Here is a 56,777-nt window from a genome sequence, read left to right as displayed (position 1 = left end):
CTTCATCATGAGATTTTGTGAGTGAATAACAGCATCTCTAAGAAAAGCACAACCCCGAAACTTCACAACCCTGAAACTTCACCATTAATGAGGATCACATCCCTTGTTTTTCACACGAAAACACAAACTCAAAACTTGCCTTCTAAAAACTCTCATTTTCTCAGAGCCTTTTACCTTTTTTTTTACAACCGAGAGTCACCATACCAAAGAGCACTCGCGCCCGCCTCAAGGCCGAACCCAAGAGACATCAAGATTTTTTTGTATTAAACTCATCAGAAGATTCGAACTTGAGATCGAACCTGAGATCTCTAAGCCAGTATGATCATGAAACCCCAAACTTTTGTCACCTAGGCTGCGCCTTAGGAGCTCCTCATTTTCTCAGCTTCTAAAGAGACTCAAAATGATTTAAAGATAGAGAACTCTAACATTCATAATTTATGTTTATTTTTTCAAGAGGTAGGGAAAAAACATATGAATACAATAATAAAGATGGCAAATGTTGGAGGGTAGTTGACAACAAAAGTGGAGAGTAAGTACAAATTGGATCCACTGTCTCAAAGTTCCAAAATCAGCTAAAAGCTCTCAGGATATACCAAGTAGTACTAAATAACCTCCTTGCTGCTTTGGCAGTAGTAATAAAACAGCTGTTACCTCTCGATTTCTCGATTGGTTCAGTGCTTGACGAACTTCTGGAGCACTTCGAAGTAGTCGGGGAACGTTTTCCGGGTGCAACCGGGATCCTTAATTGTGACTGGAACATCTGCACAGGCTGCGAGGGAGAATGCCATGGCCATTCTGTGATCGTCATATGTGTCTATGGCTGTCACATTTAGTTTCTCCGGTGGAGTGATTATGCAGTAATCTGGACCTTCTTCAACTGTTGCTCCAAGCTGCAAAATAACGTAAAACGTTATGCAAAAAAAAAAAAAACGATCTACAAGAGTAGTCGAAAGACGAGGTAAAAGACATTCGAGGGAATTGAGGGAAACTACAAACTAACCTTTCTGAGCTCTGTGCAAATGGCGATCATCCGTTCCGTCTCCTTTACTCTCCAACTTGCAACTGAAATACATACATGTAAAGAAACTCAATGGAAGGTGTTCAAGATCATGATCAAACGTGGTCCATTACTCCCCAAGACTTTGTCACACTTTAGTAAAGTTAAACTTGTGATGAGTTTGTATATATATCATTGAGTAATCAATATGATCCTATGAGTTTCCTGACACTAAATATCATGGGGTTAAGTGATTGTCCGGTTAGAATGTCGAAGTGTGCGTAAGCCTTCTCTGAACACTCACTAATAGTAAAAGCGAAAGGTTGGATTCTAGTTCTTATCAATTACGACCACTCAATACTCCAAAACACAAGGAAACATACCATCTCTAATGGCAGTTGGACCATCAGCATACAATGCAACAACGGCAAGCGTCATGGCGACATCTGGCATTTTGTTCATGTTGACATCAATGGCTTTCAGATGTTTGCTCCTCGGAGAGTCTCGTGGCGGTCCAGTTACAGTGACACTGTTCTCTGTCCAGGTCACTTTAGCTCCCATCTTCTCAAGTACTTCAGCAAACTTTACATCACCCTGATGCACAGAACACAATGGAAATTTTATGTCATCATAGAAAATAGGATATTTGGAAACTTATAGAGTGCATTCGCCAAAAACGACGACAACATGAAGGTTTACAAGCCATACAAAATTATCCTACCGAAATCTTGAAGGTAGAGAGACATTTGGTTAGGATTCAGGAACACAAAATATGGAAGTGAAAAGTTTACCTGTAAACTGCTGGTGCCACAACCTTCAACAGTAACAGTTCCACCAGTGACAGCTGCACCGGCAAGGAAGTAACTTGCACTTGAAGCATCGCCTTCGACAAAAGCTTTTCCAGGAGACCTGATAATATCTCCCCGATTAGCCCGACTGTCTCGGGATTTTGGAAGATAATACACCGATATTTGATAGAAACTTACTTGTACTTTTGACCTCCTCGCACCAAGAACCGATCCCAGCTATCGTTGTGTTCCACAGAGACCCCAAAACGTTCCATCAGTTTCAAAGTCATCTCGACATAAGGAACGGAAATCAGTTTATCAATTATCGCGACTTCAACGTCTCCTAAAGCCAGAGGGGCTGCCATCAGCAGGGCAGTTAAGTATTGACTGCTAATGGAACCAGAGAGTTTTACCTGAAAAACAGGATGCATAAAGTTGAATTTAGAAATTACTTTTACTCGATCATGACAGATATCGCCAACTCATGGTCAAGTTAAACATGTACCATCACTGTCGTAAATCATAAGATGCAGGATGTCAAGTATTATAGGTAGGCAATCCTTTTGAGATCTGAAAGCAAGCTATTAATGCTTTTACTGGCCAAACAAGCTTACGAAAAAATAGCAAAGCGTTTGACACGAACACAAGTAGACGGACAGGTAACCTACCGAAAATCATTCGTTTCACCTCGGACCCATCACCCCCACCAGTGAAAATGAAAAATTAAAGCTTGGAGGGAGGTATAGATATATCAGCTAAAGAGAAGAAAAAACAAACAAAAATGTGGACAGCCTACTCACCATACTCTCATTTCGGCACGGTGAAACTGCTTAATAACTGCAAATAGAATGAATACTGAGGCATACAAATTGTATTGATCAAACGTGATTTCTATTCATTAACAATTATGCCTAAGCACCCGTAAAAAGTGAGCAGCTTTAATCCTAATAGATCTTTTCATTAATGATTTCTGCATCACTTAAGGTCCAAAAAATTAGCTCTCGAACGGAAGAGAAATTTATATCTATACTAATAAGCCAGAAAAGGGACGATTCTTGTCTCCTAGAATTTCCGTGGTAATTCTTATGAGAAGAGTGGTTAATACCCATTAGAATTTCTTTTTATAAATCAAAGCACATAGTAAGAAATGCAGCATTCAATTACACGATCCACCAAAATGCATTATAGAAGGCGCGGTTATTATAATACTCACTTTTCCCCCTGGAAGGCCCCCTTTTCCAACTACACGAACTGGAGGGCAGTTAGTGCCCAGGAAACAATCTACATCTGCACCAAGCTGCTTGAGACCATCAACCAAGTCGCCAATTGGTCTCTCTCTCATTCGAGGTACTCCATCGAGAACATATCTGAAAGATTTCTAAGTCATTAGTATGTAGCTATGCAATGGAAAAGGATGGATGACATACAAGTTATGAAGACATTCATGTCAAGCTAAAATTCACTTCAAACAAGAAGCCTATAAACATTCAGAAGTTTGCGTGTTCGATTCGTGTTGGGTTCGAGCCCCTGGTCAACTAAAACCAGGCACATGGAAGAAGACTGAATTTTGTCTACTTGAGGAGCAAGGAGAACCATGAATGCAAGTTTTTCAGACAGCAGTATTCTTAAGGATAATGAAAAGGTTACCTTAAGTTTCCACCCGCAGCGGTAACTGCAGCGGCCAATGGACGCATTGCAGTTCCAGCATTCCCAAGGAAAAGTTGAACTTCTTCATCCGTTGATTCTTTGGCCACTGGAAAGAGACCACCAGAGCCTCCAACAATGGCTCGTTTGTTTGCACCATCCTCTTCAACACGTAGCCCAAGTGTTTTCAATGCACCAAGCATATAGTGGATATCATCACTACTCAACAAATTGTCTACCACTGTTGTTCCCTGAATAATCAATAACAGATAACAATCATAAGTTATTGAATGCTAAATCACAAGGGGGAAAAAAGGAAATAGAAAGTTCACCTAATAAACTACTGCAAAAACTCATCTAGAAAAGGAAAAATAAGAAGGGAAAATAAAAACCCACCTATAATCTAATAGAAACTATGAATGAAGGAAAGATATGTAAAACAGAAGGCTACCTTTCCTAGATTGTTCGGTAATGGCTGGTTTTACTTAGAACTCAAGGACACAGTTGTATAACCTATAGAACACATCTTGTTTAAGTAAAGCCACTTGTTCAAGTAAAGTCGTAATGGCTGGTTTTACTTGAGAAGAGATAGATAATGTTCCCCTTCGCAATAAAAAACCTAAATACCTCATTCTCCATGAAATGCATTTGATTGATGGAACAACCATTTATTGGCCAAATGCATCCTTATTATTAAAGGCACTAAGAACATGGATATATGTTTACATATAGAAAAAACGGTGAATTGCCAATGCAATGAGAATTCCATTCGTTCACTAGTTGGGATGAGAATTTAACAACTTGCAGGTTGAAGTCATAACTAAAACTTAAAAGCACAAGTAATCACAGCTAATGAAGGAATGAGTTCAAACCGTAGTGTCCACCTTCTTATAATTTAATATCCGTTCAATTATCCTAAAAATACTGTGTGACAACCATTTTTTATTCTTCAAATTTGCCCAGCAATTACACGAAATTGATTGCCAAGCGTGATAATAAATTCAAGGCAACCGAAAAAACACCCACGATCTTCCATACCTCGGAGAGGGCAGCGAGAAGCAGAATCCGATTAGATAGGGATTTGGACCCGGGCAAGTTGATGGTGCCGGAGATCTCATTAATGGGTTGCAACACAATCTCCGGTACCGTCGACGGCTTCTCCGTGGTGGCGGCGGAAGCCGATACCCTAAGAGGAACGACAGCGCTGACTCCACCACCGGCAGAGTTTCCCCTCATTTTATCGACAGATTTCAAATTCAAACCCCGAAAACTCGAAGCTCCCACGAACGGCGATCTCACAGAGAACAAATTCACCGAGTTGGGCTTTTGAGATTTGGGGATTTCATGAAGAAATTGAGGGGTCTGGACGCCGCCACCGCAGATTTTGCTCACTTGGGCCATTGCCGAATCTCCCTCTGCCCTGAATTAGTCTCTCTAACATATAAATCCAACCAAATTGTTGTTGGCAATTCTATAATAAAACTGGTCCAAGTTGTTCAAATGCAGTGGCTGGCGGGGTAGGTTTAAAAAAAGTTGGGAGGAGGTTGGTGGAAAATGGGAATGGGTTTGCTTTCACTTTGATTATGGACTCCACCAACCAAGTTTAGCCACCACAAATTACCCAAAAATTGGCAAATTTCGCAAGAACAGTGGAGGCGGCTGAGTATATTTTGTATAAAGAAACGAGTTGGGTGAGTCAATTCTTGTTTTTATTTGTGGGATTTGGAGTGGAAGGTGAGTCAACTCGGTGGTTGTTGGGAAATGGGGGTTTGGTAAAGGAAATGGGGCTAAACAGTTCTCTCTCTCTCACCAACTCCATGGTTCCACCATGAGAGGGAGAGGGAGATGTTTGGCATTTTGGGTAATTTCTCTCAATTTTAGGGCTTTTTTTCTTTTTGGAATAGACTTTGTCAAGTAAAATTTAGTTTTCCCTCTCAAAAACCAGAGATCCTCTTTTGGCCACAGTTTTGGGTAATTTAGGGTGACATTTAAAAAAATACAAATTAAGATGGGAGTTATTTTAGTTTATTGTCATTTGTTAATTTGAACTCGACTCGGAGATATATGCTAATTACCGTGTAGCTATGCTCGCTTTATCTATTTCAGCCAATTTAAATATAGGTTAATAGCATATATTCCTATTTAATATTTATGTTTGGTTTTTTTATTTATGTTCTCTGTTTATTATGTTTTATTAATAGATTTTAAATAGAAAAATTTAAGGATGAAAGTATGGATTTGATAGGAACAAGAAGTTTTAAAATATTGAGCATCAAAAAAAATAGTTTTAAAATATTATAGATGAAACAGTAAAATAACATCAATATTGTAGAGAAATTTAAATATTTTTAAACTCAATATATTTTTTGAGATTTAACAATAACATTATATTAAAAAGGTTTCTATTATGGGTAGAATTTGTATTAAAATATTATAAACTGAAAAAAAATTATCATTTTTAAAAGTATACGAATATTTAAAAAATCAGTACAAAAATGAATAAAATTCAAATTATATAAACAAAATGAGAATTTTAAAAATATATAGAACAAATTACAAAATAAACATTTTAACCTATAATATATCAATTTAGTATTATAAATTTATTTGGTTGAGAGCTTCTGAGAGCAACTGAGGAGGGGCATAATTGTCAAACAGGATATGTTCGTAATTACAATGTTGGATTGGCCGAGAACTTCTGAATGTAAGCAACTGAGAAGGGGCATAATTGTAAAACACACGTTGAAATAGAAGGACATGTTCGTAATTTCAAAGTTGGACTGCAGGGGTAAATAGGTAAAAAAATTTGGACCATTTCTCGATTTGTGCGTGTCATCCTTGCGCAGGGGCCATGCTAATCTTCTCTGTATCGTTCCAATTTTATCGGATGTCCCCGAAGGGACAAGCTTTACGTCGTGGGCTTTCCAATATGAAGCACAAAATGCAAGAAAACCTCACCGATGTGGGACAAATGGTTGCTGAACGACAGCTGATTGCGGATCCGACAAGTATTCTGATAAGACTGCGCTGGCCGACATATCGTAAATAAGGCTCATGGGAAAGTGTGCTGCTCTCCCGACTCTGTCCCTTTCATTTAAATTATTTGTTTATTATTTTTGAAAAGGCTTTGTTTATTATTAATTAATTGTTATGAACCTTTTAAATATATATGTTTAAGCCTTTAAGGTAAGCAATAAGCATTGCCCTTTTTTTTTCTTATTCTTTTTTTTTCCCCGCTTAAAAAGGCATCAATTATGTGTTAAAAAAATTCACTTTCAAATTTCTTAGTCCGAAATATAAGAAGAAAAAATGATGAATTGAAATTTCCTATTATAATTTTCTTCAACTATTTTTTTGGCTAATTATATATGTTGGTCCTTAATATTTATTGCAATTTGGGATCATCTTTGTTTATTTCAAACGCTCAAAAAAAGAGTTTCTCTCAAATGTTCCTCCTTCCCTTTATTCTCTTTCAGTCTCCCGCTCTTTCGATCTCTCAAATTTTTTCAATTATTTTATTTAGATATTGGTTAGATGAAAGACCGTGGAAAGCACATAGATCAAGTTTGTTAGTACAACAAAAATGAACTATGAAGATTTGAACCTCCTACTTTAAGAGGAATAATTTACCATTGAGTTATACTCATGTTGGTACATAAATCGAGTTATTTATTAATAATTTCATATGGGTAAATTTGAACATGGGTCAAGTTAATCATTAAGTATTCTATATAAGCAAATTTTCAAGTCATTGAATGGATATGTTCACTTCAAATAATAAACTCCACACAAAAGGGAATCACACGCTTTTAGAAAGAACATAGAATAATAGGTATTTTATTATTAACACCATACTCTTTGACATTTTATCATGAAATGATTTATTGAAATAAATAAATAGATGAAAGGTAAACTTTGAAGTTCAAAAAAAAGACCAACTAATTAAGGCAGATATCCTCGACCAAAAAGTTGATTATTCAAATCTCCACCCTTACATATGGTTGAACTCGAAAAAAATAAAGTTTCTAACTTCCCCACCACTACCAGAGAGGGAGAGAGAGAGAGAGGGAACAACTCTCAAAAGTATTACTTAATTTCTATAATTTAGAAAGAATATGCTGAGAACATGCTAAATGAATATGCTTAGATTCATCAATAACTTCAAACACAAAAGTAATTTTGATCTACCAAAACTGACAGCATTGAACATGGCCACACCACAAGTTGGATATCCAAATGAGAGAGCAATCAGAACCACATGTTTAAAACAGCCACTGGCTTTTGAAGGAACTTTTGGTTGGTTTGCCACAAATAACAACAAAATTCTTTCAGTAGCTTTCTTCCCCCAAATGGGCCAACCCCACCTGCCCCTTCCTTCCCCTGCCTCTTGAAATTTGAAAGGACCCATATCCAATTATCCTATTCGATCCTCTATACAACTCACACAAGCCACTTGTTTTCCTGTGTGGCCACAAAATCACCTCTCTTTTTCTATCTAAACAGAACAAATGATTCCTATAGTTCCATATTGTGTGAATTAGTGGAGCAGAGGAAGCAGATTTTGCTAGATGAACCAACACTGATCAGTTTCATGTAATCATGTTCATATTTTTTGAAGAAAAAGTAAGTGTACAAACAAGCAGAGTGCTTAGAGAACGAATATTAACAAAGGGATGAAGTACCTGTTAAGGTTGAGCATAGAAGAAGATACAGGAGCTATTGCAAACTTCATTCTTACTCAAAAACACTAATGCCTCTCTCTGTTCCTCATTTGACATCATTTACTGTAAACAGAATCATAAGCAACAGAGAATGATTCAGCTTCACTTTTTTTTTCTTTTTTCTTAACAAGAAGGATTCAAGCTTTGCTTCTTTTATTACAATAAAGAAATTCGTGTCGAGGACTGCCGATTTCCATATATGGAAGATACCAAGATAAAATGATCCTAGCTAAGTTCTCGGGCAGCTGCTACAACAGCTTCTACTGTGATACCGAACTCCTTGTATATTTTCCCCGCTGGTGCACTCGCGCCAAATCGATCTATACCAATTGCCTTCCCTTTGCTTCCAACAATCTTCCCCCACCCGAAGGTTGAAGCGGCCTCAATGCTCACTCTAGCTGATACAGCCTCTGGCAGGACACTTTCCTTGTAGGCATCTGGCTGTTCATCAAAAAGCTCCCAAGAGACAAAGGAAACAACTCTAACAGCTTTTCCTTCCTTTCTGAGTTCATCTCCAGCTTTAGCAGCAATCTCCAATTCAGAACCAGTTCCGATCAAGATAACATCTGGCTTGTTGCCGGAAGAGTTGTCGGAAATAATGTATCCACCCTTCTCAACGCCTTCAATTGAAGTTCCGGGGAGTTGAGGCAACTTTTGCCGTGAAAGGGCAAGAATAGAAGGCCTCTTTCTGTTTACAACTGCAACTTTGTAAGCACCAGCAGTCTCATTACCATCAGCAGGCCTAAACATCAATATGTTGGGCATGGCCCTAAAGCTTGCTAGGTGCTCTATTGGCTGATGAGTGGGACCATCTTCTCCAAGTCCAATCGAATCGTGGGTCATGACATAGATGACACCAGCTTCACTCAGGGCAGAAATTCTCATGGCAGCTCTCATGTAGTCAGTGAAAACAAAGAATGTGGCACAGTATGGGATCAGCCCGGTGCTGTGAAGGGTAATCCCATTACATATGGCACCCATAGCATGCTCCCTAACACCGAACCTAAGATTGCGTTCTTCTGGAGTGTTCTTTTGGAAGTCACCATACATTTTCAGAAGGGTCATGTTGGATGATGCCAGGTCAGCACTTCCACCAAGGAAACCAGGAAGAACTTTTGCAAGAGCATTAAGACATTGCTGAGACAAGTTCCTAGTTGCATCACCTGGACTTTCAGGTGTATATTTCTGCAAAGTTGCATTCAGGAAGGCCTTAAAGATAATTCATAGTCTATATACACAATTTAAATGAAAATTTAGCATCAGGACAAGTTTTTCTTGAGATTCAGATATAAAAACAGCCTTTGTCTACCACAACTTGAAGAGTTTCCAAGTGAAGTGAAATCACACAATTTAGTTAGAATGCCTATCAAGTTGTATTCATGCTGTTCATTTCCAGCTGGACAAAATTAAAAGTAGTCAAATATGCTAACTCAGTAGGATTGAAACCACTCACCGGAAGTGCATCTTCCCAACCTGCAGGTAGTTCACCACTGATGATAGCCTTCAACTCGGCGGCTTCCTCCTTGTACTTCTTCTCATATTCAGAAAACTTAGCATTCCATTCAGCTTCAAAACTAGCACCCTGAGGAATGTGACGACTCCAGTGCCTGAAAAATAATTTACAAAGTTGATCAGTAAAACTTGTGTTGCACCCTTTTTTATTTCTATTTTCATCTCAGAGTTGATCAGTAAAACTTTACGAAGTAGACGAAGAAGAAATGGGAAGAAGAGATCTAATCATCCTTACTTCTGAACGTCCTCTGGCACATGGAAAGGTTCATATGGCCATCCAAGGTTGCTCCTAGTAGCCTCAACTTCTTTTGCACCAAGTGCACTACCATGCACACTGTATGAATTGGCTTTGTTTGGAGATCCAAAACCAATGGTTGTTGTTACCTGAGAAGATGGGAAAACTCAATCAAAGACGCTGAAGTTAAAATAAAGAAAGACCTAATGGTAGATCATGTTTCACAATTAACTAAAAGTGAAATAACAGAATATGTGATAACTTCTAACAACCGAAATTGGCCCTTTAAGTGAGTTCTTTGAAGCTAACTTTTGGCGTTATAAAGGACCTTACTTGAACATGATACATTCTCTATTATGTCCTTGAGTTCTATGAGTTATAATAATAATTAAGGGGGAAAAAAATCCTTACACAAATTGAAATTTAAGACTGCTTTTTCAAGAAAGGTAAACTATTGTAGCGCTATATCTAAGTCAGAAAATATACTGTAATTTCAAAGACGTGACATATCCCAAACCTTGATCATTGTAGGCTTGTCCTTAACAGCTTTAGCTTCCTGAATTGCAGCACGGATTTCATCATAGCCAGTGTTTCCATTCTTCACCCAGATAACATGCCATCCAAGACCCTCGAAACGAGTGTCCACACTCTCGGTGAATGCAATCTCTGTATCTCCATCAATTGAAATGTGGTTGTCATCATAGAAAGCAATCAGCTTCCCCAGTCCCCAGTGACCAGCCAAAGAACAAGCCTCATTGGCAATTCCCTCCATTTGGCAGCCATCTCCCAGTATAACATATCTGTAGAACATATACATATACCTCTGAGTAAAAAACAAAATGGGTGCTACTCCTTTACGAAATGGCGATTCTCTTACGTGTAGTGGTCAACAATCTCACTGTCCGGTTTGTTAAATCGAGCAGCCAAGTGTTTCTCTGCAAGGGCCAGACCAACAGCATTTGCAATTCCCTGTCCAAGAGGACCTGCAAGCCATTATATAGTAAGCCCATGCCTATCATATCAAATTCTCTCTCGAAACATGGATCAATTAAGTTTCAAGCCAAGAATCTTACCAGTTGTGACCTCAACACCAGGCGTCTCGAAGTTCTCCGGGTGTCCGGGGGTTCGGCTTTCCCATTGACGGAAGCTCTTCAAGTCTTCCTCCTAATACCCAATTCCCCAATTCATTAGATAGTATAACCACTCGTCTAGTTCAGCCAGAAACCAAGCTAAATTTCAAAAGGATGAATTATTGTCCACTCCCACAAAACCGTTCTAGAGCATCACCAAATTCAAAGTAACAAAAGGGTAATACCAGAGAGTCGAAATATCAAGAGAAATCAGAAAACCATAGCTAGAAACTTAAAATTTCGGTCAATTCAAAACAAAGATATGCTTAAGAACTGGTAGATCAAAACCAACCTTGACACTGTCGTAGCCGGCAAGATGAAGCAGAGCATACTGCAACATACAACCATGTCCAGCGGACAGAATGAAGCGGTCCCGATTGAACCAGTAAGGGTTCTTGGGATTGTACCTCATGACCTCATCGTACAAAATATGGCCCATCGGCGCACACCCCATGGGCAGACCGGGGTGCCCGGAATTTGCTTTCTCCACGGCATCAATTGCCAAGAATCGGATCGTGTTGATGGACTTCTCGACTAGGGCAGTTTCAGCGGCGGTGCCCAATGTCTCAACGACGGCAGCTCGAACAATCTGGCGGCGGGTGGGGGTGTGTGTGGGTCTCGCCCGGTGAGCGGAGCCGGAGAGGCGCGGTGGCTTGGTGGATTTGAGGGCGGAGAATGTGGGGATGGAGAGGGGAACTCGGTCGGAGGAGGAGGCGGAGCCATGGCGAGAGATTTCGCGGGAAAAGAGGGCTTGGGAGAGGGTGAGAGAGGAAGTGGAAGCCATGGCTGCGGAATTGGTGGCGGTTGAAGAAGAATTGGAGTGTGAGAGTATCGGTTATATTTCGTGTGGAAATGGAGCTTCGAGCTTCTGGACTACACAAAAACAGAGGTAAGAGACGAGAGATGGCCGTCGGATCAGAACGACGGAGAATCTCGGCCGTTGAGTGTGGGTAGGATATCCGCTGCCTTTCAAAATTCCCTCCACTATTTAACAGGTTTTCGAAAATAAAATAAAAAAATAAAAGGGATAATCACTTGGATTTAATGCAAATTAAAATAACGGTTTACATTTTTTCTTTGCTTTACTGTTCTTAGTTAGAACTGATTTGGACATGGTGGATCAAACCTTTTGCCTTATCGTTAAGTCATATTTATATTGGAAAAAGAGTAAGATGTTCTGTCACATTTTTATTAATACAACAGATGTAAAAGTAAGTACGAGAGATCTCTTATTTTTTGTCAATAAATTTCAAAATTTAGTGTATATTTTAAGATTAATTATGCCGTTAGACTTTTTTATTGTTCAAATAACAAAACAATTAAAACATCTTATTTTTTGGAGTTCAATCTTGATGTACTAAAGAAAATACTACCAAAACTTTTATAGCATATTTAGTTGCCTGAATTATGAGATTTCAAATGAATTCCATCATCTATTATTGCATAAAAGATAACGTAACAAATTTGCATGATTTTGTAGAATTGAAATTCCATAATCTACACGAGTGTAACACAGGAGGACTCGAACCTGGATCTTGGGTGTTGGCCTCTTGCCACTACGCCAACACCTGAGAGTGCAAGAACTACACATATTTATAACTAAAGAGTTGCATTTGTTTATTTTTAATCCACTTCCTACCTTCAAAATTTTCATTTCAATTCCTATACTTTAACTAAATTTAAGAAAATTTTCATATTCAAGTATCTATGTGATGTCATATTAGCCTACTAACTACATCACTTGTCTACAAACTCAAATAATTATACGAACTAAATTTTAAATGTTTTTAAAGTGCAACGACAAAACAGCATTGTTTAAAGTATTTTCCATATGAAATAAAAACCATTTTTAAAAATATGAGGATCAAAATGACCCCATTGACAAAACACACCACGAACAATATATTTAGATGCTGACATTTTTTGCAGACTACCATTAAAGTTTTGACAGATAGAAAAGAGATCAATTTTTTTTTTTTCAAATTTTGGGCAGTGGTCAAGTGCAAGATAAGTCCGTAGTACTTGTATTTTTCATACACAAGGACTTAAAATATTGTTGAAGTCTCTGTGATCAATATTCAATAATCAAATAACCTTTTTTCCCTAAAAGGAAAGTATGATTCCTTCAAACCATTTACCATATAATGAAAAAAAGATCATGAAAAAAGATTCCAGCAAGAACATAAATATACACAGCGAATTAATAAAAACTGACAATTTTCAATCTCCCATCATGTCAGAATAGTTCCATGCAGTAGGTGAGGAAGCAGATCCAAGATCCATTCAGATAATTTCATGCCAAAATTAGATGAAACATGAGAATAAGACGAATAAATGTAGCTTTAAAGGCCCTACATCATTTTGGTTCTCTTATTACTCGAGGTAGAATTTCTAATACCTCTACAGGTCACAGAATAAGGTGCTGATGCAGATCGAAGAGAGGGTGACTTTTCGAGATATGCGTACCTTTCGTCACCGTTCCAATATAAAATAACCCGATTTGTGCACGAGTGTGACCAGCTCTCACCTAATCAGCCCAATGAAATGAGAATGTTAATAAGTGATGTCAGAAATGATTTTTAACAGTGGAAGGTAAGAGGTGACTTAGAAAGAACATACCCAATGCAAGAGTTAATTGGAATGAACCTTCGATGAACTTAGTGGTCACCTGATTGAATAGAACCACCTGCCACCCGTGGTCGCGGTTGGTGGGACGAAACATGAGAAGAGAAGTAAGAAACAACTGGTAAGGAACGAGTAGCATGAAACAATGAAGTATGGAAGAAATAAGGAAATGTTGAGTGACATGTTGAAAAGTTTGGATGCAAATCCAGGATATTGACATGATATGAAAGGGGAATGGGATGAGCATGCTTAAATATATTTGCTTCAAATATATCAATTTTTTCACCCATTTCAACGATTTACATATATCTTGCAAACTCTTATAACAAAAATGTATCAAGAATTCAAAACCAAATATTTCTAAATGTCCTGAATGTCATGTTAGAAAGGAAATTCAAGTTTATTAATCAAGTAAAGTGATTTGTATTATTTCCATGATCCAAAATCGAACATATAGAACTTATTCAATACACTAGTTTAAAGTATTTGTGCTTTGTGAGAAATTTGAGACAAATTCAAGTTCAGGGAATTTTCTTAGGATATCCACTAAATGGAGTTCAGTGGCACTAATAAATTTCAAGGAAGATGACGATTTTAGCAATTAACAATATATCTCTAGTTCGATCAATTTAAGTTGATACTCCATGATATGTATAAGTTAGTTTGAAACTTTATAATGAGAAAAAGTGATTCTTACAGCCAAACTAAACTTCTTGGCAAGCTTCATCAACTTAAGAGCCATTCCACTGAGCAATCGTGTTCTAAGGGCCAAGTCATCAAAATTTTGGCGGAAATGAAATGTCACACTATCAACTATGACAACCTTAACCTGCAAAGAAATATAAGTAATTAGAAGAACACTTGAACTAAAGGCCAACAAACAAAATGTAGGAAAAAAGGTTGTAACTCGTAAAAAATTTTACATATCTTTTTTTTTATACGAAACTGCACTTTTCATTAAGATAAATGACATATCTAAATCAAGAAAAGGAAAATTGTACTCCAAAGAAAACAAGAAAGCTTTCAAGTTGCATCGTTAAGCAATGTAACAATACAAGACAAACTTGAAAGACCGGAACAATGCACATACAAATTATTTTTATAGACGCTGAATAATTTGGGTTAAAAAGAAAGTTCTACTTACATCTTTGTGCTCAGTAATGAACTTGTCCAGATAATTTATTAGAGCAATCTGCTCTGTATAGCTACAGACACGAAAGTAAAATATGTTTTCCAAGATATCCTTTGGTTGGATTTGAATTTGATGAGGTATTGCATTCTTCTTTAGTAAGACACTGTAATCTGACATATCTTCTATACATGCTTCAGCAATTTGAGCAGCACGCTCCACCATAAAGCTCCCCTCTGTATCTAAACATCAAGGAAAGCCATGTTCCTAACTAGATTGCAACTATAGATTGCCAGCAAAAATTTCAAAAATAATAGGGAGCAAAATCTGGAATAGGAACTTACCTATATAAACTGCTTTTCCACCTAGGCCACCAAATGCACCTGGAATTTGAGCATTTACAGCAAGTTGAATCCTGTTGCTCAATGCAAAACAAACATTATAACACTTTATTTCTGTACAAAGAACCAATTCCCATACTGGAAGAGATACAAATAATAAAAACCCATACCCAAGCTGTGTTTTACCTACGCCTGGAACTCCACCTGACAGAAAAACAAAAAAAAAATTAAATGTTCAAATTTCTACAAGAATAGCAATCCTTGTTCAATAGGGGAGGAGATTAAAAGAGAGTCAATAAATTGACCAAAGTAATTTACGAATAACTTCAAACAAAAAGGACGTGATTAAGATGTCTCAAAGAACATGAGTCGACGTTCCGTTATAAAAGGAAAAAAACTTTGCACTTTTATTTAAGAAATAAAGGAGGGGAACAACGTATTGATTAATACATAATACTGCAACTGACCAGAGAAAGGATAATAATCACTAACCAATTTCCGTAACTTCACGGCTACTAATTCCTCCGCCAAGAAGGTTATCTAGATCTGCACACGATGTAGTAATACGTGGAACTAACTGCTCCTTGTGGAGCATATCCCAAGCAGTCTCTGCACCTGTTCTAGATAAGAAACCCAAAAAACATATTTGGAATTACATCAATAGCTCAAACTTATTCCAGGATATATCAATAAGAATTAGAAGATAATTAAATAATTAAATGTGAAAGATATTTTAAACAGACCAGACGCAGGATTTAGATCAATCTACTGGTACTAAATAAATCTATAAAACAGCTATGCTATAGAAAATGAGCAGATCAAGGTACATCATAAGATATTTACACTTCTGATAAAGTATTTTCCAGCTATATTAAGGTTATTGGACAACTAGAGAGATTGATTGAATAAGGAAAAAATCGCTTGGCAAAAAAACAAGATACACACAGATATTTCATACCCAATTAATGGAAGTAACTGCTATGAATATAAGTTGCAATAACAGTTTTATCATTTACGTGAAACACGGTTGAAGCTTCATAAATTGGAACATGCATATGATAAAATTTCCAATAACTGTGAAGTACTCATCTTTGATGAAGAAACTTTCAGATCCAACAAAGTGATTACATTTTTTTTATGAGAAACAATACTTTCATTGAGAATAATGAAAAATATACAAGAGCTACAAAAAAAGCCTACAAAAGAGCATAAAAAAAAACAGCCCTGAAAGAGGAGATCCCCTACAGAAAAGGACTCCAATCTAAAAGAATAAGGCCTAGCGAATAATTACAAAAGGGCTTAGAAACCGAACCCCATAAAGAAGTGTTAAATCTAACGATATCCCAAACATAATCCACAGATTTCTCCACCCCCTGAACAAAGTGGTTACATTTAAAACAAACCATAGAGTTATCCAGCTTTTAGTGCATCATATTCTTAATTCCATAAGTCACACGGGGTCATAGTGTTCTTCTTCCTTTTCCTTATAAAAAATAAACTACGCAGAGAGGAAACTGTACCATTAACAATAGCACTACTCCCATCTGGCCTGTCCAGCCTATTACCATGTGATGCAAACTTAAGAATTTCAAAAGCTTCATTGTTTGAGATTTCCAGTTCTGAATCACGTGAGAAGGCTTGTTAGGAACCCTCGAGATTCAAAGACAAAGGATTAAAGTAAAAAAGTTGGAAAAAAAAACAGCTGTAATTGAGCAGAAAAGGTGAACATAAGTGCATACATGAGATTAAGGGAAACACATATAACACACATTGTTGAATGACAACAGGAAAAACCCCGAGACAAGCTCATTCTCAAGAAAAATTGTCGCTTTGGTGAATTTTGGGTTACTGCTAATGAAGAAACATATCATGCTTCCATCCAATCATTATTTAAGATCGAAGGAAAATATATATTATTTGTTTGTTTTAACAAGGGATGTTGAGAAGATTGAAGTTCAAATAGATTCCTTGTCTGGCAGAAATGAGTGACTGATTGGCAACTTATAGTAAATACTAAAAACATTACCTGAGAAGGTAGTTAAAGTTAAAGAAACATCCTCTTTAATTAAGAAGGACCAAGATAACAAGATGTATTAACGCAAGCATGGAAACTTTTCAAATTCCTAGACTTCAAAATGGAGTTATAGGACGAAAGAAGCAAGGCCCCAGATAGTTTAGTCATCAAAACTGTTTGATAAATTTCAACAGAAATATACAGGGACATAAAATTCATTGATGTCCGAAATTGAACACAAATCTAATCTAATCTATCGAAGTCTGTTGGATAATTAACATCATTAAGAAGACAGTCAAAAAACTCATTTATTGCCACAATTTCAGACTCTCAAATCTCAAGAGTCCTTTCCTACTTCTCGTTCTCTTCATGATTGCGGAAATGCTATTTTTCTTACATAAAATCAGCTTAAGACGTTCAGATTTTCAGCAATGCAATTCGTCCGTATGATGCAATAATCGGAAATGGCAGACACACAGATTCAAAGCCGGTGTACTCTAATTTCAACTTCCTTAATCAAGGACTCGTTCATCGGATTAACTAAACAAGACAAAATAACAGACATACATCTACAGAAAGACAATAAATGAACAAAAATCCTCAGAGGAACGATAAACCTAAGAATTTAAAGCGAAAAATATATGTTGAACAGCAAGTTCGTTCGTTGAGTGATAATACCTCGAGAAAGGTCGGAAGGCAATATGGAAGCGAGAGAGGAGAGAGAAGTATAGCCTGCTGAAATCAGTTTACCTCGCAGCGTCGCTGAGATCGGTAATCTGCCCACCTCCATTTTTGCCTATTCTCGAAGTCGGAGTGACACTAGGGGAAGTGCATTTTCCGCGCGCGCGCGCAGAGGCACAGCCACTGCCGCCGAAATTATTTACGTTGAAATTGAGTGCTTTTTTTTTTCTTTCCTTCAAGTACAAGTGTTTTTTTTTTCTAATCAATAAACGAGATTTTTTGTCTCTCTTTTTATTACACATTAAATTATGAAGTTATTTTTTAAAATATTTAATAAGAAATTATTTATGATCATTTGATTATAACTTGATCCACAAGAAATTCTCAAAATGAAATATAATAGTAGATAATTTTATTTGAAATGGGAGCGAGCCTCCTCACGCCGCGTGACGAAGACTTTTATCAATATGAACCTAGTTCAACTTGATTAAAGCATTGCCAAAGATGGGAAGTTTGAATTTCACAAATTACAAATATAATTAAAATAGATAATAGTAAAAAAAAAATATTTTAAAATGATGGAAAATAATGTTTAAAATCAATTTGTGTTTTTTTTTAAATTAAAAGGTTATATTTTTTTTATATTCGTGATGGTTTAAACTAATTTGCGTGCACCTCCATTAATTTCCCAAAACAACTACTTGACACAGAAAAAACAAGAAATCTAACATAATGGAGGTAAACTTTTAAAAAATAGTATTATAAACATAGGAAAAGATAGAACACGTTTCCATCAAGGATTGCTATTATAATTAAATTATGTAAATCAAGACCTACAAAATAAATATTGTATTATAATTACACTCATGAATATGTATTTACAAATATTCCAAGCACCAACCAAGCTAAATTTAAATGACATCTACCATTTCTTCTTTTTCTTCCGGTTGAAAGATCAATGATCTTTCAAGTTATGTAATTTTTTTTTGGCTCAAATAAACATATCCCAGTTTTTTATGAAAAAAAAAGAAGAAGAGTATCTCACAGTAGAATATATAAGCGGCAACATTATGATAGAACCATACAAGTGAAACCAACAAAAACATAACATGTTGATGATGGCATAACTCATGAAACCCCCCAATAACTTAACAGAATGCTTCAAGTGTTTGAAGTACCGCATCGACGCCCAGCATCTTCATAGAGCTCCGGTATGATTCCGTTTGTTGCCTGAGAAATATCACAGAGAAGAAGAGGAGCAAAAGAATGCAAATCCCTTTTGAGTGAAGTTGGAAACTGAAGCTAATAGCTACTGTTGTTGCTGTAGAGATGCCTGGATGATTGACGTAAGGGATGGATGGATTCGGGCTGTTCTTAGGGAGCGAGCTACACTCCTTCCCTCTGTGTATTCTTCTCCCAACGGCCACCTCGGTCGCACATCATACTGAGGAAATAATCGAACATGTAAACTCGAGGAGGATCGAAAAACTAGAAAACAAAAGAACGATATCGACCCAACACTTCATAAACAAAAATATTCACCAGTGACCACATATTTGAATCCATAACTTCGAAAGTGGTCAGATGCAGTTCAACCTTATATTATTCGTTTTCTATGCCACTATCAGAACCCAAATATTTGATAGCTTCAAGAAATAAGTTGTCCCTATTTCATGTAAGTGTGGCAGAGAGGGGGCACAGAGACTAGAATCATACCATAGTATCTTCTGGTTCATCAACTGGCGGTGGAGGATCGAATCTCCCGACGCAGTAGTGCTCAAGGCCTGTCCAGGCCACCATTACACCTAGTAGAACACAGTGCAAATCAAAACATAATTGGTCAAAGCAAGGATTTTCAAATTATGATAAACTTTTATTTAAGAGGTTTTTTTTTTTTTTTGTAGTTTTGTTACTTTCAAATACCTTTTCTTGAACATATTGGGGTATTTTTCTCTTTTTGTTATGATTTATGATGTGGCATTTAGGATTTAGTTGGGAGGCTATCTAAAGCCTAGTTATTAGGTTGTTTGAGAGATTAGATGAATATGATGAATGGATTTAGCCTTTTGAACTTTTCTTTTTGAGTTAGCCAAGAGCTTCTGGACCTTTTTGCAATTAATGTCTTGAGTTACATGCCAATAACAATTGATCATCCTATGTTGAGGAGTTTTCGACTCTTGTACCAAGGAACTTGTTCGGGAGTTTCAATCTTTAAGGCAATCTGTGTCTAACCTAAATCTAAGCATTCAAGTATATTTGATCATCCTATCGTGGAGTTTTCGACTCTTCGACCAAGGAACTTATTATAGAGTTTCAACTTATTATAGAGTTTCAATCGTAAGGCAATCTGTGTCTAACCTAAATCTTAGAGTTGAAATTGATTTGAGGCTTTTAGTGTTTGTGAGTTTGGGGTTCAAACACCCAAATGGCTCCTAACTCAAATTCACTGTTCATGTCAGTTTACTTTGATGTCACAGGTTCTAAACTGTCCATTCAATTACTCTAACTGACACAATAATATACACCTTTTATCATCAATATCACGCCCATCCCGAAGTTGAGCAAAAGGCTCTACATCAACATGAATTATTGTACCATTATCAGTGCAGAGACTGGGAGGAGGGCAGACAAGCTGCAGGCCCTTCTTCCTGACGACCTCGGTAAGTCGAGTCCTAATGTACTTATTTGATGCAACACCTCCTGAGACTACCTGCATAGGCAGAACACAAGATGAATTTCTCACTCCAATGTGTACAGACAATCACTGGCAAGAAAATGTAAATGTGAGATGAATTGAGAGTAATGAGAGGAAAGGGAATAAAAGAAATTGTGCTGCTCATATTACCAAATGTCTTATGGATGGTTCAATCTTCAATGCCCATTCAATTGCTCGCTCACACCTTTCCTCAAGATGAAGCACTGCAACACGCTGCAATAAATTTCACACTAGGATCAATTGACGTGACAATACAAGATTAATCCATGCAGACAAATGGATACCTGAAAAGAGGCAGCAATATCAGCCCTCAAACTTCTGTCTTGGCTGCTTTCAGAAGAAATAGGAACTTTTGCATCACTGCACACGGTATGTACATTGATGAGACGAAATTTATTGCACTTTTTCATATAAAAATAGCAACTTTCAACACATAATAACTCTTTCCAGTAAGCTCCTCAGACAAAATAAACATGGAATACCCAATTCGTAGCAATTCTTGGACAGTGTAGAAATGCTAATAAACTATTCAAGACAAAGGACCTAAGTGCTCAAATATTACATTGTGAAATAAATAGCATGGGTTACTTAGATCCTGGTAGAGATATCAAAACTTGAAATCTAATAAACCTTTAAAACATCTTGCAGCCGAAAGAAACATTAACTATATCTGACCCTTAACATACTTCAAAATTCTATTTAGATTTTCGTTTCTCCGTGGATTTTGCCGCAAGTCCAACATTTTGGTAATTTTAGCTCAAAGATTATATGTGATTCAGCATTGCTATTAGAAGGGAGGAAGAAGAAAACAAGATAATATGTAGAAAATAAATTTTATAAACTTGAATTTTTGTACTATGCATGTTCCAGATCAATACGTACATGTTTCTGGATTCAATAGCCAGCCTGACTTGAGTCTTCAGCCCCGCATAGGAGAAGTTGCAATCTTTATGTTGCTTCATGGGAGTCTTAAGAAAAAAAATATATTAGAAAACTTTACATACACAGTTTCTAACACGAAGTATATACTTACATATAGTATCTCATGTCTATGACCACTCTATACAATAAAGACATGCATATGCAGCAACAAACAACATGTTGAGTTTGAAGACTTACTGAGAACTTGAATGATTGTGGATCTCCCTCTCTAGCAAGCTCCTCTATAGCCGGCCCACCACTCCTCCTCAGATCAAGACCAAGCCATTTGGCAGTCTTGTCATATGCCTCCCCAATTGCATCGTCTATTGTTGTTCCAAGTTGTATGTACTGGCCAAGATCTTGGGCAAGAACAAGTAAGTTGTGTCCCCCTGATAAACAAATGACATTAATTTTCCCTCCTTTCAAGTTCTAGTCAGAAGATTGAACGTGAACAACCAACATCAGTTTGAGTCATTCTATTAACACCTCCAAGAAGACCTACTAACTCTTATCGAGCAGCAAATGGAGGAATAAACTGATATGATGACACGGGAATCACAGACTATGTAGTTTATTATACTTTTTCTCTTCATCTCTTCAGCCATGAAAAAGATGACATTTTCCTTTCTCTCCATCTCAGTTGATTAAAAAATAGAGTAGTGGTTTATCATACTTTTCCACTCATCGATCATCCCACTCGTGTAGAGACACCAGGTAACCTTACAAAGCATCTAACGTTGCAGTGCCAGGTCTATCCATGAAAAATGAAGTTCAACCCAGATAGATAAAATCAACAATCAGAATCCAGGACTCCATTGCCCAAAATTTGTTGAAATAGTTCAAATAAAGTACCATTGACAAGGTGGTAATGATAGAACTCGACTTTTTTTTTTTTTGATATAATGCAATCAGTGAAAAGAACTGAACTTAACTCCTAACAAGTATTAGAAATTGACCTCTTACATAGAATTCAATATTTGGATTTGAAGATGTTATAGAAGACCCTAAAATTTTGAAACTAAGATTTGGAAAAGATTAAGCAATTGAAAAGTACATGATCAATAAATTTGAAATTCTGTCTCCTTTCTATTTTTACACATCTACAAATACACATGAAATGAAGACACAATGTGTATCTATTTAAGGAAGTCAAAGATGAAGGAAGAATGCGGGGGGTAGGATGAAAGATAAATGTGAATGGAGAACATAAATTCTTACCAGAAATGAGCAATGCCATGAAAGGAAATTGCAACTCCCGTTCGACTAATCTACAGAAAGAAGAATATTCTAATTAGAAAGTATCTTGCCAAAAAGTATAGACGAACCAAATAATCACTTTTTGTATGTAGAGTAACGCCATTAATCAACTTTACTTTTGGAAAATCATTCGCAAGTTAACAAATATGGGTCTGTTATCCATACCTAGCTACCAGAGCATGAGCCTCCATGTGATGTACCCCAACAATTGGTAGACTATAGCTACCGGCAATTCTACGTGCCTTCTGCACACCAACTGCATTTCAATTGCATGAATAATAGGTCCGGTCTCCAATTAAAGATAATTTTTCACTTGTATAATTAAAGATGGCAAGAAGCTGAATTGATTGTGTTCTTTCATGTAATGTGAACAGTACCTCATTCTATAACTATGTATGAGCCTAAGGTTTTTTTTTTTAGTTCAACAGTATGTGGGGAGGATATCCGAACGTCCAAGGTTTTAACCGGCTATGCTCAAGTTGACAGCATAAGAACCATCTTCCAAAGCATGTAATCATTGATACATATTTCTTGTACCTTTCTTTTCACATAAACTAATAGCTTACATATTTGTTCAACTGTGACCAAGATAGAACAGATGATTTTGCATCAGCAGGAAGATGAATAGACAAAGTTCAACTTAGGACTTAAACCTTAATGGGGGGAATCCTGCAAAATTACCACGGAGGCAGAGGCTCAAACCGGGACCAATGGTTACAGCAACTGCAGATAAATCCCTTTCTGTTAAGTTAGCCTTTTCCATTGTTTCCTGCACCACCTGCAGTTTACAGACAAAAGGGGCTACACAAACAGTTGAAACCTACTTGAAAACTAAAAGAAGAAGCATAATTAGGACTATTTAGCATGTCCTGCAACTATAATTCATGACCTTGTCAATCACTTGTGCGTGCGCTTCTTCTGCCATTTTAGGCGCAACGCCTCCATAACGAGCAAGCAGCTCCGCCTTGATGTGGCAAGGATAAATTTAGAAAAAAAAAATTGTACCGCAAGAAATAACTCAATAACTTTAAATAGACCATTAATCAAAACGGAAGCTGGTTATTGCATTCTTGTAATCTGTACAATAAGTCTATAACTAGCTGAACGAGGGCAGATATTAACCAACATGTTTGACTAACAAATTCACAACCCATTCCATTAACTGAAGTATAATGAAACATAACATTTCAAATGTGCAAGAAATCCTGGGAATAACTGAAAATTAGTTGATATTAACTTAACAAATGTAAATACCTGAGAAGCAACGACTTGGCTAAGAATTTCGCCATTGCCCTTCACCTAGAACCATCAACGGAAAACCAGAATTAACAACAGTCAAAACACTCGCAAACTCGCAAACAGCAATGTCGCTAGCTTACAATGGCAGCCGCAGTATCGTCGCAGCTCGTTTCGATGCCAAGAACAATCAAATCGTCTTGCGGCCTTGAAATCTGAGTGTGGAGTCCAGCAGAGCTCATAATTTTCGAAACGGAAAATCGGGCAGATGAACCATTCATTGACATACCTGGTTCCATCCATTTGGTTCGTAATAGCTTGTGGAGGTTCAGGTTCAGCGCTCTCAAAGAAGTCATGGCGTAAGGAAGCGAAGGTTTGGGGATGAGGTTTAAGCGGGAAAATGAGGAAGAAAACGCCATTCCCGCGGAGAAAGCGGGGAGCGGTACTGAAAGTCTGAAAGGTGGAAGAACATCAAGATGGAAGTACAATTTTTATTTTTCGTTTTTCAAATATCCATATTATAAAGTGAATTAGCAAGGTTAAATTAATAAAGTTAAAAAATAAAAATAAAATAAAAAAACGCGCACACACACACACAATGGGAAATTGGGATTTCTTACCCTTTTGTAATTTCATTTGATTTATGACCCTTTTAAAAAAAACTTATTTTTGTAAGCCCTTAACATGTGTTTTTTACTCTTTATTGTGAAAATATGAATTCCATCTCTTCTTTACCAAACTTTTAATTTCAAAATCTCAATTACCCTTTGTTTTTCATCTCTTTTGTATAAATTACAACTCACTTTTTTTTATTATTACGTGTTTTTCCACATATTGATCATGGTCTCCACATTATCCAATATCATCGTCCTCACGTTTTTACAAGATAGTTATGTTCTACAATATTTTTTAATTTTAAATTGTTGAAGATAGTTATGTTCTACAATGTTTTTTACTTTAATGTTCGATCCTTGATCGGGAATGCATACATGGTTCAAAGTTGTAATGAAATTTGCTAAAGCAACGTGAAACTTCACGTTCAATCCTGGTACTTATAGATTCAGGTTTGGTCTGATATAACACGTTCCCTCCTAGTAAAAGATTGTCAAACATTGGTCAAGGACTAATTGGCAATTTGAGATAATGATGCTTTGTTTTTTTAATGCATTGTTCAATGTTTATCTCTCTATCTCTCTCTTTTTATTAATCTATTAGTCTCGAATCGCCAATTAGTTAAGGACTAATATTGTATGATCCTGAACCAATGTTTGACAATCTTGGCATGGGCAACATGTCGGTCTCAGACCTATGATTGAATATTTTATAATATTGGAGCAAATTTCACTATAACCTCGGTCCAAGTAGGCATTATAGGTCCGGAATTGAACGTTCAAAGTCTTTATTTTTTGTTTAAATGCGGCCGTTTAGAAGGGCACAAGAGAAGAAGAAATGTAGACATGAAAAAAAGGGCAATGCGTCAAAAAAGTTATACAATTTAAAAGTAAAAAACGTTGTAAGACACGTCTACTTTGTGAAAATGCAGGGACAACGATAATATAGAGGCATGGTGATATTGGATAACGTGATGATAATGATCAACACGTGGATAAACACATCGGAATTAAAAAATGTGAGTTATGTTTTGAAATTGCAAAATAGATGAAAAAACATGAACTAATTGAGATTTTAAAATAAAAAAGTTGGTAAAGAGCGAGCGTGAATTTATTATATCATAAATGCTTATTTATTATATGATAAGAGCAAATTCGTATTTTCACAAGATTAAAAAGTTGTAGGGGACAAAAAAAAAGGGGGTAAAATACATTTTTAGTCCAGGTAGATCGTAGATGTTTACGGTCCATAAAATTTTAAAATGAACACTTTTGGTCATTGTAATTTAAAGTAGGTGTCAACTTCGTCCCGAGGTTTTAAAATGAACATTTTTCTTCTAAGTTTGAGAAATAGTTCTAATGTCCCTAATTTTTTTTTGCTGTTATTAACAAATATTAAAATGACGTGGCAAATTGCAATTAAATTATTAATTATTGTAATTGGTGATGTGGCAAATTATATTAATTAAATAATATATGTTCGGTATGAATGGCGGACTGCGACGACAAAGACGTGGTGGTCGTTGGAAAATGGTAGGAGAAAGAGAGAGGAAGATACGAGGAAATGAGAGATAAAGTACACATATACATATATTATTTAATTAATATAATTTACCACATCATTAATTACAATAAACAATTTAATTGTAATTTACCACTTCATTTTAATATTAGTTAATTAATATTAAAAAAATTAGGACCATTTAAAATTATTTTTCAAATTTTAAAGACCAAAATATTAATTTTATACCAGTTGACCCTGATTAAATTTAAACTTTAAAGAGACATAGAACCAACTCCGTTGGAAGGGCTAAATTAAATTAAACGGAAGCTTTAATTCAATTCTCAGGAGAAAGATGCCCAAAATCCAGCCCACGAGGCACGAACAAGGATGCCTTCGGCTTCGTCACTTCCTTCTCCAAAGTTCTGGAATCCACCTCCATTTTTCTCACTCCCAGCCACCACAATCTTCTTCGCCTCCGCCATGTCCTTCGCTTCCTCCACTTCCCCATCGCAATCCCCTTCTTTCTCCACTCCCAAAACCCCTCTCGATCAAGCCGATCACAAGCTCTCGCAGGTCCTCAAGTACCACGCCCAGACCAAGCACGGCTTCGCCAAGTACGCCAGAGGCCCCCATGGCCTCGATTGGGCCAATCAGCCCAATCCCTTCCGCCGCTACATCTCCGCCCCTCTTCTTCCCCTCTCGCACTTCCCAATTCTCAAGCAATCCGCCGCTTCAGAACACGAGCTCCACGACGCTCCTCTGTACGATTCTCTCTTCCTATCGCCACCTCCTCCGAAACCCATCTGTAAGGCTACCATTTCTCAGTTGTTCTTCGATTCTTTAGCGCTTTCTGCTTGGAAATCTACTGGGTTTTCCACTTGGTCGCTTAGAGTCAATCCCAGTAGCGGGAATTTGCATCCGACTGAGGCTTATTTGATTGCTCCGGGTGTGGAATCGCTGTCGGATTCTGGTTTCGTCGCGCATTATGCTCCCAAAGAGCACTCGTTGGAGATTAGAACTCGAATTCCACCTGGGTTTTTCTCCAAATTCTTCCCTGAAGACGTTTTTCTTATTGGGTTGTCTTCGATTTTTTGGCGCGAGGCTTGGAAGTACGGGGAGCGAGCATTTCGGTATTGTAATCACGACGTTGGCCACGCCATTGCGGCGGTTGCCATAGCCGCCGCAGGGCTTGGGTGGGATGTGAAGCTTCTCGATGGATTGGGCCACGCCGATTTGAAGAGGCTCATGGGGCTACACTCATTCCCGGAGTTTGAAATTCCGTCGCGGCCGGTTAAGGGTTCGTTTCCGGTGATTGAATTCGAGCATCCTGATTGTCTACTCGCTGTTTTCCCCAATGGTACTGCCGAATTTTCCCTGAATTACGAGGAATTAAGCTCTGCAATACAGGAATTCACAGAGCTAGACTGGAAAGGAGAGCCAAATGTGCTCAGCAAAGAGCACGTATGTTGGGATATAATTTACAGAACAGCCATGGCGGTGGAGAAGCCATTAACAGTTGACGGTAGATCTCTAGTTCATCCATTTCAGAGCAGTGGGGTTCTTGGTGACAGTTCCTACAAGGGCTTTACAGCTAGGGAAGTTGTGAGGAAGCGCAGGAGCGCAGTGGACATGGATGGAGTTACAACAATGGCGAGAGACACATTTTATCAGATTCTATTGCATTGTCTGCCTTCGGGTTCTCGAGAAGGGGAGAAACAGAGCAGAGGATTGGCATTGCCATTTCGTACTCTTCCATGGGAATCTGAGGTTCATGCGGCTCTGTTTGTTCACAGGGTGGCGGGATTGCCACAGGGTCTGTACTTTTTGGTGAGAAATGAAGATCATTTTGATGAGCTGAAGAGAGCTACCAGTCCAGATTTTAAGTGGGTGAAACCTGATGGCTGCCCCAGTGATCTCCCTCTATATGAGCTACACAGAGGCAATTATCAGGCACTCGCCAAGCGATTGTCATGCCATCAGGTTGGTTTAACTTCAATTCCATTTGTTTATTTGATGGATTTTCTTGCTAGTTTTTATGGGAATTGATGGATTCAACACCTAAACTAAACAACTATGAAGCTTACAAAGATCGCCTAGTCATATTGAATGAGCTTTGATGGCACCCCAACGGCTAGATTTGCTAGATGATATCTGGATAGCTGCTAATTTAACCAGTTTTTTACTAGTAAACAATCAAATTCAACAATAATATCTCTACAACATAAATTATAAGCGCATACCATGGCTTGACAAGCTGTAGCAAGTGCTTCTGCCCTGCAACTGCTGCACTTCGACCTTAGATCCTTTGCACCTTCTTAATGGCCACTCCAATGCCCTTCTGGATTTTCTTGCTAGTTAGGAAAGTATGCATGCAAATGTAGATGAGATATTGATGTTATACCCATTTAATGACGAAGTTAAAAAATTTTAACTGGAGAATGGAATATTGCACATGTAGATGGTATTAGTTATGGTCACCCAAATTGCTTCAGAAACCTGATCTTTGATAGTTTCATCTTTGGGAACTTAGCCACCGTGCTATCAACACCGGTGATAAACTACAAAGAAGATTGCCTTATATGGCTCTCTCCCCCCATTGGTGTGTGATGTGTCATTCAAACTTTGAGACCCAACAACACCTCTTCGTCTCCTGCCGCTTTGCAACCAAATTCTGGAACCTCATCCTTAGCACTTTTGGTTGGTACACTGCTCTGCCAACGGATCCCCCTCACCTCATTGAAACTACTCTTAGCGGACATCCATTTAGAAAAGAGAAAGCTCTTCTTTGGCAGAATTTTATACGGGCTTTCCTTTGGGTCACTTGGAGAGAACGCAACCAATGCATCTTCAGCGACAAAACTCTCCCTTTCGAAAATTTTTTTGAAGCTATAGTTCTTACCGTCATTACTCGGTGTAAATCCTCCCCTATGTTTCACAATTATAGCTACACTTCCCTTTTAGCCAATTGGAAGTGCTTCATGTAATCCTCCTTTGAGGCTTTTGTAATTTCATATATCAATGAAATTGTTTCTTTCACCAAAAAAAGATAGTTTCATCTTTGCAATCTAGATTATATTTTATTTTTTATTTTTACGAGAAACAATTTCATTTGACGGTATGGAATTATAAGAGAGGAGAAATATCGCAATCCAAAGGAGTTACAAAAAGGGTAATCGAAGGAGAAGAGGAGAATCATTTGGTAGGGCCGCATAGACCATCCAAAGGCTGATAATCTATAGATAAACTCGGCAATGTAGGTAAACTGTTGTTAGTCTTTCCAGGGCTTGTTGCATCAAGTTCTGCAAATAATCTATAGATAAATTATTTTTCTAAGAGCATTTTCTGCATATTTGATAATGTTGTCACGATGCACTAGTGCGATGATAAATGGCAAATTGTCCACTGAAATAGCCATTTTTGTAGTTTTGGAAGGAATTTTTCTTTTTTCTTTTCACTTTTGTCTATACAATTTAGCTATATATGTTTCTTTTGACATATAGGATATTGCCAGTGATGGTTGCTTCAGCCTGGGAATGATTGCTCGTTACGAGCCTACATTGCGTGAAAAAGGCGTTCACATGTATCCTCGACTTTTTTGGGAGACTGGAGTTCTTGGGCAGGTGTTATACCTTGAAGCACATGCTGTTGATATATCTGCAACTGGAATTGGTTGCTTCTTTGATGATCCTGGTAAGATCTTTACATTCATTATAGAATGTCTATTTGTAAATATCTCAAGATACAGTAACCGATAGTTTATGGAATCTTTATTTCTTGGTGGAATAAAAGAAAGGAAAAGAGAGAAGAACACAACAGATTCTTAGATTCTTAAGAACAGTAACAGATGAAGGGATGGGAAAAACTTAAAATGATCCTTTTACTGATTTTATTTGTGTTCATCTCGAGACCCCATAAGCCATTGATTAGGGCTAAACCTATGGTGGCCAAGGATTATTCAATTCAGATAAATAAGTATACATTTGCTGGGAGTGGAAGATTCTTTCCTGCTTCTCTTGACCTGAGATACAAGTTGTGTAGGAATAATGGTCCAAAAGGCAAACCAAGTTGGCACCCACAAGGCAGCAATGAGACAATAATCAAAGACCATAAAGTCAAAGAATGAAATTGAGATGGTTGGCGACAATCACGAAGATTAGGATAAACATGTAACATAAATTTTTCGAGATGGAAAGCTAAAAGTGAGGACTTTCATGTTCATTTTACTCTTAAGAATTCAGGGGGTGTATTGGTTCATATTATTTCAGACAACAGTTTGCATCTTGTTTGAATCATTCATACACATATAAACAGTTGTATTATGATGGATACCTTTTAAACTTCTGACATCTTATATTCTGAGAAGTTGATGAGTGTCTCTCATGCCTCTATCCATTGGCTTTGTTTTGCAGTGCATGAAACACTTGGGTTGAAAGGATCAAACTTCCAGAGCCTATATCATTTCACTGTGGGAGGTCCTGTCTTGGACAAGCGAATAATGAGCCTACCAGCATATCCTGGCCCCAACGTCGATGCTTAACTGCAAGGTTATTTCCTATCATTGTATAATATTTCAAACCCATATAAAGGTTAGATGTTCGTCCTCATAAGTAGAGTCATTGCATACAGGGGAAAGCAAATTGCTTCTGCAGATAATAGTATACTCATTGTCCTAGCTTATGATGAGTATATTCTGGTGTAATAGCATAAATAATAGTCAATGTTGACAATCACTTGATTCAATATTTTAGGTTTACGAAGCTTCTTCATTCTACTGTAGATTCTCGTCTTCAACCGACATGAGTGAGTACCATTCTTTCTCATAATTTAAAAACTTATTACGCACACAAACATGCTCTCCTTAGAAGTTGGAACTTTTGTACTCTACATTTCCTTGCATATATCACACGTATTTTGTTATATGAAACCTGTCAAGTTCAATATTTTAAGTTAATGGTACAATTCATGTAGTTGTTGAACACATTTTTCATAAGAAACCATTTCCGTTAAAATAGAAGGAAGCCAAGAAATCTCCTTACAAGTGAAGGGCTTACAGAAAAGGCACTCCAATTGGCTACAAAGACTGCTACGAAATAATATGCTAGGAGAAAACCAAGAAATGAATAGAATCTGGTGGAGAGTTAGAGCCAAAAAAGACAATGGATTAATTTATTAATTCTAAAAAAAAATTGATTCAAAAAGGGGAGCCCAACCTTTATATGTATAGGTTAGGCTATGGGGTAATGGGCTTAAGTTACAAATACATACAAATGGTAAGCAACTTACCCTACAGACTAATCCTAACAACTAAACAAAATATAAAATTGCAACAATGCCCCTATGAGGAGTGCCCTACCTTTTTATATGTTAGGTTAGGCTATGGGCAAAAGGGCTTGGTTAAAAAAGGATAAACTACGCTACTAACGAATCCTTAGGAGCAGCTTGACTGGCAAGGATTTGAGATCTCTTAGTCATATTGGCTTAGAAGTCTCAAATTCAAATCTTCTGGTGAGCTTAATACTAAAAATCCTTGATGTCTCTTGTGTTCGGGCCTTGGGCGGGCATGGGTGTCCCTGGATATAGAGGAAACAGACCATGCCTTCTTCATTTATGATAGAATTGTCGAATTGATTGTTTCTTATTAAGATATGAACTAGAACAACTTCATATGGATGGCTCAAATTGTTGCTGTTACTGCAGTACAAAAAAGAGAGTGCAAATAAACACATACAGTAGGAATGCCATTTGGTGGTTGTAGAATGCTAATTCAATTTTTGAAGAATAAAAGCAAGCAAAATGAGCTCCCGACTGCACAAACAAAAAAACTCTAAATGTTCCTTTCTTGATCATTATGAATAAACTAGGATTGTAATTGGTCAACAAAATTATCAATCTGTAGTATGATATCTATTCTGACGTGAACTATTAATTATGAATTAGTTACCAACCTTATACATATTTTCTCTGTATAGGTCTTTCTTAATACACTTCTTGAAAGAATGTGGACATTATTTCTCTACTTATTGCCTATAATTCTTTTGATGATAACTGCCCTTCAAGATTGATTATTATATATTTGCTTGTATTCTACTACAAGTTTGCGCAGTTGATTGCTTCTTCCATCATTTCAGCCAAGAAAGCTGTTCGTCGGAATTTTCGGACTTCTTTAATTAAATGTAAACCCTAGTTGTTACTTGTTCTAACGAAATCCCAGTAAAATTCAGTCGGACTGGGCAAACAATGGACGAACAATCAGCCGAAATCCAACAGAGATAAGATCCCCAAAATTAAAAGAAAAATTTAAGAAGGGAATGGGAAGAGAATTTCGCTCACCATACATTTCGTCGGGCAGGAGAGAGCATCTGTTCTTGGAGTGCCTTCTTCTACTTCTTTATGCCATGGCGGGCGATTCTTTGCTCCAGGAAACGCTGCGGCGCTTCGATTCTTCTTCCCCTCCATATTCTTGATAGCTCCAGAGCTAAAAGATTCTTTCTTGATCGATTGAAACAGAGAAAATGAAATAGTACTTCCTCAAAAGTAACTTTCTTGATTGCTTCCCTTTTTGATCGAACTTTGCAGGAAAATAACTGTATATACCTTGTTTTTAATTATAATTATTAGACTATAAATTAAATGGCATTATTTTTAGTTTATAATTTAATATTTATAGTTTATAAACAGTTCTTCATTTTATTGATCAACGTATATAAGAAATTTCATGAAAATAAATTTAATATTTTTTACGATAATGACTAAATCATTATAAATTTTAAATTATAAAGACTAGTTTGTTGTATTTTACAGTTTGTACTAAATTATTGTTAAATTTGAAAGTAAAAGAGATAAATTGAGTCCAAGGATATTTTTAATCTAAATAAATTTGATCGAGATTTTAACACAGTATTAAAAAATCAAATCGAGCACAGTTAAAGTGGTTCAAGCACTTATCTCAATTTGGATTTGAAAAGCTTGGATCTAATATTTCTGATTTGATTAAATTTTAAAAACTTTAATCTAATAACATTTTTACCCAACATATTTTCTTTAGACGTGACATGACAATAAAATATATCACACTAAAAATATACGTGGTAATGATGGATTTTTCTCAAAAAAAAAAAAAAAAGGATCGTTTTGAGAATTTAACCAATAGGATGAGTTAAAAATCTTAGGACTATTATAAATATTATATTTCACATGCTATAAAGGTCAGAATAATTTTAATTTAACAAACAAATGTTATTATAAACTTTCAAACACTTATTTTCTAAAATGTGTTGAATTAAAAATGATTTTCTAAATTTTATTTTGTGTTTTTATTAGTACGATAAATAAGAACGAAAAGATTCAAGCTCATAATCTCTTGGTCAGAGATAGATACCTGTCAAGTTAAATTCATGTTATATAACTCACATGATTAAATCATCTATGTTCATCTAAAAAATCATGAGTTTGGAGAGATTTAAGCTCGTGACTTATTGATGAGAGATAGATACTGATTATTGTCAAGTTACACTCAAGCAATATAACTTAATTGATTAAGTCATATATTTTCGTCTAAAACATCGTGAGTTCGAATCTTCTACCTCATATGTTGTACTAAAAAGATAGAATTTTGTGGACTTAAATAGGATTATAAATGTGTATAAACTATAGAATGGTACTATAAAAAAGAAAAAAGGAAAAAGGAAAAAAAAAGTGGAATGTTCAAGAGCCTTCCATTCCTTTTCTTGTATCAATATTAGTTTCAATTAATAATAAAAATTACACAAATTATTTTTTAGATATTAAAAATTTATGACGCGTTATGCGTGGAAAGAGAATTTTTAGAAGCACTCGAAAAGAAGACATTGGGAAAAGACAAAGCTGTCCTTCATCGTCGCTTTTTTCCCTTTTCTTTACCAAAGAGAAGGGTTCGGAAGGGAGTTTCACCGTGCGCGTGGCTACTCGCCTCTGCCTTCGTTTCAAGTTTTCACATTTCCGGCGACTTTCCGGCCGCTGCAAGCTGCGTAAGGCTCTATGTCTTTGCTCTCTAGTTACCGGAAATCTGCTGGTTAATCGCTGAATGGAGTTACTTCTTGATTTCTAGTTTGCTTTTTTTCTTTTTCTTTTGACGTGTTTGATTCAACGTAGTTTAGTTAAGGTGTCTGTTGAGATTTAGGGTTTTGAAGTGGTTGCAATTGTTGAATTTTGTTTTTTGTTCTCGTTTGTTCTGTGGGGCAAGTGGATTAGTTAGGAATTTGGTATCCAGAAGATTGGTAGTAGTACTAATTTGGCTTGGTTTGTGTATGATGGATTGGGAACTGCAAACAATGGTGCTCTGTTGCGCTGCCATGGTGAAATTTTTAGCTCAACAGATGTAGTTAGAGAGGCCAAATGGTGTAATTATGGGAAATATGCGTTTGAGATTTGTGTTACCCTTGGGACCTTTGTCACTATCATAGGGATCTAAACTATTATTTTCAAGATTAGTGAAGATGCATGTTGAAGCTCTGAAGAAGTGTTGAATCTTGGCGTTTCTACATCTCTCTCTCTCTCATTGGAAAATTATATGAAAATTTTGAAGTGTAATATACTATGATCATATAGTGTAGAACTTTCCAATTTAAAAATGAGATGTAGGCTGTAGAAATAAAATATTGAAAATTGGATTGTGGCTGCCCTCAATATATCAGCTTTTAATTATAAAGTTAATTTGCCAAACATCAGTCTATTGGACTTACAATTGCGACAAAATGCTTAGGGAGCTGACTTAATTTGGACAAATATGCTCTAATGAATTATTTATACTGGAACTCACCAGAATAAGCCCCAACATTCTTTATCATCATCGGAAATCGACTCTTCTTGATAACTTGATTTCTTTGCTCTTGTATGCAGGTCGAAGCTGATTGTGTTTGTCGGAGTACGTTAATGATGAAAATCCTATAGGTACGGAGATCATGATAATCTTTTAATTCCAACATTTCTGCTAGTTTTCTTACTATGTAAAAAGTTAAATCAGATAGGTGGCTGGGAGAGGTGCATGTGATATTGGACTCATCCGGATATTTACCTGGATATTACTTGGTGAATATTGCTAAAAAATCTCATGGTACAATAGACTTATAAAGTGGTTCACTGATTGACCTAGCAACTTATGAGACCTTAAATGTTATGGTTTGGTTCATGCATGCATAAAATCTAGGTTGTATTTGTTTTTTATCCTTAAGAAGGGAAAATATTTGTATTTCTGGCTCGAAGCATTTCTGTCAGTGGATACAAAATTACATTTCATCTACTGCCTCCAACAAAAGCAGCATTCCAATGTTCATTTTATTTGGACCTCCCTGTTAGATGTCATTTACACTGCTTTGGAGATTGCAGGTGGATGATATTGGTGTTCTATTTGAAGGAAGTTTATTGTATTCCAATTTTCAGAAGTAGCTATGCTATTGACTGGAGTGAAAGATAACCAACTCCGTGAGAGCAATAGCCAGAAGGTTCACCCGCAACCCATGGACGAGGCCATGAACCAGAAACCTGAAGCTATGGAAACCCTTATATCAAAGCTTTTTGCTAACATTTCTTCCCTTAAGTCTGCTTATATCCAGCTCCAAGGTGCTCATACACCCTATGACCCTGAAAAGATTCAAGCAGCTGATAAACTTGTAATTTCCGAGCTGAAGAAGCTATCCGAGCTCAAACACTTTTATCGAGAGAACAACCCCAAACCAGTATGTGTTTCGCCACAGGACTCGCGCCTAGCTGCAGAGATCCAAGAACAACAAAGCCTTCTGAAAACTTATGAGGTTATGGTAAAGAAATTTCAGTCTGAAATTCAGAACAAAGATTTTGAGATTCTTCACTTGCAGCAGCAGATTGAGGAGGCAAACCAGAAGAAGGTAAAACTGGAAAAGAACCTCAAGCTTAGAGGGCTATCAATGAAAGAATCAGAAGGTTCTGCAGATGAAAATGGAACTTTCCTCGTGGACTTGACATCTGATCTGTTTATATCTGCCGTTGAAGGTGCTTTTAAGGCCATTCATGATTTTTCCAAGCCATTGATCAACATGATGAAAGCAGCTGGCTGGGACCTTGATGCTGCTGCTAACTCAGTTGAACCCCATGTCGTCTATGCAAAAAGAGCTCACAAGAAATATGCATTCGAGTCGCACATATGCCAGAAAATGTTTTGTGACTTTCAGCACGAAAGTTTCTCGATCAAAGCGGACGATCTTGTATTAACAAAAGAGGAGTTCTTCCGGCAATTTCTCGCATTGAAGGACGTGGATCCATTAGACGTGCTAGGCCAAAATCCAGATTCCATATTTGGTAAATTTTGCAGGAGCAAGTACCTACTAGTGGTCCATCCAAAGATGGAGGCCTCATTCTTTGGAAATTTAGATCAGAGAAATCATGTGGGAGGGGGTGGACATCCTAGAACCCCTTTCTACCAGGTGTTTCTTAAATTGGCAAAGGCAATCTGGCTTCTACACAGGTTGGCTTACTCTTTTGATCCCAGTGTAAAGGTATTCCAGGTTAAAAGAGGAAACGAGTTCTCAGACGTTTATATGGATAGCGTGGTAAAGAATTTGGTCATCGACGAAAACGACCCCAAACCAAAAGTTGGCCTGATGGTCATGCCGGGTTTCATGATCGGAGGAACCATAATTCAGAGTCGAGTTTATCTCTCAGGCGTCAAGGTTGCTGAATAAACAAACAAACAAACATGTTCAGCAGTGGGTTGCACATCGATATCAGGAGATCAAGAACGTAGGCGTCTATGTATTATGTTTAATACGTTTTTTTGTGTTTGTTGTAATATATTGTGCTGCTATTTTTCTATCATGCTGTTGGGTTTTATGGCGAAAGAACTCTTAGTTATGTACCTCTCCCTGTCCCCCCGGTGTTTTCCGTTCATCTGCTTGCATTATGTAATGGTATTCGGGTTTATGAGCAGAGAAAATATTAATTTACAAGGCTCAAAATTTTATCAAGATACCGTTTGCAGCCAAAGGATTTTTAACAGCTAATTTTTCCACGTGGGGGAATATGTTTTTATTTATTTAATTAATTATATAAAAATAAACAAAACGAAAACATTTCAACGATTCCGTTGTAGTCTAGTTGGTTAGGATACTCGGCTCTCACCCGAGAGACCCGGGTTCAAATCCCGGCAACGGAACTTTTTTCAATCTTTTTCCTCCCAACGATGTCGTTTTAATCTATCTCAGTTTCACTCTTTTGTTCTTCACAACGATGTCGTTTGTCTTTCTCAGTTTCACATTTTTTTCCTTCATAACGACGCCGTCTTGGGCTATTTTTAGTTTCACTCTTGTTTCTTTCTAACATCATTTTGGGTAGTGTCTCTCCAAATTTGTGTAAATAATTCCTTTTAAAAAGTTTTATAAATGGCATAAACACCCCATAAGCAATATAGCTTTTCGAGTCAGCTCAAAACGATGAATAAATGTAAATTTCTCTCATAAGAAAATATAATTCAGAAATCAACACTAGAGATAGAGAGAGGAGACAATGACAAATTTTGATAGTATAAAATTCACAAAGCCGAACCTCGAAGTTATTGGATTTGGGTGTGTATAGAAGTAGAAGAGCATTAAACGTGGGCCTTTGATGGGCCTCAACACAATGGGCTTCATCACCCTCAAGCCCAACTGACAAAAATGGCTACTAATGTAAATAATAGATAAAACAGTCTTATTGCTACAACATTATTGTTCTATGTTTCCAAGCTTCAGCACTGTGGACCAATAGAAACAGGGCAGTAACAAGAATTAGTGTCGAAAATCTGGCGTCTGAATCCGAGGCCTAGTCAGGATTATGATCTCTTGCATCTGTTGATGACCACAGTGATTGATTTGATTTTGTTCATCAGTCCAGCCATGGAAATACCTTGGGAGATGAAGGCAACCGTGCTGTGAGAACTTCAACTCCAGTTTCTGTTACCTACATAACACAACCCACCCAAACACAGTATTACACACAAAATTCAACCAAACAGACTGGATTTGAACTATGGTTTTCACTTTCAGTCTAACTCGTGTCCGCTCGATTTTGGTTTTGGTTCATTTTCGGCAAAAGACCACCGATCAGCTCGCTATATTTCATTTAACAGTCAAGCCAAGAACGAGAGGATTGAAAGAAATGGTTCCTAGAGGTTGATAGACTATGGTATCCACCCACCTAGGATTTAATATCCTACTAGTTCCATTATCAACCGAATGTAGTAGGATGAAGCAGTTGGCTCGTGATTAGTCAAGGTGCACACAAGCTGGCTCAGACACACGGATATCAAAATAAAAAATGTATCAAAATAGAAAATGAATGAGAAAAAGGTAGAAAATCATTAAAGGGGGAGGGACCACTGTACGCTGGTTAGAAGGCAGTGGGGGTATTTTGCTAGCGTATATACTCTGGTAGTGAGGTAGAGGGATATCTTTTTGCTGTTTTTGTCTAGGACCTTCTTTGGGAGAGGAACGGGAGCTCTCTAATACTCCCTTGACCCTTGTAATGACCTTGAGATATAAATAATAGAACAGAGATTCTATCAGAGGTCTTAATTCCAAACAGAATTGTGTGCACAACAGATAGTTCTCCAGTCTTTGCAGTTACGGACGGTTGTGCTAATTTCCTTTTGAAAAATGTTGCAGACTATGCTTCGTTATATCTAGTTTGGAAATGCGAATATTCTGAAGGAGGGCGTAAAACTTCCATAGATGGTCAAAAAGATGGGATATCCGTAACTTGATTTAGCCAGACCATTATATTCAAAGACATTGATATCAGAAGAAGGGATGGAGAGCTAAGGACATTCATTATTACCAAGAGGGTGTGCTCAAACTGAGCACTTCGTTTGCCATCGGCAGTAACAGCAGTCCATCCATCAGGCCACATCCGATCGCGCCATACTCCTGTGATTAGAAAATTAGAACTAAATGAAAATAAGAAGAAAAATAATAACAAAAGGCAACACATGTGCTGGGATCAAGTTGAAGAATGGGGAACATGTACCTGCATTGATCATCGGTTCGATTGTAAAGGTTTGCCCGGCTTTCATGACACCGACCGCTTTGTTTCCTTGTTTTAGTACATAATTGAGAGTAAGATGTCTATATAGAGAATGCCAGCAAGATGTAGTAACATATAAACACACTAAATAATCGCTATATGCAGTTTACTTACTTCCATAATGTGGAATATTTGGGGCACAATGAAAGAGCTCTCCAATGCCATGCCCACAATATGACTTGACCTAATTGCACAAAGGAAGTGAGAAAACAAAACAAATTGTACAAAAACATTTAATCTGGTAGAAGTGATCGTGCTTTTAACTGGAAACTGAAATTAGACATTACCACAGACAAGCCGGACATCGAAGCATGACGATTAATAACTTCTCCAACATCACGAAATCTAACTCCAGGTTTCACTGATGATGATAGAAAAAGAAATCCAAAGTGAATATTTTTATTACATTATGAAATATATCTGTCACAAAAGGATTATCACAGCAACACTAAGAATTCTAATAACTACTTTCAATCTTTCCCTTGCATCTGGACTCAACACAATCCAACCTACATTTAACTTCTATTATCGTTGTTGAGATTGGTTCAAAAGAAGATCTGAGAGTGGATACAATCACAAAAACTTCACTATAGAACTTGCGCGCAGGAAAATGCAACATATTGCACATCTGTTCAAAAGTATCCTTAAAAGCCTAAACTAACTCTTCCTAGAATCCAGAAAATGATTCACTGCAATACATTATGAAGCTTCACATATTTATTCCATGCGGGATTACAAAATTCAGTTAAGCTGATGAAGAAATATCCAAAATAGTTTAAACCACCCAAGAAAAAAATCTAAAATAATTTCGAGAATTCTCTGCTTGATTTTAGAGCTTATGGATTATAACTTCCTACACGTGTAGCCACTAATAGATGACTAATCCCTGCAAGAAGTCTTGGACCATAAGGCTCGCTCTAACAAAATGTGAAAAAACTATAATATAAACAGCCTAACATACGACTTAAAAAAGAAATTTCAGTCCAGTAATAAAGAAAGTTATTCTTTCCCAACTTCTTGAAACAAAATTATAGCCCCAAACCATCTTTAAAGTACAAATTTATAGTCTTCATTCTCAATTAGCTACATGAAAGAGCATGGTCGAAGAAAGTATGACGGAGGGAGAGGGTATAGTCAATGGTGCATCATCGAACTGTTGTATACATACCCATGGCGATAGCTTTCTCCAAACACTCGTAAGTACATTGGACTAGACGTCGGGACTCTTCATCAACTTCTCCTACGAAGTACGTCTCGTTGAGATCACCTGCATTTCAAGTCAGCAATTAGCAGAAAAAAGGTACTTGTTTGTGTCAATTAAATTTGCTAAATAACACTTCTTACCATGAACCCCTTTATAGTACACAGTCACATCAACATTTACAATATCACCATCCTGTAATTTCCTGAAACAATTAGAGAAAATTTTGACTAAACCTCTACCTCATCAGATGATCAATATTAATGCATATTTCATATTTAAAGCATGAATACATTTAGACCAGCAACCTCAGGGGGGAGGGATACAAGAAATCACACAGATTCAGCAAAATGAGATGTACTACGTCCACATGAATGAGTGATTAAAATGCATACCTTGCATCAGGAATGCCGTGACAAATCACTTCATTAACAGAACTGCAAAGAAAAACAAACTGAAATTTGTATGGTTCAAAGAAAACACCAATGAATAAAATTAATGAAAATTGTACATAAATCAGTGCTTACGTGCAGCAAGACTTGGGAAAAAAATGATAATTGAGTGGAGATGGATATCCACCTGACATAATGTAAACGAAAAAAATTCAGTAACCATGGTTTCATGGTAAATGATTTTTTCCCAATCTAAATTGATCTGTAGACAACCAATATTTGGGTAAAAATGAATCTCATAATAATACATTCAAATGAAAGCAAAAAAGAAGAAGAGACCAAAATACATCTTTGACAAAGGAGGCAACAACGAGAAACGATAATCCCTTTCCTGAAAAAGGAAAGGCAGAACAGGGCTGCACTTATGCCATGTGAACTTTTGCAGATTAATTCTCAAGTAATTAGTTTTCATGAAGAAAATCAAAGGAAGCAAATTCGGGAGGCAACACTAAGAAATGGTGGCCAGTTCTTTTTCCCCCATAGTTAAGGAAATATGAAACTATAGAACATTTTTCTTTGAAGTCGTGGGTGTTCCACCAGCTTACACGCAACTAATCCATGTACAACCATCCAACCTAACCCAAACTCATAGGATATTTAGTATTGTTAAGCGACCACCAAGATTTGAAACCATAACTTCTAAGTCATTTAAGTTTTTAGCTAGCCCCTTTAATTACTAGACCACATCATGGAAGGTAAAAAAATTAATTTACAGTACCTGCAGCTATCGTTGCCTCATGAACCACATGATCAATTTCGTCAGTAGTTATACCAGGTTTAATCACTCTAGCAGCTGCATCTAAAACTTCCCTTGCAATCTGATAGATAATTTATTTAAATCACCGGTGATATTAGTAAAGCATAAATGTAAAAATAAGAACGTAAGCCACTTGAATGTTTAGAATTGAAGAGATACACATACCCTGCAAGTCTCTCTCATTTTCTCAATTTGATCTGGTTTTTTTATCTTCAAAAAGGAAAAAGAATATATGAAAAGGTCGATTGTTGGTCTATCGACTGAAATGGTCAAGTTCAATCAATACAACCAAAGTAATAGTTCAGAAACAAAAGCTTACCTCAACAACATGTTGAAAATCACTATTTGGCTCAATTTTTGGTATTCCCTGAAAATTTAGAGAAAAGGAGAGGTATTTCAGTTACAAAGTGAATGTGGAAATAGAAACAAAAAACAGCATTTATATAGTTCACAATGTCAAATGCCAAACATTTGTTTCAATAGAATTATTCATTTGTTATAGTCAATATATATAATTAAGTACAGAATAACATTCTAGAAGATCCCAACAAGAAGAAGAAAAAAAGAGAACAATACAATTCATGCGAGAGAGCCTTTAGCTCCGACTCTTAGCATTTTGACCCACTCAACAGGTTCAAAGTTTCTAACTCATTCAAATGTTTATCAGCATGTCAAAATAACTAGTGCATAACAGCCAAAGAACCAGAGTTTCAAATGATCTTTTTGGATGCACTTCTTTTTTGACAAAGACACAAGTGGGTTGGAGGAATTGAACCTTGGATGGTTACTTCAAACCAAGGACTTTGTAGTTAAGCTAACACTAATAGGCAAAAGGGCTGCAATTTTCCTTTTTTGGTAGGATACAAATTTCATTGATAAATGAAATATACGCTCTAATAGGCTACGATCATAGAAATAGGAACAGCACCAAAAAAATTTGGAACAGAAGGCCCACCTAGAAGCCACACAAATAATAGTCCCAAAATAAACTCTTTGGCGTGCTCCACATCATTGAAAATCCTTTTGTTTCTTTCCAACCAAACTTCCCAAAAAATAGCAACCTGTTGATCCAAAAAATTCTCCTTTTGTTCTTGAAGGGAGCAACACAAAGCAACTGACTGACAAAATTGTTGATAGAATTTAGCCAAGGAAACTAAAGTGAAATAGATGAAAGTCTTTTCCATACAGAAAGCAGAGAACTGGTGCTCCATGAATAAATGTTTAGCACTCATTCTCCACCTTGCAGAGGACACACCAAATATAGAGATGCACTTCTTGACGATCTTCATAAATAGAAACTTATATAGATCTATAAATTCATTTGGAGCATTTACACCAACACAGATTTACTCCAACATTGACAAACACAATATTCACAACAAAAATTACTCAGACTCACATCATCTGCCCAGTCTGGCTGGTCTATGTGGGGAGGTACAATACGCCTGCTAGATATGGGATATGGCCTTAGAGTCCTGTCAAACAACAGAGGGCAATCATGCATTGAGTGCTTCATAATAAAATATGTCACATGTCGAAATAGCAATGTAATTTGTTAATGCTATCTTCAAGTCCATAATATTAATTAACGTTGTACACAAATGGGGAGACAGTCTTGGTGTCTTCCATCATCGAGGTCATTTAGGGAACCTCCCACCAATTTTAATTCAAAGGTAAAACCAGTATGCCAATGCAAGATTATAATCTTCGGACGGAAGCTCAACATGATAGGTTTATTCACTAGAATGCCTCAAAGTTTAAATCTTGTTCAAGCACCACATGTTGAATGCTAATGGTCTCATAATATACATTTACAGCTAGCCCAAGAATACTACTTTGTTATTGTAAGTTTGGCAAAAAGAAAGAAAGATCCAAGATGGTGTGATACAACAGCTTTTTTGGAATAATGTGTGAAGCAACAAGCTCTTTAACACATTTTACCAATTTTGGGACATTAAATACATGTGTGACTTTAAGCTTTATGATTTTGCGAAACATAAAGTTTAATTGCCACATGAGTAAACAAAGTCTTGCAAATAGGAGGGAAAAAAGAAAAGAAATAAGATAGGAAGATAAAAGGAAACGATGAACGCCCACAGGAAGAGGTTGCGGTAAAAAGATTATTATCCAATTAAACAAAAGAACTAACGTGAGTGGCCAGCAAGAAAAAGATGGATGGGATATATGACGCAAGGATAAGACAAAAGATTTGATTCTTACCCCGTCCAATCAAAATGGGGAAGTTTTGGTGTTCTTGCCTGTCCTTTCTTCAAGCAATATAACCAACCTTCACTCACAAGATCTGAATTTTGTTCCCCAGAAGTACCAGTCCCTATCAAGGACAGTTTTGCTTTTAAATGTACCGATTTGTGAGTGCTCCAAGATGCCTTGAAACAATCCTGAGTGCTGTTGAGAAAGGAAATTTGAAATTTCATAAATATAATCTTTCAACACGATGCCAATATTAAACCGATCAAAGGGCAACCTAATATGGATACAATGCCATACAAGTCAAATGGTTCTTTATTTTCCAATATTGATGAATCAGTACCCGGGGTGCAATAAATTGACACAAAAATGTTTCATGCATAAGCAACCTTTTAGTTCAAGTTTCAAATGTTATACAATTACAATTTACACGCACAAGTTCTTATATGTGTAAAAAAATGCATGATAAGCTTCCAATTCACAAGTTCTCAAACTCATAGATTGTGAAGGTTTGAGCTTCCACTAATGGTGTCTACGACCCGCTTCATTTTTATTGCACATGCATCAACAATTTTTGAAGAAAAATTATGGAACAAAAAACTGACACATTTTTTGATCTAATATCCAATTCAACTTTGATGGAGGAAGGATAAATATCTATAAATAGAAGGAAATAAATACAGACCAGAAAGCAGCACCTTCACGAGGAAGCTTCAGTTCCATACACTTCGGACACCTAGAAACAAAATAAGTTGATCAGGAAAGAACTAAATAATTGAAAGGTTTTGATGGTCTCGAGGAATGAGTCGACTACAACCTTAGAAACAAACAAATTCATCAGATTATCGTAAGTTCCCAACCTTTTCTTTCAAAAGAGTATTTATGGAAATAATTTCTTACAACAAAATTTTGATTTAAACCCTGAAATATTAACACTATATATTTTGTTCATCATTACCATTATCGCACTAAGCAAATATGGATTGTTAGACGGACCAATGATAAATCACCAGATTATCAAAATCCATTAATGAAATACCGTGAAAAACTATCAAGACACAAAAGCTGTGGTGGTTTTCACTTGACACACCTTTGCTGTTTACTGATCTGCCCCTCTCCCAGTTCAACATAGTTTGAAGCAATCTTTGGCTAGCAATCCCTTCAAGCTAGAGGGAAAGGTGCAGTCAAACAATGCGGTTAAATGCCTTTTCTGGAACATTGAGTGATAAAGAAACCAGAGTTTTTTCCTAAGAAATTCAAAACTGTAAGGATATCTGGGATGTAATAGTTTTTACGGCCTCATTTTGGAGCTCTTTTCTTTCTTTTCTTATTCTTTTTTTTTTTACCGAAAAATTGGGGTTTAACCAAAAAATATATATATATTAAACAAGAACTCCATCAAAATCACCATTTCTCAAAGGTAATCAAAGATTCAAAATCCACCCCTATGTCTTGAAATATTTTTGATGTCTTTCCAACCAAAGCTCTCAAAGGAGGGCTTTAACAGCATCACTCATTAACATTAAACTAATGAATAATTACCCAATAAAATTAATAATATTAATAATTACAAAGAGCACTCCCATTAGTTTGAAACTATCAAAGCAACTAAAACTCATCGTAAGCATCGACGTCGGAATCTCATGGGGTAACTACAAAAGGGAGCTCTTATAGCATATTCGTCACCAAATTCCACCCAAATCAAAAGTCTAATCCAGTAAAGCAATATTCTCATTTTCTTCCATATCTCTCCGTGTCTCAGATTCCGCCCAAGAAACTCCAAAGAGAAGAACAATAAACTTGCAAAGGGAGTAACTATCTTCCAAGTTCCATCAACTTGATTCTAAATTCACAACTCCCTCCCCCAAACTAAGCAACTAAACTTTATCCACAGAACACAAAACAACTCGCATTCCTTTAACATTCAGAACCGAATCAAACATGTGAACTAATATAGCTACTGGAAAAACTTGAAAAGGAAGATTAAAAAACACATACTGAAGGTGCGAAGGTTTGCCGCATCGCACGCAAGATAAGGTAACAGTTTCGGCCGCATCTGAACCGCCGGCCATCGGACCCAGTAGCACGGAAACCACCTTCTTCGGCCGCCGGAAACTAACAGTGCGAAGGAAATATGAGGAAGGTTTTGGAAAAGTTGATCGACTGTGGTTCCGTTTCGTTTTAAGTATTCGCCTCCCTCGATCGCTCGCTCAAGAATGCTCAAACACACTTATTGAGATATGTAATGAGATAATAAAGCCGCCATTGCCAACCAAACAAAGCGCCTGTAGCTCAGAGGATAGAGCGTCTGTTTCCTAAGCAGAAAGTCGTAGGTTCGACCCCTACCTGGCGCGTGATTTTCATCTTTTTGGTTATTTTATTTTTTACTTAACTTGTAGAACACTTCGTTTTAATTAAAAAAATTAGGATAATTTTCTCTCTTTTTTCCGTATTTTATTTTACTTTACTTGTACAACACTTCGTTTTATTTAAAAATAATTTTATTTTTTTCCCTTATTTTATTTTTACTGAACTTGTAGAACACTTCGTTTATTTCAAAAATTAGAATCATTTTTTTAATTTCCTTTTCAAATTTTAATAATAAAAGGAAGTTTAATAGGTTAAAATGTTTACCTACGTAATTTAAATTTTCCCTTTTCTCCTTGTTTTAACTAGTAACTTCGTTTTATTTTTTCTTTTTAAATAAGAATGATATTTTTGTTTTATTTTTAAAAAATTAATACAAGTTGAATATGTAAAATGTTTACCTACGTAATTAAATTTAATAATTTCTCAAATATATTTATGCTCGTACAAATATAAAAACACGCATCCAATTATGTAAACCAATTCGTTTTATTTGTAAAAATACAAAATTAAGAATGTTTTTGTTTTGTTTTGTTTTTTTCTCAAATTTTAATAATAAAAATTGATACAGAAAATGTTTACCTACACAATTTAATTTTTAACTTCTTCGTTACATTTATACATGCACATACGTAATTTAATTTGATCCGTGTAATATAAACACATAGCGCACAACACTTAACAACAAAAATCTGTAAAATGTTTACTTATATAATTTAATTCAATTGGTTCGCATAATATTTATGCTTACTTGCTTATACAACACTCACGTGCATAATTATTGATCCACAGCTTCCTTTTATTTATATATAAAAAAACGAGAACAACACTTTTGTTTCCTTTTACAAAATTTAATAACAAACAATAATCTTAATATGGTAAAATATTTAACTTTGTACTTCAATGATTCGCGTAACAATTTGAAATATTTATGGTTATACAACATGCACGTGAGCTTTTGCACGTTTTCGTTCATCTAGTAAATATTCGATCCGACTTGGAGAGGAAAGATTGCCTCAGTTCGAATTGTTCTCTCCGGTGTTGCCGGTAGGTCGTGCATAATTATATTCATCCATATGACATTTGACATCACTATAACTCTCACAGCTTTAAATAGAAAGAAAGAAGAAATCTCAAAAAATATATAAATATGTATATATATTGATTTCGTTAGGAAGCATGGTGCTTTAAAACTTAAGTATTATATCAACTAAAATATTAGTCTCGCATTTATGAAAACGTGGATAAATATCTCAAATAAAATGTCAATATCAATAAATAATTATAACAAATTAAAGAATCAAAGTCAACAAATAAACCTTTGAAGTTAAAAATTATAATTGTTAATACTATTTCCTTATTAACTACATATTTTATTTTTCTTATATTTTGTCTATTTTTATAAGATATAATGGAAAATTACATAATTATAATATATAAAATATAAATGGTTGTTGTTTCAAACAGCGCCCATGGCCTAATGGATAAGGCGTCTGACTTCTAATCAGGCGATTGTGGGTTCGAGTCCCACTGGGCGTGCTTTATATATTTTTATTTTTAATTTCATTATTTATTTAGTCCCTCTCATTATGATTTTTATCGCTATTCAAATTCCACGTGTATATATATATATTTTCAAGCAGAGGACCAAGAGCTCGAATTCCTGCCTGGAAGGGCACTCCGGTCACCGGAATCCAATCGCGGCCGTGGAGAAAACCGCCGACCGTAAACCTTCCGGCCTCCAGATCGCCCCGAAAAATGTGAAATCCGGGCCAATTAACCCTAAATCGAGTGGAAGAACCGCGGCCGGTGTTCTTATATTCACCATAAAACAGAGTCGACAGAGGAAAATCCCCTTCCCATTCTCCCCACCCACGCGGATCGATCAATCCCTCCAGATCCGTCGCCATAACCACCGTCCTCGAGTACCGCTTCCACGGCCGGCCGAGGAACGTTCTGAATTCGCCCTGTACGGCGGCGAATTCCGGTGCCGCCCTGACTCGCGAGCCGTGGATCGAAATTCCGGTGTTCTCCGCCGGATCGTCGCGGCCATGGGCGGTGATCATGTTGGCTTGGTGGCGCATCGGCCGCCGGACGAAGATTTCGCAGTTCTGGAGGACGGCGGCGGAGTTTCCGAAGATGAAATCGACGGTGCCGTATATGCGGCAGTCGCGGTAGAATTGGCGGAGGGAGTCCTGGTAGCCTTTGATTGTGCAGCGGTAGACGACGGCGAGGTCGGAATTTACCCGCAGCGCCACCGCCTGGTGCTTTTCCGGCCCGGCGGTGTTCTCGAATGTGATGTCCCTTGCCCAAAATCCGTCGCCGGAGACGCCTGCTCATACCAAAGTTTCATCAAAGTTAATTTTGTAAGCTTCATTAATTTTAAATGCCTCCATAAACCTTTATATATTTTATTATTATTTTCAATATTATTAAATAATATTTTATTGTTTTGTGATAAATACGTTTCGCCTCACCAAATGTTGCTGAGCTGTAAGTGGTGGCGCCGTCCGGCACGTTGCGGCTGCCGGTGATGGTGGTTCTGTCGGCGCCGTCGCCGACAATAAACACATTCTTCAATTGCATCCCGATTTCCACGTTCTCCCTGTAAACTCCGGCTTTCACGTAAATCACCACTCGCTCCGACCGCCGTCTCCGGCCACTCCTCGCCAGAGCCGCCACCGCGTCGTTTATGGTTCTGTGTGTGCCGGAGCCGTCCATCGCCACCACATAGTCCGCCTTCGACGTCGCCGGATTCCATTTCGCCAAGTCGATTCCTCTATTTTTCGTCAATTTCTGCTCCTCCCATCGTTTCAATCCTGAATTCAAAAGTCCATATGTATCTTTTAAATAAATACATTGAGACGTGAGAAAAATACAATTAGGCGACAACTTTTTTTCATGAGATACAACATGTTGGGAGAGTTGAATCGCGTGACTTTTTGTTCAGAAATATGTATTGGGAGAGTTGAATCGCGTGACTTTTTGTTCAGAAATATGTATTTGAATTGACTATGCTCGTTGGGCTAATTAGGTGACAACTTAATTCTTATAAGGATATTTTATTTTATTTTTTATTTTTTATATTTTAAGGGTAAACTAGTTGCTAAATAAGTAGAAAAATACATGCTTATCCATCACACTCATTCAAATACATATGCTTATCTATCACACTCACTCACACTTAAGTAGGTGTGAAAATTGGAACTTACAATCTTACCGACAAATGCTTAAATAACTAATTGACTTACGCTTTATGTATGATTTATACAATACATAAATCTATAGACACATCATCTATAGATAAAGTGTTAATATACTTTATTTTATCACCAATGTAGTAAACATATAAATCACATCATTATTAAATGAGTTCTTATCGTTGTGCAATTTTTATAATATATTTTATAAAATATTTATATATACCCAACCCATCAATTGAGATATATTGAATTCAATTTATCAACCCATCAATTTAAGCCAATTTTAAGCTTTGGGAAGGATAGTTTATCAATGCTTCACAAAATGTTTGCAAAACTTCAATTTTAAAAGTGAAAATTCTAGTAAACCTAACAGCAAGATGGATACTTTTTTAGATTGTTCTTTATCCCTAAATATTCGATCACATTTTAGATTTTAGATGGTTCTTGTCCCTAAATATTTGATAGGTAAAAGAGAGAAATCCAAACCTAAATACTCAAAGAAAATAATAGTGAATTGTCTGAAAATAATAATAAGTTGGTCAATTTTGTAAAGACAGGAGTCAAATATTTTCAGGTATTTTTTTAGTACCATATTTATTATTAGTAGACTAAAAACATAGAAAACAATTAATTTTGAACATTAAGACGACCACGAATAAAGATACGAAACGAAACAAAAAAGAAAAAAAAAAAAACGATTTTCAGTGATATATTTAAATAGAAAACTAATAACTTCGAATATCCGAATGAATGCAACGTCGGAAGTACGTGTGGTCACCATTACGCTCCTCCACGGCGGCGATTTTCTCGTATAAACGCAGAGCTCCGGCGAGTAACGCAGTCAAATTATTCTTCCTATCCGCCGCAGCTCCGACCTCTTCCAGGCCGTCCGTACAACTCCGATGATTAGCCACGGCGGCGCTGATCCACGTCCGAGCATCTTCCGCCGTATAATTTCCTCCGAACAGCAGCTCCGCCAGCCGCGCGTCGGCCTCCTCGTAAAGCCTGGTGCAATAACCGAGCGCGGCCTCAACAAAATTCCGCCGTTCAAAGCGGCGTCGTTTTAACTCACCTGTCCCGGTCACGGAGCCTCGGACCGAGTCTCTGGCCTCCATAACTATGGTCCGGGCCAACTGAACCTCCCGGTCTGGGTCGTGGAATGACGAAATTGAGGAAGCCACGGCTAGGAGGAGGAGAAGAAAGGCCGCGAAGGGAGAGGGCATTTTGGTAATTGCGGCAGGTGGATGAAGAGAAAATTTAAATAATGTGGGGAAAACCGGAAATGGGTATTATATTAATTGATATATTATATATATAGGTGGGTGTGGAGAGAGGGGAAGTGGGTGTGACTTGTGAGAAACACCTGTTATGTGGGTGTAGCCAAGTGTCGATGGGGTGGGAACAGAAATTTTTAACTATATATTATATCAACCGTTCATGCATATATAATTATATTCATATTGAAGTTCAGGTACGTGTTTTGTTTGGTTGAAGAATGTAGGAATGAGAATAGAAATCATAGCAAAGCATCGTTGAAGAATTTACTGTCTTGAAAACAATTTAACACAACATTCCACGAGTGTAAATTCGAAATTGGAATTGAAAAACTAGTCCATGATTTTTCTTTAAAAATCGAGAGAGAAAGTGATAGAAATTTATGAAAAAAACTCTTATCTAATTCCCTACTATCATTTTCCTCCTAATCATAGACCCATATATTTGGGGAGACTAAGAAAATTGTTATAAAAGTAAATTAAAAATTATTAATGCATACAATTAATTTATAAACGTTATCATTCTTATAAATAATCAACGTTTAATTATAAAACAATTATTAAATTTCAATAAATATTTAAGGAAAAGTTTCCAAAATCATAACAATTTTCTACAAATATTTTTTCCTTTCTTATTCCCAACGAACAATATTATAGAGATCAAAATAAAATTTTGTCGATTAATTACAAATATAAAAGAACAATTTTTTGAAATAACAAATATAGAAAAACAGAACAAACGGTCCAACCTAAACTCGTTTATAATTTTTTTTTTAATGGTCTTGAAATTTCTATCAAAACGATGGACTACATGGTGGATAAACATTTATTGTTTATTTAATCTATCGGTGATATAGCCTATCTTTTGTTTGTAGACGTTAATGAGTGATATATAATGATGATAAAATAATGTTTAAATAGACTGGCAACAAAATTTTAAAAGTTATAATTTTATACTTATGTTAACCTAAGTTGTCATTCATTAGAATTTTCATTTGTTTTATACAAAGAATATAATCATTCAATAAAAAAAAAATGAAACGAGGATGGTTTGAACCATTTTGCTACTTCTCTCTAGATAAAGATAGAACATAAATAGCATTAAATCAAATTAAAATTTTATATACGTAAAATCATACTAATGTCATATTTTAAAAAGGAAGAAAAAGTTTGGCACATATATTTTAAAGTTCGAAAACAATATTTAATAGTAATTATGTCAAAACTTTATGTTTGATCAAGAAGTAGATCAAGTCAGCGAACCTCGACTTGAATAGAGGATGAGTTGGAAAACAAATTGGAGATGTATCACGCAGGGAACCTGCAAAACAAAAGATACTCTAGATATTCAACAATATCTACGACAAGATTTCAATGGCTCTTTAAGGTAATCGTTAATCGCGGCACATTGTTATGGAGTCTAGGAATTGACTTGAAGATAAGCAGGTTGATTCTACCAAAGAATGGGAACGGAACTTAAGAAAGCTTGTTTGACTCGGTCGTATTGGACGTCGGCTCTGCCTCGAAGAATATCACCGAAGGAATGAGAATTTAGCTGTTGCATTTGGCGATGTCTACTAGAGAAGGTGAGCCAATGCTTCAAGGAAGATTACTGTTAGAGATTTCCACAGATTTCACTGCTTCAAGGGTGGCCCAATGCTCTTGTGGAGATTATTGGTGAACTTTAATGGCATTGACCACTGTTTCAGATTATTATTCTTTCAGCCAAATAGATTGACAAGAAGATAATGTCGAGGTATTGTCTCACATGAACTACCTTCGTTTTCTATTTTCTTAGTACAACACGTGGAGTTCAACTTATGACTTGTTGGTCGGAGATAGATGTCTTAACTAATTGAGCTATGTTTTATTTTATTTCCATTAACATTTTATTTTGTTAAAAACATTTAAATTTTTTTTTTTGAAAGGTAAAAACATTTAAATTAAACTTGGTAATTCACCATTTACTCATTGGAACATTATAAAATTGATAACTTAGTATATTGATCTCTTAAGAGTGGGTCAAATGTCTAATTTTATCCTCTGTTTACAACGCTAGGCAGGCTTCCATTTTGGGCTGGGCCTTGTCTTCTTAAAGTCCATATGAAATCTCCTAATCAGTTAGTTGACTAGGTTTGGGCCTTGGACTATCCACGGCCTATCATTGGACTCGAGGCCCAATTATCCGATTCAGCTTAAGGGAAGCCACATGCTCGAGTTTTGTGGGCTTAACCAATCTTCCAAGTTCCAACTAACCAAATCCATTGATCCGATCCATTAATGGCCCATTTGATGTTCTCGTTTCCTATTTTATTAAGAAACCTAAGCATCTTACAACTAATTATGTTTCTTATTTGTCATTTTTCGATAACATTTTCAGAATTGTATAGAAATTTCAGAAACAATCCAAACAAGTTTGTTGTTTGTTGTTTCCATTTTCAATTTGTTACAAAACATAAATATAAATATTGTCTGATCATCTTTAAATTCATGGGTATTGAAAGTCCCATGCAATTATAAGAAAAGGAACCTTACCAAACAAGTCTAAATAGCCCTTCAAATTAAATCTCTCCCAATAATTAATACAGTGTGTAAGACTCGTTTGATATGTAATCTAGATTCTACGAATATCTATTTGGTGGATTTATTTTTAAAACTCGTTTTTGGAAATCTAAACTATGAAAATACTGATCATTTTTGTTATGAATTCTTTTTGGACCTTCCGATCGGAAATAAGTGTCTTAGGTTGGCAAGTAATTTCGAATTTAGAAGGAATCAAAACATAGGAAGAAGTTAAAAAGGAGAAAAACAAGCTTCTAAAAGTGATTATGATAATGTAGGAAGAGGATTGATGGGAAGCTCTCCACTAGAGAGTTTACAATAAAAGCGGCTCTGGGATAAGCCGTTGGGAAGGCGCCACGTGTGGGTTGGAGTCAAAGTCAAACATTCGAACGGTTGTTGATCTACCGATGGTCCCGTCGGCGAGAATCCAGGGTTTTTGGCCGTAGTGCCGTGTTTCGAATAATCACATCTAAAAAATTTTTAAACTGCTCAGTTTCCTCTTTCTTCAGTTTCTAGGACGTGTACCTTACGGATAAGGACGATGACGGGACTCGATTCCCTTTGACTTTTATTTTTATTTTTATTTTTCTATAACAATATATATACAAACTAATTATGTATATGATAAATATAAACTTTTAATGTTAGTATCTAAATATTTTTTCTAACAATATGTATAAAAATTAATTATGTATATGATAAATATAAACTTTTAATGTTGTATCTAAAATTTTAAAAAACATACCCCGATTACATTGTTATGAGTTTGAATTAACTACCAAATATATTATACTAAAAGAAAATTAAAAAAACATGTCTCATCAATCATGACTCACTTTTTTATTTCGACTCAACGTATCGTCATTGTTTTCGGATGGAGTTTATTGACATGCTCACATTGAAACTAGAGAGATTCTTTAGATATATTGTTTTCGTGTCTCTCTTTTTAATTGATTGGAAAGGGGAAATTATCGCTTCCATTTTAAATACATTTTTTTAAGTTTAAGATTTTATTAGATACAAAATAATAGTTTATAAACTTATTAAATATTTTTCTAAAATTGAAAAATTTATTAGACGCACCATTAATAGTTCATAACTTATAAAATACTTAGTTAAATAACTAATTATGGCAGGTGAATAGCATTTTTATACCAATTTTTTAATCAGCCACGATAATTTCTTCTAAAGAGATTTTGGGTTATTATTAATGCTTTGGTCGTGATTAAATTATAGGAAAGTTCTTATTACTGTACTTGCATAGTGAAATTTCTTATGAATTTGTTGTGTGATTTATGCCCTTTGGATTGAGGTGTTTTTCATGTAATTGACTCTTAATTTCTATATTTTGTTTTCCTTTTAACTGTGTTCGTTGTTATTTGATGGCTGTCAAGTCTAAAACTGTTGATTGTCTCGAAGATAGCCAATAAAATTAGATTGTCATACGTTCTTCTTAATTCTATTAGAGAATCATGAAATATGGATGGCAGACAGGAAATTAAAACTCCGAAATTGATTATCTAAACTAAGCACAAAGTTTTGATTATTTTTGTTGGGATTGTGATCAGAAGTCCCATATTGATTAGAAAAAATCAATGATTTTGGATAAATAATGACCTATTCGGTATGCAATCCCAAAACTATTTTTTTATTTTTTTATTATGTTATTTTTAGATTTAGAAATATATTAAAAAATTTGATAAATATTTATTTTAATGTTACAAACTCAATCGTTTATGTGAGATTTTATAAATTATATAATATTGATAAAGTGAGCATAGCTCAACGATAATTGACATATATCTTCAACCATGAGTTTTATCTCCCACCTCATATGTTGTACTAAAAAAATTATATGATATTGTAAATTAATAAATCTACAAAATCCATAACATATATGCTAATAAATTAACTAATATTATTTTAGATGGACAATGGGTAACTACCCCTTGTTTACGAATATATAAATTGAGATTTAATTCTTAAATTTGCTACAAAACATAGGTTCGAAGACATTGAAAACATAAAATGCAACTTTATTTTTTGCTGAATCCATTGTTTTTAGATCACTAATCAAACGCACACTAAATTAAAATTATCATTTTTATTAACACGATGATTTTAAGTAATACCAAAAATAAAACTACGAAGGCTTATTCCAAATAGAACAATGTGGAGGGAATCATTGTCCCTAGCCATTTTCCCTTGTATACTTTTAACAGTTTTATTAAAAAATATATATATACTTCTAGTTTTTATTTTTTATGTTTTATAATTTTAATTACCACCATTCACTTTTCTCCTTTTTTTTTATTTTTTTATAGTACATCAATAATAGTTCCGTTGTTAAAAGGGAATGAGTTCAAATCTCATGAGATGACCACCTACCTTAGGAATTAGTAATTCCTATTTATTTTCCGACACCAAATGTTGTAGAGTCAGACGATTGTCTCGTAAGATTAATCAAGATATACGTAAGCTGGGCCGGACATTTATTGATAAAAAAAAAAATGTTCAGTTGCCTGTGAGTTACGACAAGCAGTTCGCTCACCATACAAAGTCAAAGAAAACGATGGTAATGCGATAGAGGTATTTGTGACGCAACAAAGCTAACAACGACAAGTCGTAAAGCTGGTACTGAATGAGGGGTAAGAGGGTAATTGCGAACACAAGGAAAGAGAAAAGGGCCCCACACATGTACGAAGAGCCAAAGGAATTTATTAAATTTCCAATCTATTGTCAATTTTCATTATTTATTACAAATGGATTAGATTTTTACAAAAATAGGGTCAAACTAGATAAAGTACTTTTTTAAAATACCAATAATATACGTAGTCTAAAAAAATTTATAATCATATATATATAGATAGAGTGTATATATATATATTTTTTATCAAGGGCCACGAATATTTACTAATGTTTATTTATTTATTTATTAAAGATTGATTCTCAAACGATAAATAAAAAGATAAAAGGATTGGTTCCCCATTTATTATTATTACTTTTATTTTTAGTTCAGTTTAGTTGAGAAATTTCAAATTTAATGCACAGACAATAAACTTTAGATCGGTAATTAAATGTATATTTAATAGTTTTTTAAAATTATGCTTATTCCAAGCATTTTTATTTTGATCAACATAATTAAAATTAGGTTGATACAAGCGTAACTCAGCGGTAATTGACATATATCTTCAACCAAATTATGAGTTCGATCCCTCATCCCACATGCTTACTAAAAAAACATAACAAAAATTGAAAAATTGAAAAAAAAAAAGAAAAAAAGGAAACTTTTATACAAATCCTATCTTTACTTTTTCTTTCCAAACAGATAGTCAAAATCCTATCTTTCATCCTTTTATTTTTAAATTTTCATAATATTTGAAAATAGAAAAATAAAGCAAATTTTATGATCAGAGAGGACCTAATTTCAAAAACAAACAAGAAATGATATAGAAAAATGTGGTAATATAAAAATGGGTAGGTAAATATATAACTTTTTTATTTTTTTTATAAATAGGGTAGGTATATACTTGCATAATTATATGCAAAATATAATTAAATATAAAGAATTAAGATTGAAATTTTCCCAATCAAATAAAGGAGAGTGTTATTATATGATAGGC

General features: G+C 35.9%; 8 protein-coding genes, 1 long non-coding RNA gene and 4 other non-coding genes across 21 annotated transcripts; 5 read left to right on the top strand and 8 right to left on the bottom strand.

Moving 5' to 3' along the window:
• Positions 1 to 401: 401 nt before the first annotated feature.
• Positions 402 to 5,230, bottom strand: LOC111016151 (RNA 3'-terminal phosphate cyclase/enolpyruvate transferase, alpha/beta). The gene is made up of 8 exons (XM_022291459.2): positions 4,468 to 5,230; positions 3,433 to 3,680; positions 2,999 to 3,152; positions 1,984 to 2,198; positions 1,789 to 1,906; positions 1,381 to 1,591; positions 1,001 to 1,062; positions 402 to 890 (listed from the first exon to the last, which is right to left on the bottom strand). Exons 1-8 carry the CDS (start codon positions 4,828 to 4,830, stop codon positions 672 to 674), a joined length of 1,590 nt encoding a protein of 529 aa, XP_022147151.1. The 5' UTR covers positions 4,831 to 5,230; the 3' UTR covers positions 402 to 671.
• Positions 5,231 to 6,229: 999 nt separating this feature from the next.
• LOC148211134 (U6 spliceosomal RNA) lies at positions 6,230 to 6,332 on the bottom strand. Its single transcript, XR_015791143.1, has one exon. It is a non-coding gene; the product is annotated as a U6 spliceosomal RNA (small nuclear RNA).
• Positions 6,333 to 8,146: 1,814 nt separating this feature from the next.
• On the bottom strand, positions 8,147 to 11,891 carry LOC111016064 (Transketolase). The gene is made up of 7 exons (XM_022291336.2): positions 11,320 to 11,891; positions 10,971 to 11,061; positions 10,775 to 10,880; positions 10,415 to 10,697; positions 9,898 to 10,046; positions 9,604 to 9,757; positions 8,147 to 9,335 (listed from the first exon to the last, which is right to left on the bottom strand). The coding sequence occupies exons 1-7, from the start codon at positions 11,809 to 11,811 to the stop codon at positions 8,376 to 8,378; spliced, it is 2,235 nt and encodes a 744-aa protein (XP_022147028.1). The 5' UTR covers positions 11,812 to 11,891; the 3' UTR covers positions 8,147 to 8,375.
• A 1,313-nt stretch (positions 11,892 to 13,204) lies between these two features.
• RAD51C (RAS associated with diabetes protein 51C) lies at positions 13,205 to 18,044 on the bottom strand. 3 transcript variants are annotated; one of them, XM_022291192.2, is made up of 9 exons: positions 17,815 to 18,044; positions 16,643 to 16,741; positions 15,615 to 15,737; positions 15,293 to 15,326; positions 15,126 to 15,196; positions 14,797 to 15,023; positions 14,350 to 14,481; positions 13,647 to 13,713; positions 13,205 to 13,554 (listed from the first exon to the last, which is right to left on the bottom strand). In XM_022291192.2, the coding sequence occupies exons 1-9, from the start codon at positions 17,924 to 17,926 to the stop codon at positions 13,379 to 13,381; spliced, it is 1,041 nt and encodes a 346-aa protein (XP_022146884.1). In that variant the 5' UTR covers positions 17,927 to 18,044; the 3' UTR covers positions 13,205 to 13,378. The 3 variants fall into 3 exon arrangements, with proteins under 3 accessions (XP_022146884.1, XP_022146887.1, XP_087980010.1); XM_022291195.2 differs by having other exon boundaries at positions 17,887 to 18,042; XM_088123884.1 differs by lacking the exon at positions 17,815 to 18,044 and having other exon boundaries at positions 15,615 to 15,742.
• A 607-nt stretch (positions 18,045 to 18,651) lies between these two features.
• Positions 18,652 to 24,444, bottom strand: GCP1 (glycoprotease 1). Of its 2 annotated transcripts, none has more exons than XM_022291406.2 (13): positions 24,091 to 24,442; positions 23,966 to 24,010; positions 23,601 to 23,675; positions 23,393 to 23,489; positions 22,877 to 22,967; positions 22,673 to 22,722; positions 21,653 to 21,843; positions 21,416 to 21,501; positions 20,818 to 20,893; positions 20,663 to 20,746; positions 20,413 to 20,527; positions 19,534 to 19,622; positions 18,652 to 19,261 (listed from the first exon to the last, which is right to left on the bottom strand). In XM_022291406.2, exons 1-13 carry the CDS (start codon positions 24,364 to 24,366, stop codon positions 19,127 to 19,129), a joined length of 1,410 nt encoding a protein of 469 aa, XP_022147098.1. In that variant the 5' UTR covers positions 24,367 to 24,442; the 3' UTR covers positions 18,652 to 19,126. The 2 variants fall into 2 exon arrangements, 1 of the variants encoding a protein (XP_022147098.1); XR_015791085.1 differs by having other exon boundaries at positions 19,121 to 19,261; positions 20,343 to 20,527; positions 24,091 to 24,444.
• A 1,947-nt stretch (positions 24,445 to 26,391) lies between these two features.
• Positions 26,392 to 32,720, top strand: LOC111016025 (nitroreductase family protein). Of its 4 annotated transcripts, none has more exons than XR_002602132.2 (5): positions 26,392 to 28,042; positions 29,563 to 29,752; positions 30,472 to 30,606; positions 30,811 to 30,862; positions 32,166 to 32,720. XR_002602132.2 is itself a non-coding variant. In XM_022291261.2 (4 exons), exons 1-3 carry the CDS (start codon positions 26,450 to 26,452, stop codon positions 30,597 to 30,599), a joined length of 1,911 nt encoding a protein of 636 aa, XP_022146953.1. In that variant the 5' UTR covers positions 26,392 to 26,449; the 3' UTR covers positions 30,600 to 30,606; positions 30,811 to 32,720. The 4 variants fall into 4 exon arrangements, 1 of the variants encoding a protein (XP_022146953.1); XR_002602131.2 differs by having other exon boundaries at positions 32,157 to 32,720; XR_002602130.2 differs by having other exon boundaries at positions 26,393 to 28,042; positions 32,191 to 32,720.
• LOC148211133 (uncharacterized) lies at positions 30,251 to 32,533 on the bottom strand. Its single transcript, XR_015790888.1, has 2 exons — positions 32,393 to 32,533; positions 30,251 to 30,599 (listed from the first exon to the last, which is right to left on the bottom strand). It is a non-coding gene; the product is annotated as an uncharacterized LOC148211133 (long non-coding RNA).
• A 1,192-nt stretch (positions 32,721 to 33,912) lies between the features above and the next one.
• Positions 33,913 to 37,038, top strand: LOC111016074 (myosin-4 protein (DUF641)). Of its 2 annotated transcripts, none has more exons than XM_022291352.2 (3): positions 33,913 to 34,068; positions 34,940 to 34,990; positions 35,480 to 37,038. In XM_022291352.2, the coding sequence occupies exon 3, from the start codon at positions 35,488 to 35,490 to the stop codon at positions 36,754 to 36,756; it is 1,269 nt and encodes a 422-aa protein (XP_022147044.1). In that variant the 5' UTR covers positions 33,913 to 34,068; positions 34,940 to 34,990; positions 35,480 to 35,487; the 3' UTR covers positions 36,757 to 37,038. The 2 variants fall into 2 exon arrangements, with proteins under 2 accessions (XP_022147044.1, XP_022147045.1); XM_022291353.2 differs by having other exon boundaries at positions 35,426 to 37,038.
• A 115-nt stretch (positions 37,039 to 37,153) lies between these two features.
• On the top strand, positions 37,154 to 37,226 carry TRNAE-CUC (transfer RNA glutamic acid (anticodon CUC)). The gene has a single exon. It is a non-coding gene; the product is annotated as a tRNA-Glu (tRNA).
• A 343-nt stretch (positions 37,227 to 37,569) lies between these two features.
• MAP1A (methionine aminopeptidase 1A) lies at positions 37,570 to 45,967 on the bottom strand. 2 transcript variants are annotated; one of them, XM_088124476.1, is made up of 17 exons: positions 45,747 to 45,944; positions 44,839 to 44,914; positions 44,434 to 44,484; positions 43,761 to 43,946; positions 42,940 to 43,015; positions 41,860 to 41,907; positions 41,706 to 41,750; positions 41,502 to 41,601; positions 40,859 to 40,910; positions 40,727 to 40,768; positions 40,475 to 40,536; positions 40,299 to 40,397; positions 39,418 to 39,491; positions 39,245 to 39,314; positions 39,074 to 39,139; positions 38,885 to 38,973; positions 37,570 to 38,008 (listed from the first exon to the last, which is right to left on the bottom strand). In XM_088124476.1, the coding sequence occupies exons 3-17, from the start codon at positions 44,469 to 44,471 to the stop codon at positions 37,934 to 37,936; spliced, it is 1,122 nt and encodes a 373-aa protein (XP_087980602.1). In that variant the 5' UTR covers positions 44,472 to 44,484; positions 44,839 to 44,914; positions 45,747 to 45,944; the 3' UTR covers positions 37,570 to 37,933. The 2 variants fall into 2 exon arrangements, with proteins under 2 accessions (XP_087980602.1, XP_022147078.1); XM_022291386.2 differs by lacking the exon at positions 44,839 to 44,914 and having other exon boundaries at positions 45,747 to 45,967.
• A 62-nt stretch (positions 45,968 to 46,029) lies between these two features.
• TRNAR-CCU (transfer RNA arginine (anticodon CCU)) lies at positions 46,030 to 46,102 on the top strand. Its single transcript has one exon. It is a non-coding gene; the product is annotated as a tRNA-Arg (tRNA).
• A 1,427-nt stretch (positions 46,103 to 47,529) lies between these two features.
• On the bottom strand, positions 47,530 to 50,591 carry LOC111015995 (Plant invertase/pectin methylesterase inhibitor superfamily). The gene is made up of 3 exons (XM_022291217.2): positions 50,097 to 50,591; positions 48,593 to 48,934; positions 47,530 to 48,447 (listed from the first exon to the last, which is right to left on the bottom strand). The coding sequence occupies exons 1-3, from the start codon at positions 50,539 to 50,541 to the stop codon at positions 47,690 to 47,692; spliced, it is 1,545 nt and encodes a 514-aa protein (XP_022146909.1). The 5' UTR covers positions 50,542 to 50,591; the 3' UTR covers positions 47,530 to 47,689.
• On the top strand, positions 47,582 to 47,654 carry TRNAR-UCU (transfer RNA arginine (anticodon UCU)). The gene has a single exon. It is a non-coding gene; the product is annotated as a tRNA-Arg (tRNA).
• Positions 50,592 to 56,777: the final 6,186 nt, after the last annotated feature.

The sequence above is a fragment of the Momordica charantia genome (genome assembly GCF_013281855.1).
Source record: "Momordica charantia cultivar OHB3-1 chromosome 5 unlocalized genomic scaffold, Mcharantia_2.0 BLBB01000005.1, whole genome shotgun sequence".
NCBI classification, from domain to species: domain Eukaryota; kingdom Viridiplantae; phylum Streptophyta; class Magnoliopsida; order Cucurbitales; family Cucurbitaceae; genus Momordica; species Momordica charantia.
Note: the sequence above shows the minus strand (reverse complement) of the source record. Positions and strands in the feature narration are given on the sequence as shown.

Excerpts from the sequence above, each read along its gene's own strand:
- LOC111016151 (XM_022291459.2), bottom strand. The coding sequence starts at position 4,830 with ATGGCCCAAGTGAGCAAAATCTGCGGTGGCGGCGTCCAGACCCCTCAA. Across the intron at positions 3,681-4,467 it reads TTCTCGCTGCCCTCTCCGAG|GGAACAACAGTGGTAGACAA; the intron begins GTATGGAAGATC and ends TTGATTATTCAG. Across the intron at positions 891-1,000 it reads TTTGCACAGAGCTCAGAAAG|CTTGGAGCAACAGTTGAAGA; the intron begins GTTAGTTTGTAG and ends GTTATTTTGCAG.
- LOC111016064 (XM_022291336.2), bottom strand. The coding sequence starts at position 11,811 with ATGGCTTCCACTTCCTCTCTCACCCTCTCCCAAGCCCTCTTTTCCCGC. Across the intron at positions 9,758-9,897 it reads GTGCCAGAGGACGTTCAGAA|GCACTGGAGTCGTCACATTC; the intron begins GTAAGGATGATT and ends ATTATTTTTCAG. Across the intron at positions 9,336-9,603 it reads GTTGGGAAGATGCACTTCCG|AAATATACACCTGAAAGTCC; the intron begins GTGAGTGGTTTC and ends GCAACTTTGCAG.
- RAD51C (XM_022291192.2), bottom strand. The coding sequence starts at position 17,926 with ATGGAGGTGGGCAGATTACCGATCTCAGCGACGCTGCGAGGTAAACTG. Across the intron at positions 15,738-16,642 it reads GAGTAGTGCTATTGTTAATG|GTGCAGAGACTGCTTGGGAT; the intron begins GTACAGTTTCCT and ends TATCTAGAACAG. Across the intron at positions 13,714-14,349 it reads CCAAGAAGTTTAGTTTGGCT|GTGGTTCTATTCAATCAGGT; the intron begins GTAAGAATCACT and ends CACGGGTGGCAG.
- GCP1 (XM_022291406.2), bottom strand. The coding sequence starts at position 24,366 with ATGGCGTTTTCTTCCTCATTTTCCCGCTTAAACCTCATCCCCAAACCT. Across the intron at positions 20,747-20,817 it reads ATATTGCTGCCTCTTTTCAG|CGTGTTGCAGTGCTTCATCT; the intron begins GTATCCATTTGT and ends AATTTATTGCAG. Across the intron at positions 20,528-20,662 it reads AACCATCCATAAGACATTTG|GTAGTCTCAGGAGGTGTTGC; the intron begins GTAATATGAGCA and ends CTGCCTATGCAG.
- LOC111016025 (XM_022291261.2), top strand. The coding sequence starts at position 26,450 with ATGCCTTCGGCTTCGTCACTTCCTTCTCCAAAGTTCTGGAATCCACCT. Across the intron at positions 28,043-29,562 it reads AGCGATTGTCATGCCATCAG|GATATTGCCAGTGATGGTTG; the intron begins GTTGGTTTAACT and ends TTTGACATATAG. Across the intron at positions 29,753-30,471 it reads TTGCTTCTTTGATGATCCTG|TGCATGAAACACTTGGGTTG; the intron begins GTAAGATCTTTA and ends TTTGTTTTGCAG.
- LOC111016074 (XM_022291352.2), top strand. The coding sequence starts at position 35,488 with ATGCTATTGACTGGAGTGAAAGATAACCAACTCCGTGAGAGCAATAGC.
- MAP1A (XM_022291386.2), bottom strand. The coding sequence starts at position 45,820 with ATGGCCGGCGGTTCAGATGCGGCCGAAACTGTTACCTTATCTTGCGTG. Across the intron at positions 40,537-40,726 it reads CACGGCATTCCTGATGCAAG|GAAATTACAGGATGGTGATA; the intron begins GTATGCATTTTA and ends TAATTGTTTCAG. Across the intron at positions 39,140-39,244 it reads AAATATTCCACATTATGGAA|GAAACAAAGCGGTCGGTGTC; the intron begins GTAAGTAAACTG and ends TACTAAAACAAG.
- LOC111015995 (XM_022291217.2), bottom strand. The coding sequence starts at position 50,541 with ATGCCCTCTCCCTTCGCGGCCTTTCTTCTCCTCCTCCTAGCCGTGGCT. Across the intron at positions 48,935-50,096 it reads CGCCGTGGAGGAGCGTAATG|GATTGAAACGATGGGAGGAG; the intron begins GTGACCACACGT and ends TTTTGAATTCAG. Across the intron at positions 48,448-48,592 it reads TTACAGCTCAGCAACATTTG|GCGTCTCCGGCGACGGATTT; the intron begins GTGAGGCGAAAC and ends TGGTATGAGCAG.